Here is a 68032-nt window from a genome sequence, read left to right on the forward strand (position 1 = left end):
TCCAACCCAGGTGCAGGACCTTCCACTTGGCCTTGTTGAACCTCGTGGAGTATGCCCAGGTCCCTCTGGGTGGATCCCAGCCCTCAGATGTGTCACCCAGGCGACTCATACTTGCTGCCACCTGCAAACTTGCTTGATCCCACGACCAGGGCAGAAACTGGTCTCAGGGGAAAACCCCAGCAGGTTTAGTGCTGCAGCTTCTCCAGCCCTGATTTCAAAGGACCCTTTTAGCTTCTCCCCATGACTTGTGAGTATTACACTTGGCTCCAGTTCCTCCAGCTACTTAAGAAGGCAGGAGCAACGCCCGGGCATCCCTCTGCAGCCACTCCAAGGCTCTGCTCACATGTTGTGAAACCTGTTACCAACGGCTGCAGGAGGACAGAGGCTTCCTGGGGGTGGAGAAGGGGAAACAGCCTGAGTGCTGCAGCCAGCACGGACCTGGGGGCTTCTGTTCCGTGGTGGCCAAGCAGAGGGACCTCCACCACCCCGCTGGGAATGATGTAAGAGCTGGAGGACAGAGGAGAATAGAGGCTTTCTCGGGGTGGAGAAGGGGGAAAAGGCTGAGTTTTGTAGCCAGCACAGCTGTGGGGCTTGCTGGTGGCTTCTGCCCCATGGTGGCCAAGCAGAGGGGCCTCCAGCCCCCTCCTGGGAATGAGCTGCTCTCCAGTTTGGGAGCTCTTGGGCTTGACAGTCTCTTTGCAGACAGAGAAGCAAGTTCGGGGGTGTTTTCCGGTGCTAAAAGCAGAGGGTCCCGGGAGCTGAAGATGCACGGGGAGGGCTGGGAGCTGATCTTTTTTCCTGTCCTTCTCCCACTTCCTCACAGCCCAGCTGAGGCTGATCCAGAGCCTGATCTGAGAGCAGTTTGGCCGCAGTGATTTCCGGTTTTATTTTGTTGCCTTTTTCCTGTTCCACCACCAAGACGAGCCAGAAGTCATTTGCTCCTAATCTGGGAAAGCAGCCTGACCCTCCACCACCCCCCCCCTCTCCTTCTCCTCCCTAACCTGGGGACCATCCTTCGTGGAGCAGGGGGGTGGTGCTGGTGAAGCAAAGCGAAGGGAAGCTTTCAAAACAAGAGAAGAGTTTTCCTACGGGGCTGTGGGCTTTGGCAGACCTGTCCCGGCCCGTTCTTCTTTGGCTGCCCACGCCCCAGCTGAGAGCTTCCAAAGACGGCCGGGCCATGTGGGTTGTGTTTGTACACAGATGAGTAACGCGGGCGGGCGGCCGGAGCCAGCGCCGCCGCCGCCGGGAACGCAGCATCCGAGCCAGCCCCGCTCCCCGCCGGCAGAGCTGTAAGTACCGGCTGCTCTGCTTTGCTGGCTCTGCCTCTTGGGTTGTTTCGGGTTTGCCCCTCTCCCTCAATCACTTTCATTTGCTTTGGTTGCCCCCAAGGGATGCCGAAGCTCTGCAGGGCTTTGATGCTCGCCCGTTGTGTTGCTTGGGAGTTAAGTGATGATGGGGATGGTGTAGGGGGGGGGTTGGAGTTTTGTCCTTTTCTCCCCCTCCATCAGTTCCTCTTTCGGTTGCCCCCAAGGGATGCTAAAGCTCTGCCGGGCTTTGATTCTCGCCCGTTGTGTTGCTTGGGAGTTAAGTGATGATGGGGATGGTGTGGGGGGGGGGGTTGGAGTTTTGTCCTTTTCTCCCCCTCCATCAGTTTGGTTGCCCCCCAAGGGATGCCGAAGCTCTGCAGGGCTTTGATGCTCACCCATTGTGTTTGTAGTTAAGTGATGATGGTGATGGGGACAGTGTAGTGGGGGTTTAGCGTTTTGTCCTTTTCCCCCTCCATCAGTTTCCCTTTTTTGGTTGCCCCCAAGGGATGCCGAAGCTCTGCAGGGCTTTGATGCTCACCCATTGTGTTGCTTGGGAGTTAAGTGATGTGGGTGATGGGGATGGTGTAGAGGGGATTTAGGGTTTTGTCCTTCCCCCCCCCATCAGTTTCTCTTTTGGTTGCCCCTCAAGGGGTGCCGAAGCTCTGCAGGGCTTTGATGCTCACCCATTGTGTTTGTAGTTAAGTGATGATGGTGATGGGGACAGTGTAGTGGGGGGTTTAGCGTTTTGTCCTTTTCCCCCTCCATCAGTTTCCCTTTTTTGGTTGCCCCCCAAGGGATGCTGAAGCTCTGCAGGGCTTTGATGCTCACCCATTGTGTTGCTTGGGAGTTAAGTGATGTGGATGATGGGGATGGTGTAAGGAGTTTTGGAGTTTCGTCCTTTTCTCCCCCCTCCATCAGTTCGGTTGCCCCCAAGGGATGCTGAAGCTCTGCAGGGTTTGATCCTCACCCATTGTGTTGGTTGGGAGTTAAGCCATGTGGGTGATGGGGATGGTGTAAGGAGGTTTGGAGTTTCGTTCTTTTCTCCCCCTCCATCAGTTCGGTTGCCCCCAAGGGATGCTGAAGCTCTATAGGGTTTGGTGATCACCCATTGTGTTGGTTGGGAGTTAAGCGATGTGGGTGATGGGGATGGTGTAAGGAGGTTTGGAGTTTTGTCCTTTTCTCCCCCTCCATCAGTTCGGTTGCCCCCCAAGGAATGCTGAAGCTCTGCAGGGTTTGATGCTCACCCATCGTGCGGGGGTGGGAGCGATGTGGGTGATGTTTCTTTGGTCCCCTGCTCTCCTCTGGCGGCTGGGGCTGGTCGGTTGCAGGACTTGTGGCAGTTTCCTCAGGATTTTAGGAGCTGTTCCGGTTTGTTTGAGGGTTTGTTTTTTTTTTTGCCCTTCTTCCCTCTCAATCAGTTTCTGTTGTGGGTTGCTCCCAGGGATGCTGAATGTTTGCCAGCTTTGATGCTCCCCTGTTGTGCTGGGGATGGTGCTGTGGGGACAACGCGGTTTTTCCTCCTGCCCTCTCCCAGCGGCTGGGGGCTGGGGGCCGGTTGCCTGCAGGCTTTGTGGCGGCTGCCGAGGGTTTGAGGAGGTGCTGAGTGCCTCCCAAGGAGGCTGGGTGAAAGCCCTGGCTCTGGCGGAGGGCTCCGGCACGTGTCTGAAACGCAGGGACTTCGGGAAAGCCCTGAAGCTTCCACGTCTGCTGGGAGCTGCCTGCTGATCTCCCAGCCCGAGCAGATACCAGCAGCCACCCGCAGCAATAACAACCTCCTACAAAGCCTCTCTTGTTCGGCTGGAAAAGGTCTTGGCATGTCCTGCCCTGCCGAGGCCGGTGCCGAGCGCTCCCGGGAGCCCGGGTTCACCGCCCAGCTCGGCTCTCTCCTTGTACCACCCGAAGAAAGTCACCGAAGTTAATCATTAACAGCTCAGATATTCCCCCCCCCCCTCCATTAAATGACACCGGTGGGGAGAGCTGAGCTGGGACAGAGCTGCTGTGACCACGCTCGTTGGAACCAAGCCCGGGCACAGAGCGGAGGAAGGGTGACAGGGGACGTGTCCGGGCTCCTCTTGCCAGGGACGAGCCACAGCATTAACAGAGGGTAAAAGCTGGTGCTCAGCAGGGACCTTCCCTGGGTGACATGGGCAAAAGACCAAAGGCTCCTGGGCTGGACCTGAAGCTTGTGGTACCTGATGTCCCTGTGGAGACTTGAGAATGACATGGGGGGATCAGGAGGAGGAGGAAAAGGAGGAGAGGGAAGAGAATGAAAAGGAGGAGAGGGAAGAGAATGAAAAGGAGGAGAAGGAATAGGGGAGGGAGATGAAAAGGAGGAGAGGGAAAAGAGTGAAAAGGAGGAGAGGGAAAAGAGTGGAAAGGAGGAGAGGGAAAAGTGTGGAAAGGAGGAGAGGGAAAAGAGTGGAAAGGAGGAGAAGGAATAGGAGAGGGAGAACAAAGTGAAGGAGAATGAAAAGGAGGAGAAGGAGGAAAAGGAGGAAAAGAAGGAGGAGGAGAAGAAGGAAGGGGTTGGACTAGATGACCTTTAGAGGTCCCTTACAACCCAAACCCTTCTGTGAGTCTATGAAAAGGAGAAGGAAAAGGAGGAGACAGAAAGAAGAAAAAGGGGGAGGAGAAGAAGAAGGAAAAAGAGGAGAAGGGAAAGGGGGAGAGGGAGAAGGGAAAGGAGGAGAGGGAGAAGGGAAAGGAGGAGAGGGAGAAGGGAAAGGAGGAGAGGGAGAAGGGAAAGGAGGAGAGGGAGAAGGGAAAGGAGGAGAGGGAGAAGGGAAAGGAGGAGAGGGAGAAGGGAAAGGAGGAGAGGGAGAAGGGAAAGGAGGAGAGGGAGAAGGGAAAGGAGGAGAGGGAGAAGGGAAAGGAGGAGAGGGAGAAGGGAAAGGAGGAGAGGGAGAAGGGAAAGGAGGAGAAGGAGAAGGGGAAAGGAGGAGAGGGAGAGGGGAAAGGAGGAGAGGGAGAGGGGAAAGGAGGAGAGGGAGAGGGGAAAGGAGGAGAGGGAGGGGGAAAGGAGGAGAGGGAGAGGGGAAAGGAGGAGAGGGAGAGGGGAAAGGAGGAGAGGGAGAGGGGAAGGGGGAGGAGAGGGAGAGGGGAAGGGAGAGGAGGGAGGAGGTGTGTTTGCAGCCTGTGAAGTTTGTAAGGCGCTGTTGGCAGCGGTCAGAGCTCTGGTGTGGCCCTGTCCCTCATCCCACGAGGCTTCCACAGCAGCACAGTGGGAAAAGCTCAGCCGAAGGAGGAGGAAAAGAGCCCTGCAGGGTGTGCCTGGCTGCACCCGCGGCTCCAGTGACTCATTTTGCTCTGCAGAGCACAAATTCTTTGCTAAGCCTGAGCCTGGTGCTTCCCACGTTCTCCATGGGGTGAGCACAGCAGCACCAGCTCCCTGTGCCTGACCTGCCTCACCTGGGCTGCACCTGAGCCTTTGTGAAGGGCTTGTGTGGCTTCTCTAAGATAAGGGGGGGGCGTTGGTTTTGTTCCATCCCTCCACCCCCCTCTTTTGTCTCTCTATCAGATGTGGGATGGGGCCAGCAAGCTCTCTGCTCCTGGAGCATGCAAATAGCCAACGGCTGTCCTTGCTCCCTGCCCTTGCTCACAGAGCCATGGAGTTGCTCCTGGGTGGCAGAGACCTTTCAGGTCATGTTGTTCAACCGTTCCCCCAGCACTGCCAGCTCACCACCAGACCATGGCCCCCAGCACCACATCCCCAGGGCTTCAAAGCCCCTCCAGGGATGGGGACTCCACCACTGCCCTGGGCAGCCTGGGCCAGGTCTTGACAAGTCTGTTGAAGAAGAAATTGTTCCTCAGCCTGATGCAGCCTGAGGCCATTTCCTCTTGTCCTGTCCCTGGTTCCTTGGGATCAGATGCCAGTCCTCACCTGGCTCTTACCTCCTCTCAGGGAATTGTTACAAGCCAGGTCTCCCCTCAGCCTCCTTTTCTCCATTAGGCTGAGCAACCCCAGTTCCCTCAGCTGCTCCTCACAAGACCTTTGCTCTGGACCCCACTCCCTGCCCTCCAGCTGGGTCCTGCTGCTTTGGAAGCCACCTCAGGTTCCCCTTTCCCACCCTGGGGAGGCAGCCCCCCTGGGATTTAGCAGCCAAGAGAGGGCTCTGGGTTTGGGTCTAATCTTTAACTGGAGGCATTTCCAGTGTGATTTTATGTTTGGCTTTATTGCTCTCCTGCCTTGTTAATTTTTTCCCTCCTGTTAACCACCTCCCAGCCACCTCCCTCTCCCTGGGCACTCCCACCTCGAGGTGGCCCAGGTGGCTTGCACTGCAGCTGCTTGGCCGTGAGGAGAGGTAGAGTATGAGTGGGGAGGAAGAGCAGAGGAAGGTGAAGCTTAGTGCCAGGGCCCAGGGGGTTCTTTGGGGCTGGCAGCACCACCAATGTGTGCTGAAGCTTGGTGACATCCTGGTGTGAAGTTCTGGGGCGGCTGCAGCAGCTGGAATGCCAGCCCAGGAGCGGCTCCCTGGAGGCTGAGGGGACCTGGGGTTATTCAGCCTGGAGAAAAGGAGGCCAGGGGGAGGGATGCTGGCTTGCTACAGCTCCAAGCCCCTGCTCAGGCTTCTTCTCACCCACTTTCCCCCAGGCCAGGAGGTCCTCTGCAGTAGGACACAGGAGATGATGGTGGTTTTGTCACCTTTGTTTCACAGACTGGAGGGGGGGAGAGGCGGCGCTGGGGAAGCCAGCAGCAGGTAAGAGATGGAGGTGTTGGGGCTGGAAGGGCTGCACCACGGGGCTGGGATGTTTGATGAGGAGTGGGTGGAGGGGAATCAACTCAGATGCTGCTTCCCTGAGGGGCCCTGCCTGCACCCTGCAGCCCCCCCAGCCCGTGCCCAGGGCTTTTGGTGTCACTTCAAGTGCTCTGGGCACATGGGTGCTGTTCCTACATCTCTGTTGGGGTGGTAACAGAGGGCTTGAGGCCCTCCAGGTGGTGGGCTCAGGGGTATGGTGTCCTCCCCTTGCCCCATTTGGGTGTGGGTAGTCAGGAGAAGCCCAGCATGGGATGGATGCCATCTCCCATCCCCACGCCACAGAATCCACCCCAGGAAGCATTTCTCAGGTGTGGGTTTGGGACCTTGCATGGGGACACTGTGCCACAGCCTGGTGAAGGTTTGTCTCCTCCAGATCACCTCTCCTAAAGCCAAGCACCACCTCCTCAGCCACCACGGGGCAGCCCCAGCCCACTGCTTCCTCAGAGTGGGGTCAGATGTGGCCAGGCTGGGTGTGAGGCACCAGAGGGGCTTGTCCCCAAGGAAGCTGAGCCAGAAACATCCCTTGGAGCTGGAGCCCCTAACCTGCATGATGCTGAGTCTCAAGTTACCCAGGCTGCTGAGCATCAACCAAGTGCCTAAGGTCAGAGAGTTCTCCTGCTCTGTGCCCAGAGCTTGGTGGGGATTTCACAGTGGTTTGGGTGGGGAGGGACCTAGCCACCTAGTCCAGCCCCCCTGCAGCCAGCAGGGACTGCTGCAACTAGGGCAGGCTGCTCAGAGACCCAAACAACCTGAGCTGCAATGGCTCCAGGGATGGGACATCTCCCAGCTCTCTGGGCAGCCTGGCACAGGCTCTCAGCACCCTCAGGGTCAAACATTTCTCCCTTCTCTCCAGTGTGAATCTCCTTCTTTCATTGCAAACCATCACCCCTTGCCTTGTCACACCAGGCCCTGCTCAAGAGGCTGTCCCCAGCTTTCTGATCAGCTCCTATGAGCACTGAAAGGCCACCAGAACGTGTCCCTGGAGCCTTTCTCTTCTCCAGGCTGAGCAGCCCCAACTCTCTCAGCCTGGCCTCACAGCATAGTTTAAACTCAGCCCCCTCTGTCCTGCCAGAACAGGCTCTGCTAGAAACATTGTCCCCATCACTTTGGGAGGTGGGTGACAGGTGGGAGCAGGCTGCTGAGGAGACCACCCCCACCCTGGGACAGTGCTCAGCCACTCCCTGGGACCCCCTCCCAGAGGAGAGGGACACAGCTCTGTCCTCGCAGCTGGGTCCTGAATTGTGGGCACCCTTCTTTTGGTTCCCTCCTCTCCTCCCTCTCCTCTCTCTCTCCTCCCTCTCCTCTCTCTCTCCTCCCTCTCCTCTCTCTCTCCTCCCTCTCCTCTCTCTCTCCTCCCTCTCCTCTCTCTCTCCTCCCTCTCCTCTCTCTCTCCTTCCTCTCCTCTCTCTCTCCTTCCTCTCCTCTCTCTCTCCTCTCCCTCCCTCCCTCCTCTCCTCTCCCTCCCTCCTCTCCTCTCCCTCCCTCCTCTCCTCTCTCTCCCTCCTCTCCTCTCTCTCCCTCCTCTCCTCTCTCTCCCTCCTCTCCTCTCTCTCCCTCCTCTCCTCTCTCTCCCTCCTCTCCTCTCTCTCCCTCCTCTCCTCTCTCTCCCTCCTCTCCTCTCTCTCCCTCCTCTCCTCTCTCTCCCTCCTCTCCTCTCTCTCCCTCCTCTCCTCTCTCTCCCTCCTCTCCTCTCTCTCCCTCCTCTCCTCTCTCTCCCTCCTCTCCTCTCTCTCCCTCCTCCCACTCCTCCTTCCCCCTGCTGCTGCCCCTGGTGCCAGTCCTTGCCTTGCAGGGCTACCAGGAGCAGGGGATCCTCTTTGGGTATCGCCCCCCCAGGAGCTCGGCTGCCGATTGCCTGCTCAGCGTCTTCCAGATGACCAACGAGACCCTAAACATCTGGACTCATTTTGTGCCTGCCTGGTAGGAGCCAACCTCTGGGGCTTCAGCATGCTTCCTGGCAGGAGGTGGTGGGATGGGGGGGGACACACACACCCAGGGGTGTGCTGCTCACCTTCCTCCACCCCGCAGGTACTTTGTGTGGACCCTGGTGGGGCGGCTGCGGGGGCCGGGTGGCCCTGAGGACCCCCAGGCCTGGCCCCTCCTTGCCTACCTGCTGACCTGCTGCATCTACCCCCTGGCCTCCAGCTGTGCCCACACCTTCAGCACCATGTCCACCCATGCCAGGCACATCTGCTACTTCTTTGACTATGCAGCTCTCAGCATGTACAGCCTGGGTAAGGATGGGCAGCGGTGCTGGGGGTCAGCAGTTCCCTGGGGCAGCAGGAGCTGAAGGGCATGGAGACAGCGAGGCCAGGGCCTGAAGCCTGGCTGCTCAGATGGCTTGTACCCACCAGGCAAGCAGGGGGGGTGCTTCCACTCCTCCCTTCCCTCCACCTGCCTGCAGCCTGGTGTTTGGGAGCAGGGACCATGAAGCATCTCTGATACCACCATGAATTTGGAGCTGGGTTTTGTATCAGCCCTGGGATGGAGACCTGTCCATGTGGCACAACACACCTCCAGCTCCTCCTGGAAAGGTGTCTGCAGGGGCTGGCTGGTGAAGGCTCTGGAGAACAGGCTGTGTGAGAGCAGCTGAGGGACCTGGGGGTGTTGAGCCTGGAGAAAAGGAGGATGAGGAGAGACCTCCTGGCTCTCTACAGCCCCCTGAAAGGAGGCTGGAGCCAGGTGGGGATAGGTCACTTCTCCCGAGGAAAAAGGGACAGGACAAGAGGAAACAGCCCCAAGCTGCCCAGGGGAGGTTTAAGTTGGACATCAGGAACAATTTCTCTCCCTTGAGGGCTATCAAGGCCTGGCCCAGGCTGCCCAGGGCAGTGGTGAAGTCCCCATCCCTGGAGGGGCTTCAAAGCCCTGGAGCTGTGGTGCTGAGGGATGTGGTTTGGTGGTGAGCTGGCAGTGCTGGGTTAGTGGTTGGACTCCATGAGCTTAAAGGTCTCTGCCACCCACAACACTTCCATGGGTCTGTGCTCCAGCTGCCTGCTCCTCAACCTCACTTCCCATCTCCCCTGCCTGAGAACACCCCATGCCAAGCTCCAATGTGAGAGCTCTCATCTGTGCCCAGGAGCATGCTGATGGTCACAGGAGCACAGGATGCTGGGGGGCTGGGAGATCATCGAGGCCAACGCCCCCTGCCAGGGCAGGACCGTGGAATCCAGCGCAGGTCACAAAGGAACACATCCAAACGGGTGTTGGAAGTCTTCAGAGGAGGAGACTGCAGGGTCCTGGTGGGAGCTGTCCCTCAGCAGGCAGCTCCAGCCCCTCAGCAGGCACCTCCTGTCCTTGCAGGCTCAGCTCTGGCATACTCAGCATACATTTTCCCAGCTGAGTGGCTCGACAGCACCTTCCACCACTGCTACGTCCCCATCGCCCTCCTCAACACCCTGCTCAGCACCAGCCTGTCCTGCTACTCCAGGTGAGCTCCTGCTTCCCCCCACAGGCACTGCTGCAGCCTCAGCCTTCACCAGGGTAATTAAGCAAGCTTGGCAATTCCAGGCCCTGTTGGCACAGGGGAAGAGGGGAGGGCTCTTGGTTTGGGCAAGGTGGTGCTGCCCAGTGGCAGCAGCAGAGTTTGATGGTCCCCAAATGCCAGCCAAAGCAAAGAGCTGGAGGTTTTGAAGGTGCCCAAGGGAATTTCAAGTGGGTGAGGGGGGTGTGTGTGTGTGTGCCTGGCAGGGAGATCCCACCAAGCAGGAGCAGGGAAGGGATTGTCAGCCCTGGACCAGGCACCGGTGAGGTCACACCTTGAACCCTGGCTTGAGTTTTGGGCCTCTCACTGCCAGAAGGACGTTGAGGGGCTGAAGTGTGGCCAGAGCAGAGACAGCAAGCTGGTGAAGGGTCTGGAGAGGAGCAGCTGAGGGAGCTGGGGGTGTCCAGCCTGCAGAAAAGGAGGCTGAGGGGAGAGCTTCTGGCTCTCTGCAACTCCACAAAAGCAGGCTGGAGCCAGGTGGGGGTTGGCCTCCTCTGCCAAGGACAAGTGACAGAACAAGATGAAATGGCCTCAGGTTTTCCCTGGGGAGGTCTAGGATGGACATGAGGAACAACTTCTTCGTGGAAGGGGTTGTGAAGGCCTGTCCCAGGCTGCCCAGGGCAGTGGTGGAGCCCCCAGCCCTGGAGGGGGTCTCAAAGCTGTGCAGATGCGGTGCTGAGGGCCATGGTCTGGTGGTGAGCTGGCAGTGCTGGGCTAAGGGTTGGACTCCATGAGCTTAAAGATCCCTTCCAACCTAAACAGCTCCTTGGCTCTGGGCTCCTGTGTGTGTTTACATAACAGCTCTGCAGAGGAGGAACCTCAAGGCTCTGGCAGCTGATTGCATCACTCTCCAGGCACCAGCAGCAGCCCTGTGTGTGCTGAGTTTTGTTCCTGAGTGGCAGCAAACACTTTGTCTGCAGCAAGTCAAACAGCTGAACCCTGGGTCCCAGCCAGACCGGCTCTGCCCCTTCTCTACCTGCCCTGGGCTTTACTTCACCCATGGTAGATAGCCTGGAGAAGGGAATTCTCTAGAGGTGGCCTTTCAGTACCTGACATGGGCTACAGGAAAGCTGGGGAGGGACTTTCTACAAGGGCTTGTGGTGACAGGATGAGAGGCAATGGATTGAAGCTGGAGGAGGGGAGGTTTAGACTGGAGATGAGGAAGAAATCCTTCCCAGTGAGGGTGGGGAGACACTGGAACAAGTTGCCCAGGGAGGTTGTGGCTGCCCCCTCCCTGGAGGTGTTCAAGGCCAGGTTGGATGAGGCCTTGAGCAGCCAGTTCCAGTGGGAGGTGTCCTTGCCCATGGCAGTGGGATTGGAACTGGATGATCTCCAAGGTCCCTTCCAAGCCAAACCATTCTGTGAGTCTCTGAATCCACTGAGAGATCCAGGAGAGATGCAGGAGTTTGCTCCAAGGCTCAGAACACCTCCAGGGAGGTGGCATCCACAACCTTCCTGGGCAGCCTGTTGCAGTGTCTCACCCTCACCAGCTGGGATTTTATTCCTCCTTTCTCCCTCTTTCCCTCTCTCCCCCTTGTTTTTGTCTGGTGCATCTCTCTATTGTCTCACTTAGCAAAGGAAGCTCACTGACCCTGTGCTCACCTTAGGCCTTGCCACTTGAAGAGGACTTGTAGGAAGCCTCAGCAGCTTGGGATCAGTCCCAGATTAATTTGGGGTTGTTTGAAAGCTAATTCCTGTGCTGCAGGTTTTCATTCTCAGCATCTCCCTGCTGCAGAGCTCCTGGGTACAGGCACCTGAAAAGCAGGCAGCTGTCAGAGGGCCATAGAATCAGTAAGGTTGGAAAAGACCTCAAAGATCTTCCAGTTCAGCCATTCCCCCAGCACTGCCAGCTCACCACCAAACCCTGTCCCTCAGCACCACCTCTGCACACCTTTGAAACCCCTCCAGGCACGGGGGCTCTGCCCTGGGCAGCCCCAGGGTCTTGACAACCCTCAAGGGGATGAAATCTCTCCTCATATCCAACCTAATCCTCCCCTGGAGTGACCTGAGTTTGTTTCCTCTCATCCTGTCACTTCTTCCTTGGGGGAAGAGACCAAGCCCCACCTGGCTCCAGCCTCCTTTCAGGGAGCTGCAGAGAGCCAGGAGGTCTCCCCTCAGCCTCCTTTTCTCCGGGCAGAACAACCCCAAGTCCCTCAGCTGCTCCTGGGCAGCCTGCTCCAGGCCTTGACAACCACTTTGGGGCAGAAATTCTTCCTCATGTCCAACCTCAAGCTTCCTTGAGACCATCTCCTCTCCCTTGTCTTTCTGGTGGGGCTGCAGAGGGTGACTGGTTTTGTGCCCAGCTCTGCTGTGGTGCTGCTTCTCCTCATGCCAAGTGGGTTGTGCCAGGCTCACAACCTGCTGCCTGGGGACAGGGACTCAGTGGATGTGGCCCCTCCTGAGCTGCACATGAGGCCACCAGCACCTGGGCCACCCCCTTGCCTGCCTGGGGGTCCTGCTGACTGATTGTAATCGCTTTGGCCTCACCCTCAGCTGGGTCACACCAGCCACAAGGTCCATCCAAGGTGGGAGCAGACTCAGACCCCACTTGTGCAAGGGGCACTGATCAGATGTGCTCAGGGGGGGACCTGCCCAGGCACTCCTGCCCCTGCCCAGCTTGCAGAGGCCTCAGCAATGCTGCTGGGGCTGCTCCACCAACCACACCCTGGGCAGGGCTGTCTGCAGGGGCTGGGAGGGTCTGGGGCTGCCTGGCACCGGTGCTTGGGTCACTCCAGGAGAAAGAGATAAGAATCACATCTGATCTGTTCAGGGAGGTTCAGCCAAGGGAAGGGCTCCTGACTTCTGCTGAGCATCAATGTCGTGGCCAAGCACAGCAGCAGAATGTGCTCAGCCTCTCGGTGCAGCCTGTGAAGGTCACCAGGAGCAGGGCTTAGGGCAGAGGAGGATGCAGGGAGATGATGAGGGCAGGGAGTGGCAGTGGGACAGCTGAAGAAAGGATTTGCTGAGCTGCTGCACCAAATGGAACCAACTCCTCAGGAAGTTTTGAAACCCTAAATGGCTGCTTGATGAGTCACAGAATGATGGGATCAGGGGCTGCTTCGGCTGGGAAGGGAGCTTTAAGGCTTATCTAGCCCAGCTGCCCTGCAGGCAGCAGGGAGAGCTGCAGCTAGAGCAGGTTGCTCAGAGTCCCAGACAACCTGAGCTGCAACGGCTCCAGGGATGGGGCAGCTCCCACCTCTCTGGGCAGCACAGGCTCTCAGCACCCTCAGGGTCACACATTTCTCCCTTCTCTCCAGTCTGAATCTCCTTCTTTCAGTTCAAACCATCACCTCTTATCCTGTCACAACAGGCCCTGCTCAAAAGTCTGTCCCCAGTTTCCTTTTGGCCACTTTAAGTCCTGAAAGGCCACCAGAAGCTCTCCCTGGAGCCTTCTCTTCTCCAGGCTGAACAGCCCCAACTCTCCCAGCCTGGCCTCACAGCAGAGGGCTTCCAGCCCCCCTAGCATTGCTGTGGTGGTCTCTGGCCCCTCTCCAACAGGTCCCTGTCTGTGCTGAGGACTCCAGAGCTGGCCCCAGCCCTGCAGGTGGGGTCTGAGCAGAGCAGAGGGGCAGAATCCCCTCCCTCCCCCTGCTGCCCACACTGCAGGGGATCAGCCAGGACACTGCTGGGGCTGGGTTGAGAGCACTCAGTGGGAGATCACCTCCAGCTTTGCACCCCCAAGTCCTTCTCCCCAGGGCTGCTTGCACTGTTAGCCCAATCTGCTGTCCTGTGCCACCTGAAACCACCTCCTCTGTTCTCCTCCAGCTTTGTGCAGGTGGAGCAGCCCAGGTTCAGCTTTTCAGCCACCAGCACCCCCAAGTCCTTCTCCCCAGGGCTGCTCCCAGACTGCCCAAGCTGCTGTCCTGTGCCACCTGACACCCCCTGCTCTGTTCTCCTCTAGGTTTGTGGAGGTGGAGCAGCCCAGGTTCAGCAAGGCTTCCCGCACCCTGGCCTTCGTGTACCCCTACCTGTTTGACAGCATCCCCCTCTTCTACAGGGTATGTCTCTCACTGTCCCTGGGCACAGCACCCAAGGCCTTCCCTGGGTGGAGAGAAACCTCAGCTGCCTCATCTCACCCTGAAAATATCTGGGAGGGGGGGAAAAAATAATCCCAGCTTTCTGAACTCCTCCAAAGGCAAACAAACTCTGGCAGGAAGAGGCATGGGGTTATTTTTTCCTGCACCTATTGACAGGCAAATTCCTTCCACTTCAAAGCCCAGCCTGGAAAGTTACTGCCTTGGAAAGCTGCAGGCTTTCCAGTTCCCCAATTGGAGTGAGGTGGGAATTGTGCTGCAGGGATGACTAAGGCCAGGAGGTGTGGGAGAAGGGTTGGGAGAGATCCCCTGGACATCACCCAGTCCAACCTCCCCCTGCTCAGGCAGGGACACCCACAGCAGCTTGCCCAGCATCACAATGGCCAGGTGGGGCTGGAAGCTCTCCAGAGAAGGAGACTCCACAACCTCCCTGGGGAGCCTGCTCCAGGGCTCCAGCACCCTCACACCAAAGAAGTTTTTCCTCCTGTTCCGGTGGAAACCTCCTGGGTTCCAGTTTGTGCCCATTGCCCCTTGTCCTGTTGCTGGGCACCTCTGAGAAGAGTCTGGCTCCATCCCCTTGCCCCCCACCCTTTATCTCTTGCTGAGCACTGAGCACTGAGCAGATCCCCTCTGGGGCTGCTCTTCTCCAGGCTCAACAGCCCCAGGGCTCTCAGCCTCTCCTCCTCACAGAGATGCTCCAGGGCCCTCAGCATCTTTGTAGCCTCCACTGGACTCTCCCCAGAGAGAGTCCAAAGCAGGATCACCTAGGGCAGGTCACACATCCAGATGGGCCTTGAAAGTCTCCAGAGAAGGAAGACTCCACAACCCCTCTGGGCAGCCTGCCCCAGGGCTCCACCACCCTCACAGCAAAGAAGTTTCTCCTCCTGCTTAAGTGAGAAGATGGTCAGTGGAAGATCTTGTGCTGAGCCCTGGCTCCTGCCCCTCCAGGGGGTTGGGTGGGACGGTGTGGCTTAGGGAATGTGTCTTCTAAAGGAAGCAAGGTGGTGCTCCAAAGCACTGCAACAGGCTGCAAGGGGAGGTGCTGGAGTCACCATGGCTGGAAGGGTTTCAAACCCACATGGATGTGGTGCTGAGGGGCTTGGGTCAGCAGTGGTGGCAATGTGAGCTCTAGGTGAGTGGTTGATGATCTCAGAGGTCTCTTCCAAGTCTCAGCAGCTCTGTGATTCTCTCCTTTGCATGGTGCCTCTGCCTGGACACCTCCCTGCTGCTGCAGTTCTACCAGTGTGCAGCAGAGAGCTGCACAGATGCTTCCATCCTGCTCCACTACAAGCACACCTTCCTGGCCTTCCTCACCTGCTTCATCTTCGCCAGCCACCTGCCGGAGAGGCTCGCCCCAGGACACTTTGATTACATTGGTGAGTGCTGGGGCAGCCTTCCTCACTCCCTGATGAGAGTCTGAAAGGGGATTTCACACCTTGGATCTCAGCAGGGTGGGGTTGGAAAGGACCTCTGGGGATCATCCAGTCCAACCCCCCTGCTAAAGCAGGGCACCCCCAGCAGCTTGCCCAGGATCACAATGGCCGGGGGGGGGTTGGAAGCTCTCCAGAGGAGACTCCACATCCTCCCTGGGCAGCCTGCTCCAGGGCTCCAGCACCCTCACCCCAAAGAAGTTTCCCCTTTTGGTCAGATGGAACCTCCTAGCTTCAAGGTTGTGGCTGTTGCCCCTTGTCCTGTCCCTGGGCACCACTGACAAGAGTCTGTTTCCCTTCTCTTGTCCCCCACCCTTTATCTCTTGCTGAGCACTGAGCAGATCCCCTCTGGGGCTGCTCTTCCCCAGGCTCAACAGCCCCAGGGCTCTTAGCCTTTCCTCCTCACAGAGATGCTCCAGGCCCCCCAGCAGCTTTGTAGCCTCCACTGGACTCTCTCCAGTACTTCCCTGTCCCTCTTGACCTGGGGAGCCCAGAACTGGCTCCAGGAAGGCCCTCCTCAGGGCCTGGTGGCCTCAGGGAGCTTGGGGGTGGTCTCAAGGAGGTTGGTGGCAGACTCAAGGAGCTTTTTGCTTCCTTGCAGGGCACAGCCACCAAGTCTTCCACGTCTGTGGGATCATGGGCACACACTTCCAGATGGAGGCCATCATGACGGACATGGCTGAGCGACAGCACCGGCTCCAGCCCCCCCTGCTGCTCCCCTCCTCCCTGCAGACCCTGGCCTCCATGGGGGTCTGTGTGGCCACCAGCCTGGCTGTCATTGGGCTCTGCTCCACCTTCCTGCCCTTCATGCCAGAGCCTCTGCAGAGAGAAAAACCTCACAGGCATTAGGCTGGGGGGCTGGGCAGGCTGTGTGGTGCTGCTGGCCAGGAGGTGTGAGGTGAGGAGGAGGAGAAGTTTGTTCCCCACTGCTCTCTGAGAAAAGGATTTTCTTTGAGGTTACTTTCCTCAAGAGCAGAAGAAGGTTTTGCACTGTGCTTGGTACACAGAGCTTCTGGAAAGCTTTTTGACCAAGTTACCTTCCCCTCCCCCCCATCAGGAATATTCAAGATGCCTTACCTGGGGGGAGGTTAAAGGCAGCCAAGTGCTGATGCTTTACCAAAGCAAGAGGCATTCCTCAGCTCTGCCTGCTGGAGCAATCAGGGAGCTGACACTGGGGAGCTGCTGGCACACCTGGCCTTGGCAGCAGGTTGGACCAAGAGCCAGCACTCCTGAAGTGAAGGCACAAGGAAGGGCTCATCCAAGGGCTCCCTTAGGGTTTTTTTAGCCTTAAAATGGACATTATTTAGGGGATGAACTCCTCAAACAGCCACAGTCTGCAGCCTTACACTGAACCCAAGTGCCTGGAAGCTGGGAGACTGAAGCAGACAAAGGTTTGTCTGTGGATACATTCAGCACTGCCCAGAAAGAGCTGATCTAGAAGAAACTTCCATGAGAGGGTCACAGACTCCCACTCCCAGCATGGTGAGGTGGGGAAGGGACCCCTGGAGATCATCTGCTAAACTCTGCTCAAGCAGGGGCAGCCACAGCAGCTTGCCCAGGAACACAATGGCCAGGGGGGTTGGGAAGCTCTCCAGAGAGGGAGACTCCACAGCCTCTCTGGGCAGCCTGCTCCAGGGCTCCAGCACCCTCACACCAAAGAACTTTCTCCTCCTCTTCAGATGGAGCCTTCCAGGTTTCAGTTTGTGCTCATTGCTCCTTGTCCTGTCCCTGGGCACCACTGACAGGAGCCTGGCTCCATCCTCTTGCCCCCCACCCTTTAGCTCTTGCTGAGCACTGAGCAGATCCCCTCTCAGGCTGCTCCTCTCCAGGCTCAACAGCCCCAGGGCTCTCAGCCTTTCCTCCTCACAGAGGTGCTCCAGGGCTCTCCCTCATCTTTGTAACCTCCACTGGACAACTCTCTCCACTACTTCCCTCTCCCTCTTGAACTGGGGAGCCCAAAACTGGGTCCAGGACTCCAGACAGGGCCTCCCCCTAGAGTGAGAGGAGAACCAAACCTCCCTCAAAGTGCTGAGCACACTTCTTCATGCACCTCAGGAGACCATTGCCTTTCTTGGCCACCAGAGCACACTTCTGCCCCTGTGCTCCATCTCTTGCTGCTCATTTTCCTTTGCTGCTGCATTGGGATTTTACAGACAGGAGGAGGGAGCCCTGGAAACAGCTTGGGAGTTGTCAGCCTGGTCCAGGCAAGGGGGAGATGGCAGCTGATGGCTGCAGCTGGAGGCAGTGCCATGGGATGTACCTAGCAGGACATGGAGCACAAAGGTGCCTGTGAGGGAATATGGTCAAGCTTCTTGGTAATCACACAGGTGTAGGAGTTGGGGTTTGTGTCTGATTGCCTCTGTCAAGGTCTGACTGATGCAGTGACAACACAACAGCTTGTTAAAGAGAGTAAGGAAGGAAGAAGTCTTTAGCAGTAGACCTTTCTTCTGAGAGCTGCCCAAGGTATCTGCTCATTTTATCTGTGGCATGGCTCTGACACTGGAACAGGGTGCCCAGGGAGGCTGGGGATGCCCCCTCCCTGGAGGCCAGGTTGGATGAGGCTTTGAAGAACCTGCTCTAGTAGAAGGAGTCCCTGCCCCTGGCATTTGGAGTAGATGATCTCCAAGGTCCCTTCCACCCCAACCCCATGGTCTGTGAAGCACTGGGACATTCTTGTCTAGCCAAGAGGTTCCTTTCCTTCCCACAGCAAACTCAACTGTTGCACTGACCTCTGCTGCTTGGTGTCACGTCCTACAAGGGCCCAGCTGTGACAATTAATCACTTCAGAGCTAATTGCTAAGCACTGCAAAGCTTTGCTCACCTCCAGCACTCCTCTGAGCAGAAGGGAGTCTGGCTCTGTGTGCCAGGTGGGACTGAAGGAGCTGTGACATCTTCATTTCTTCACTTGGGTTGTTTAGCTTGGCTTGGGGAAGTCCTCCTCTTGTCTCCCTCAGGTGAAGGTAGTTGTTGACTTCATGAAAAGTTAGCCCATGGTTACTGACCACCACCCAGGGCCCTTGGCCTGGCACATGAAGAGGTTTGCCCAGGGGAAGAGGGGAATGAGGTTTGCCCAGGGGAAGAGGAGCCAGATTTCTTCTTCAGCTGCAGCCAGGCCTTCAGAATTCAGTGATGCACTCAAATGATTCACAAAGACAATAAAAGAGAAAGGAATCTGGGTGAAGTTGCTACAAAATCCTCCTTCTGGGTGGAAAAGGCCTTAAAGATGGTCAGGGATGAGCACAGGGCTGGAGCACCTCTCCTGCATGATCAGGGTGAAGCACTGAGCCTGTACTTCAGTGGAGCTGGGGAAGGGGCTGGAGAGCAGGGCAGGTGAGGGAGCTGGGGGTGTTCAGCCTGGAGAAGAGGAGGCTGAGGAGAGACCTCATTATTCTCTCCAACTCCCCGACAGGAGCTTGGAGCCAGGGGGGATTGGTCTGTTCTCCCAAGGAACAAGTGAGAGGCCAAGAGGAAATGGCCTCAAGATTCCCCAGGGAAGGTTTAGGTTGAGCAGGAGGAACAATTTCAGCCTGATCTAGTGTGGGGTGTCCCTGCCCATGGCAGGGGGGTTGGAACTAGATGATCCTTGTGGTCCCTTCCAACCCTGAATGAAACTATGATACTATGGAAAGGGCTGTGAAGGCCTGTCCCAGGCTGCCCAGGGCAGTGGTGGGTTTCAAAGCCATGGGCAAAGCAGTCAAAGGAGAACCAACCACCCTCAAAAGCAAGTTGCAGGCAGGAAAAAAAACACTTGTCCAAAACTTAATCTTGACACCCAAACAGGTTCCTTGGGTTAAGCTTCAGAAGTACCCCAAGAGGTGGAGCTGACTGGAGGAAGGGGTTGACATAGATGACCCTGAAAAGTCTCTTCCAACCCCAAGCAGCCTGGGATTGTGATATCCACCCACCAGCCCTCTGTAGAAGATGCTGTGGTGCTGAGTTCCTGCAGCTTACCACAGCCCTAACCAAAGCAGCTCTGGTTTGGGAGAGGCAGCAAGTGAAAGGCTTTATTTTAACACATTTGCAGAGCCACACCTGGAGAGCTCTCACTGCAGCTGTGAGCAAAAACACACACACCCCCAAACCAACCACCCTTTGACCCCACATCTGCAGCTGGGAGACACTGAAGTACTGCACTCCACTACAAGTGGGGCTGAGGTCAGGTCACCATAGCTCCTCACCCCCCTCAGCCTCCTTGCTTCTGTACTAGGAAGGTATAAAAGGTTTGCACAAGCTGATTGGCATATTAAATAATATTCCAGAGGGAATTCTGCTAAAAAGAGACCTTGGGGAGGATCCATCCCCCCCCCAGGGAGGGGGAAGGCCTTGGGGAGGATCCATCCCCCCCAGGGAAGGGGAAGGCCTTGGGGAGGATCCATCCCCCCCCCAGGGAAGGGGAAGGCCTTGGGGAGGATCCATCCCCCACCCAGGGAAGGGGAAGGCCTTGGGGAGGATCCATCCCCCACCCAGGGAAGGGGAAGGCCTTGGGGAGGATCCATCCCCCACCCAGGGAAGGGGAAGGCCTTGGGGAGGATCCATCCCCCCATAGGGGGAGGATCATCCCGCCGGGGGGGGAGGCCTTTGCAGGCTGTTGCTGTCTAGACTAAAGCAGGAAACGGCAGAGACACTTTAAAGTGCTTGGCAGTGTCAAGGTAAATAGCAGCACTGATGCCTCTTCAAAAGAGAGGAGCTGAGAGGGATGGAGAGTGACCAGAAAGAGTTTTGCACTGTTAAAAGCTGTAAAACCCAGGCAAGGCAGAAGCCTTCAGTCATGACCCTAGAAAGATCCAGCTTCCCAACAGGAGTTTCATAGGGGTGAGACAGAAGGTGTTCAGCTGGAGTCCAGAGGCCAGGGTGGCAGAAGCTTCCTCCTGCCACCTCCTCAAGGCATCCACAGAGGGATCAGCAAGCAAACATCTCCCATGGAGCCATCAGCCAGCACAGGCTGGGTGCTGTCAAAGCCCAGCCCGTGGTGATAAGAGAGCAGTTTGTGTCCAGCTGATCCCTGGCAGCAGCTTGTTCCATCAGTCTGCTCAGAGCCAGGGGATCCCAGCACAGCAGCACCTTCACTTCAGGGCTTTCTCCTCCTAAAACGAGAAGGGGGGGAAGAAAAAAAAGCCACACACAGACTTTCAGACTTGCCCCAGGAGCAGCTTCCCTTGGCAGCAGTCAGAAGGCTTTTCCTGTCTTCTGCTGGGTAAGGCTGGGATGTCCTGGGCTAAGCAAGGCCACAACTGACACAAGCAAGCAGCTGAGTTACCAAGCAAGGTTTTATTGCAGGTCTGTAAGCAGCTCCAAGTCATCCCACAGGCAGACTAAAGGGTTTGCTATGCTGTAACAAGCCACCTTGAGCAGGCTCCACTTTGTGACTAGCTGCAGTCAAGCCTATGAAGGACCCTTCTTGGTCACCTCAGCTGGAAGAGGGACTCCTGGCTTCAGCTCCTCTGCACCATGCCCTTCTCCAGCACAGCTGGAAACATTCTGGATTCCAGCTGCAGGAAGCTGAGTTGATTTGGACTTCACAGAACCCCTCCCCTTGGCCTCTCTAGCCCTTTCTCCTGCCTGGAAACATGTCCTCTGACACTGCCCATCTTCTCTCCCTGAGCTGAGCAGGTGATGTCAGGCACTACCTGCAAGAGGCCAAAGCTGGACATTGAATGCTGCTCTGCCAGCCCTGGTTCAACAGAGCTCTCTCATCTTCTCTGGTTAGCAAAGTCTTTGCTAGATGTGGGGGGCTCCAATAGGAGCCAAGGAGGCCACCAGCATCCTGGCTGGGAACAGCAATAGTGTGGCCAGCAGGACCAGGGCAGGGATTGTCCCCCTGGGCTGGGCACTGGTGAGGCCACATCTCAAATCCTGGGCTCAGTTTTGGGTTCTTCAGTCCAAGGAGGATATTGAGGGACTGGATCAGGTCCAGAGAAGGGTGGTGAAGGGTCTGGAGCTGAGGGAACTGGGCTTGTTCAGGCTGGAGAAAATGAGGCTGAGGGGAGACCTTCTGGCTCCCTACAACTCCTTGAAAGGAGGTTGAAGCCAAGTGGGGTTGGTCTCTTTCCCCCAAGAAACAAGTGATAGGACAAGGGGAGATGGCCTCAAGCTGCCCCAGGGGAGGTTTAGGCTGGACATGAGGGACAATTTATTCTCCTTGAGAGTTCTCCTGGCTGAAGCTGCCCAGGGCTGTGATGCAGTCCCCATTCCTAGGAGAGTTTCAAAGCTGTGGTGCTGAGGGCCATGGTTTAGAGGTGAGCTGGCAGTGCTGGGTGAATGGTTGGACTCCCAAGATCTTAAAGGTCTCCTCCAACCAAAACAGTTATTCCATGACCTTTCCCTAGGCATTTCACTATCTACCTCAGTCTCCTCCTCCCTAAACTATGCTGAAATGAAGACAGGAATGATTTAAACCTCTCTGAAGACACGGAAATGAAGGTGAAGCTCTCACTTTAGATGCCATGAGGTAAGAGGATGAAACATCCCAGCCACAAAGGAGAGTTGCACTTACTTGGGCTGAGCATGATGCTGGTAGCCAGGTCCAAGAACTGATCCTGCCCTCATCTCCACTGCCACAGAACACTGAGAAGACAGAAAACAAAATCAGCATGTCCTGCTTATCCTTCACTCAGTCAGCATCCCCCTGAATCATCCCTCAGATCAAGCATGAGATGTCCCCCTCCTTCCTTTTCAGCTTACCCTGGTTTCTACATCAGTCCACTCAGAGTCTGCAGCATCCTCAGGAGGGTCAGGATTGGAAGGGGATGATCTTCGCTTTCTCCTGGAAGAGGAGAATCATAGAATCATGGTTGGGAAAGATCTCATAGATCATCCAGTCCAACCTGTCACCCAGCACCTCATGACTGCTAAACCATGGCACCAAGTGCCACATCCATTCCCCTCTTGAACACCTCCAGGGATGGGGACTCCACCACCTCCCTGGGCAGCACATTCCAATGGCTAACAACTCTCTCTGGGAAGAACTTTCTCTTCACCTCCAGCCTAAACTTCCCCTGGTGCAGCTTGAGACTGTGTCCTCTTGTTCTGGTGCTGGTTGCCTGGGAGAAGAGACCAACCCCCTCCTGCCTACAACCTCCCTTCAGGTAGTTGTAGAGAGCCAGGTCTCCCTTGAGCCTCCTCTTCTCTAGGCTAAGCAACCCCAGCTCCCAAGAACAAGGGGAAAACCAAAAGGTGACCAACATCAGGTGTGGGGGCAGGTCCTCACACACAGGGACACATCTCCTGCTTCCTTCCAAGTAAAACACCTTGCTTCCAGCAGCACACCCACCCTAAAACCCTCTCAGGTTGGATGTTAGGAAGAAGTTCTATACAGAAAGAGTGATTGCGCTATGGAATGTGCTGCCCGGGGAGGTGGTGGAGTCGCCATCATTGGAGGTGTTCAGGAGGAGACTTGATGGGGTGCTTGGTGCCATGGGTTAGCTGTTTGGGTGGGTTGGATTGGTTGATGGGTTGGACACGATGATCTTGAAGGTCTCTTCCAACCTGGTTTGGTTTATTCTATTTATTCTATTCTAAAAGCAGCTACAGCATCTAGAAGCCACTGAGTCACTTCTGTGTGATTTCAAGGTCGATGGAACAGCTTCCTGTCCAAACATTTGGACCAGAAGCGGCTGCCTGCCTGTGTGCTGCTGGAATGACACCACCAGCTCAGGCCACACCTTGAGTCCTGTGTCCAGTTCTGGGCTCCTCAGTTTAGGAAAGATGTTGAGGTGCTGGAAGGTGTCCAGAGAAGGGCAACAAAGCTGGGGAGGGGTTTGGAGCACAGCCCTGTGGGGAGAGGCTGAGGGAGCTGGGGTTGCTTAGCCTGGAGAAGAGGAGGCTCAGGGGAGACCTTATTGCTCTCTACAACTCCCTGAAGGGAGGTTGTAGCCAGGTGGGGGTTGGTCTCTTCTCCCAGGCAAGCAGCACCAGAACAAGAGGACACAGTCTCAAGCTGTGCCAGGGGAGGTTTAGGCTGGAGGTTAGGAAGAAGTTCTTCACAGAAAGAATGTGCTGCCCAGGGAGGTGGTGGAGTCACCATCCCTGGAGGTGTTTAGGAAGAGCCTGGATGGGGTGCTTGGTGCCATGGTTTAGTTGATTAGATGGTGTTGGGTGATAGGTTGGCCTGGATGATCTCAAAGGTCTTTTCCAACCTGGTTAATTCTCTTCCAGTCTAAACTCAGGCCCACAACTCACCCAGTTGGAGATTCCTGCTTCAGAGTCTCGATCTCTGTGAACTGCACAGCCTGTCCTCCGCCCCTGGTTTTGAATACATCGCCCTGGAAAGCAAGAGGCACTTCACAAAGGCACAGCCTGATGGCTGCAGCTCCAGCTGTCACGTGAGGGGAGTGCTTGCAGCTGTCCCTGCCTGCAGGCTAGCAGCCACCAGGTCACAATTCTCCATGAGACATCACCTCTTACCTCAAGACTCACTCTGCTGGTAGAGACCAAGTGCCATCAACCCAAGAGGGCCTCTGGGGTGGTGATGGTAGTTGATCTCCACCCAAGAGTGCCTCTGAGGGTGAAGACTAAGTGCCATCACCCCAAGACTCAATCTGTTGGTGTAATTCAAACAGCATCACCCCAAGAGTGACCCTGCTGGTGAGAATCAAATAGCATCACCCCAAGAGTGATTCCACAAGAGCAGATGCAGCCAGAAGTCCAAAAGACTTTTGTTCCCAAAGGCTTATTGCATTTAACTGGGGAGAAAAATAGTTCAGTTCAAGGGAAGTGATGAGGAGAGGGAGCAGAGGGGGAGCAGAGGGGGAGCAGAGGGGGAGCAGAGGGGGAGCAGAGGGGGAGCAGAGGGGGAGCAGAGGGGGAGCAGAGGGGGAGCAGAGGGGGAGCAGAGGGGGAGCAGAGGGGGAGCAGAGGGGGAGCAGAGGGGGAGCAGAGGGCTTTGTCATTAATCTCGTGGCCAGCTCAGCCCTAACCCTTGTCAGTGCTCGATAGGAAGCAATGAGGACCTCCAAGAGAAGCGTTTCCAGGCCCTAACACCTCTTTGAATGCCCCTGCAGAAGGCTTTGGAAGGGAATCTTCCCAGCTGGAGCCCAGCTCAGCCTTTCTGTGAGACCAGCTGCCGGGGGGTGGTTTCGGAGGGCCGTCCCCGAGGCGCTTTACCTTGATGAGCTTGGTTTCGATCTCCCCGTCGGAGGCCAGCTCCTGGTGCGTCAGCATGTACTTGTCGCACTTGGCCAGGGCCTTCTCGCTGGCAGCTGCCACGGTGATGGCGTGGGGCACGTGTGGCTGCAGCACCGTGTCGGTGGGCAGGTTAGAGGCTGGCTTGTGGTCCACCCACCGCTCCCCGGCCGAGCGGGAGCGCCGCTGCCGCAGGCGGACCGGAGGAGCGCTCTGAGCCCGGCGGGAGAGAAGAGAAGCCGGTCAGCACAGGGGAGAGCTCAGAGTGAAGCGCTGGGGAGGGTCTGGTTAACATGTGCTCACTGCCTGGCTCCTGGAGGGCTCTCAGAGCTACCAAGAGCCTTGACTGAGGTGATGAACAGACTCTTTCTGCACCCATTTCCTGTTCCTGGTCCGTTTTAGCTCTTAGCCAATCCAGGGCATTAGAATAGAATAGACCAGGTTGGAAGAGGCCTTCAAGATCATTGCATCCAACCTATCACCCAACACCACCTAATCAACTAAGCCATGGCACCAAGCACCCCATCAAGCCTCCTCCTGAACACCTCCAATGACATTGACTCCACCACCTCCCCAGGCAGCCCATTCCACACCTAGCAAAGGTTCCTCAAGGAGGATCTAGAATCACAGTTAGGGTGGGAAGTGACCTCTAGAGGTCATCTAGTCCAACCCCCCCTGCAGTCAGCTGGGACACCTTCAGCTGGATCAGGTTGCTCAGAGCCTCAACCAACCACAGCTGGAATGATTCCAGGCATGGAGCATCTCCCACCTCTCTGGGCAGCCTGGGTGAGGGTCTCACCAGCCTCAGTGCCAAGCATTTCTGCCTTCCCTCCAGTCTCAATCTACTCACAGAAAGAGTTGCTGGCCATTGGAATGTGCTGCCCAGGGAGGTGGTGGAGTCACCACCCCTGGGGGTGTTCAACAAGGGATTGGATGTGGCACTTGGTGCCATGGTTTAGCACTCATGAGGTGTTGGGTGACAGGTTGGACTGGATGATCTCTGAGGTCGTTTCCAACCTGTTTGATTCTACGATACTCTCAATTTCAAACCATTGCTCCTCGTCCTTCACTCCTCCCCAGCTCCCACATCCAAACAGATTGCTCTGAACATATAAACCAAGCAGGAAAGGCAAATTCATCTTTTCATGGCAACATTCAGGCACTGAAGTGTAATTCTGAGGTAGCAAAGCAAGCAGATCCACGTATGGATTTCCAACACCTCCCAAGGGTCTGTGAGCTCCTCAGCCCTGAGTTCACCGAGCAGAGGAAGCAGCTCCTGTGCTGGCATTCCTCAGCTCAGCTGTTGGAAATCCATGAGAAATGACCAAGGCTTGGGCATTTGCAGCTTATGAACACCATTGGCAGCTGCTCAGGAAAAGCAGAACATGCTGGAAACTTGCTTAAAAACCCTCAGGCCCTTCAAGGCTTCTCCCTGGGCTGTTGAAAGAATATTTGTAGGCTCCGTTCCCTCGGCACACTTCATTTAGAGGCCTCTGAGTGACGGTAAGGCTGTGTTCCAAACCCAGAAATGCAAACCTCAGCCTCAGGTGAGCATCAATTAGGATTTCTTTGGGCAACAGACACAGAATGGTTTGGGTTGGAAGGGACCTTGAAGATCACCCAGTTCCAACCTCCCCCACCACAGGCAGGAACACCTGCAACTATACCAAGACTGCTCAAGGTCTCATCCAACCAGGCCTTGAACACCTCCAGGGAGGGGGCCATGAGATTGGCTGTACCCTTCCCAGCTCCTCAAAAAGTCAACTTCTTTAGGGAAATGTGGCTTCTAGCAAACAAAATCTGCCATTAAAATGACACCACCACCAACAAAAAGGAACTGAACTGCTTTTCCAGCCCCCTTTTAGAAGGCAAACACTTAGCTCCACTGGTGGTTTTTGGAAACAGTTCTGCCAAGGTGCCTTAGAAGCTCTAAGGAGAGGTGGGGCAAGCTCCTCCTGGTCATGGCTGACTGTGGCAGACATGGGAACAAGGTGTTGCTCACATGTCTCCCTCTGCTGACAGCCATTGGTTTATTAATTGGCTGGAATAACCCGTGCTTAAAAAGCATGCCCCTCACTTCAGAGGGCCCAGCAAGTGCTGGAGAGTTTGAAGAACACTCCAGACTGAGCTGCACCATGAACAACTTTTCTCCCTTTGATTCCCCCTGAGCCACTGTGACAGTGAGATAACGTAACAGAGATGTCACCACTGCAAACAGGGCTTCAGTGGCAAGAAGAAAAAGCCTCTCACCTGTAAGCAAAGCCCCCAGAGCTTAAACAGAGATGTGAAAATCAGGGCAGAGAGTTCAGGCTAGAGGCACACAAGCAAAATGTTTGTCCAAGCACTGTTTCCAGCAGATATGGGGCATAAACCCCACCTTTTAAGCTGCCCCAAACCAGGTTGCAGGCTGCAAGGTAGATTTGAGGAGACAGACATAAGTTAAAGCATGAGGACACTCAAAGCTAGAGGAAAGGCCTAGCTAGTTCAGAGCTCCTTGCAAGGGCTATCTAGGTGCCAGCAAGAAATAGACAGGCTGTTTGTAAGGAGTTTCTAGAGAAGAGAATGAGCAGTGAGACTGCATTGGGAAGCAGCACTACTCTACAAGAGAGACACTGAGGGCAGAACTCTACTCTAGGTTAGGTGTGCTGGGGGTCAGAGCTGTTGTAAGGAGCTTTGGAGCCAGACCAAGCAACGTAGCTACGTTTGAGGGGAGCGGCACCAACCCTGCAGCATTGATCCTCTTCTACCTCTAGCTCATCTCTACGCCTGGGAACCTCAAGGACTCCAGTCCAGCACTTCCCTCTCCTTCTGTCTGAGGTGTTAAAGTCTCTATTTTGTTCTTGATGTCTACTCCTTGCACTGGGTGTGCCTCTGGTCTGCTTGTGCGAAGGGGTTTTCTGCTCCCACTCCAGAACGCAGGAGGCCACAGAAATGCTGCTACAAGAATTAGAACGTCTGTGCAGCTGAGGGCTGCTCACCACCTGCTGGCTCTGAGGCACCTGAGCAAGGAGGTTACCAGAAGGCTGGAGAGAACAGGAAAGAAGTTAGTGAGCACACAGAACACGTCAATAAACCAAATCAATACGACCTGTGGAGTGCCAGTCCGTGGTGTGACAGTGACAGCGTTAAGAGCCACTCGACACCAGCAGCGTCAGGAGAGAGGAGCACAAATAAAGAGCACTGATAAATGCAACAGGAGACACAGACTTCAAAAAGCAAGGTGAAGTTAACCAAATTCTGTCCTTTGGCAACTACATTCTGGCCACTGAAGGGGTCTGCACTGAGCTCAAAGCCTGCTTTTCCCCCCCTCCCCTATCCAAAAGAGCTTCCAAGGCAACTTACAGGCGCTGGGGAAGGAGAGACGGATCTGGGAGCAGGCTTCTCTCGGTCCCTCTCCCGTGAAGGCCTCTCTGGTTTATCAGTCTTTGGCTCTGTCACAATGGCTTTCAGCTGCTTCAGCTTCTCATCTTTCACCCAAAGCTTGTTCTGCATCTCCAGCTGCTTCGCTGCCACACGACGCTCCTGCAAGGGAGGAACAGCGGTGAAGGACCTCGCACAGAGAGCTGGGCTGAAAGGGTGAAGGGAACGAGATATTCCACATGGAGGGGAATTCTTCCACAGCTAATGCCAGCAGCATTTTGCTTCCTAAATGCTGACAAGTGAGAGCATGATTAACTCCAGCTCTATCAATGGTCCTGCAGCAGGGAGTTCATCCCTCAGAGTTTACAGAATCACAGAAGGTTAGGAGCTGGAAGGGACCTGGAGAGATCACCCACTCCAACCCCCCTGCCAGAGCAAGGTCACCTAGAGTAGGTCACACTGGAACACATCCAGGCAGGTTTTGAATGTCTCCAGAGAAGGAGACTCCACAACCTCTCTGGGCAGCCTGTTCCAGGACTCTGTCACCTCACAGTGGAGAAGTTTTTCCTTGTGCTCATGTGGAACCTCCTCTGCTCCAGCTTGCACCCACTGCCCCTAGTCCTGTCATTGACATCACTGAGCAGAGCCTGGCTCTGTTCTCCTGACACCCACCCTTCACATCTTTATCCACATGAATGATAAAGATGAGGTCATCCCTTGGTCTCCCCCACACTAAGGAGCCCCAGCTCCCTCAGCCTCTCTTCAGCAGGGAGATGTTCCACTGCCTTCAGCATCTTTCTGGCTCTGTGTTGGACTCTTCCAAGCAGTTTCCTGAGGTCCTTCTTGAACTGAGGGGCCCAGAACTGGACACATATTGTGAGCTCAGCAGGGTAAGGCAGAGGGGGAGAATAACCTCTTGAACTGCTACCCACACCCCTTCTAATACACCCCAGGATGCCCTTGGCTTCTTTTTGGCCCCAAGGGCACATTGCTGGCTCATGGTCACCCTTCTGTCCACCAGTTCCTTTTCTTATTGCTTCTCAATTCTGTGTCTGAGCAAGAGCTGAAGATAAAGGGGATATTCTGACACTGGGCTTCTACTGACAGAGCAAAAGAAGCTCATTTGGAGGGCCACAAACCCAAAGAACAGGAAGAGAATAGGGAAATGTTATTGCAGCCTTTCAGTACTTAGAGGAGGCCTAGAAGATGGGGACAGACTTCTCAGGGCCTGTTGTGACAGGACAAGGGGGGATGGTTTGAACTGAAAGAGGGAGATTGAGGCTGGAGAGAAGGGAGAAAGGTTCGACCCTGAGGGCAGTGAGAGCCTGGCCCAGGTTGCCCAAGGAGGTAGGAGTTGCCCCACGCCTGGAGCCATTGCAGGTCAGGTTGGTTGGGGCTTTTCCTTCCCAAAGCAAAGGCAGCCAGCTGCTCCAGCATTGCTCCAGCAGCCACTTACACACTCCCTCTCCCATTTCATGGTCGTCTCTGTCACCATGCCCTGCAAGCGTGCCTCCAGCCTCCGCTTGTCAGAGGCCTGACGCTGCAGCTTCTGGTTCTTGTTCTCCAGCTCCTGCTGCAGGCTGCGTTTGTCTTCTTCATAAATGGTGGTGGTCTTCTCTAGAATCTCAATCTGGAGGGGGAGAGAGAGGAAGAAATTGCCTGACTGGCACAACCAAGCCAGCCCAGGGTCACTGGTTCTGCTGAATTGGTGTGGTAGCTTAATGTTCAGGGGGGCAGAAATATCAGCCCACCACAACTGGCAACACAGACCGGAAGATGTTGGCTGTTGCACAAATAGCTCCAGAGAAGAGAATAGAATTAACCAAGTTGGAAAGGACCTTTGAGATCATCAGGTCCAACCTATCACCCAACACCATCTAATCAACTAAACCATGGCACCAAGCACCCCATCCAGTCTCTTCCTAAACACCTCCAGTGATGGTGACTCCACCACCTCCCTGGGCAGCACATCCCAAAGGCCAATCTCTCTCTCTGTGAAGAACTTCTTCCTAACATCCAGCCCAAACCTCCCCTGGCACAGCTTGAGACTGTGTCCTCTTGTTCTGGTGCTGCTTGCCTGGGAGAAGAGACCAACCCCCACCTGGCTACAACCTCCCTTCAGGGAGTTGGAGAGAGCAAGGAGGTCTCCCCTGAGCCTCCTCTTCTCCAGGCTAAGCAACCCCAGCTCCCTCAGCCTCTCCTCACAGGGCTGTGCTTCAAACCCCTCCCCAGCTTTGTTGCCCTTCTCTGGACACCTTCCAGCACCTCAACATCCTTCCTAAACTGAGGGGCCCAGAAGAGTCCCCACACCAAAAAGGTTCAGGCACTGTACAGCTGAGGGTGTCCAATCTAAATCTCCCCTGCTCCAGTTACAAACCATTGCCCCTTGTCCTATCCCCACAGGCCCTTCTGAATGACTCTAAGATCTCCCCTGGAGCCTTCTCTTCCTCAGGCTGAACAGCCCCAGCTCCCTCAGCCTGCCCTCACAGGAGAGGTGCTCCAGCCCTCTGATCATTGCTCTCCAGAGCTGGTCCACGTCCCTCTTGTGTCAGGGGCTCCAGAGCTGGACACAGCACTGCAGGTGAGATCTCACCAGAGCAGAGTGAAGTGGCAGAATCACCTCTTAGCTGTTGGCTGTGCTGCTTTTGATGCAGCCCAGGCTGCCCTTGCCCTTCTGGCCTGCAAGTGCCCATGGCTGGCTCATGTCCAGCTTCTCACCCACCAGCACCCCCAAGTCCTTTTCTGCAGGGCTGCTCTCAATCTCCTCATCCCCCAGCCTGGACTGATACCAAGGATTGCCCTGACCTAGGGGCAGGACCTTGCCCTCTGCCTTATTGAACCTCATGATGTTCTCCTCAGCCCACCTCTCCAGCCTGCCCAGGTCCCTCTGGATGACACCAAACCTTCAGTCTTACCAGCCTCACCACTCAGCTTGGTGTCACCTGCAGACTTGCTGAGGGTGCCCTCACTCTTGCTGTGTCATTGATGAGGATATTGACCAGCACTGAGGACCCCTGAAGGACACCACTTGTCACCAGCCTCCATCTGAACATAGAGCTGATGCCTGCTACACTTTGCATGCAGTCATCCAACCAACTCCTTATCCACTGGACAGCCCAGCCATCAAACCCATAGCTCTCCAGCTTAGAGAGGAGGATGTTGTGGGGAACAGGCTTTACAGAAGTCCAAATAGGTGAAGGATGCCAAGAAGCTTGCCAAAGCTAGGAAGAAACCAAACCCCAACCACCTGACCTTGTATTCCAGAGTCTTGATTTTCTTCTCCAGCCGTTCCAGCTCTGTTTTCTGCCCTGCTATTGTCTTCTCTTTTTCAGACAGCTTTGCTTGGAAATACTTCTCCTTGGATGCAACATTGGAGTCAAAATCTTGCAGTATTTTCTTTAATGCAAGTGCTGCAAGAGAATCAATTATTGGAATCTTCTCACTGTGCCTCCATGGCAGGAGGAGGTCTGGTTTGCTCCTCCCTGTTTCACGCTGCCACTGATTTCATTACCTCATAACCAGGAATAGAATAGGATTAACCAGGTGGGAAGGACCTTTGAGATCATCCAGGCCAATCTATCACCCAACACCATCTCATCAACCAAACCATGGCACCAAGTGCCTCACCCAATCTCTTCCTAAACACCACCAGTGATGGTGACTCCACCACCTCCCTGGGCAGCACATTCCAATGGCCAATCTCTTTCTCTGTAAAGAACTTCTTCCTAAAACCAGCCTAAACTTCCCCTGGCACAGCTTGAGACTCTGTCCTCTTGTTCTGGTGCTGCTTGCCTGTGAGAAGAGACCAACCCCCACCTGGCTACAACCTCCCTTCAGGTAGTTGTAGAGAGCAATAAGGTCTCCCCTGAGCCTCCTCTTCTCCAGGCTAAGCAACCCCAGCTCCCTCAGCCTCTCCTCACAGGGCTGTGCTCCAAACCCCTCCCCAGTTTTGTTGCCCTTCTCTGGACACCTTCCAGCATCTCAACATCTTTCCTAAACTGAGGGGCCCAGAACTGGACACAGGACTCAAGGTGTGGTCTAACCAGTGCAGAGTACAGGGGCAGAATGACCTCCCTGTTGCTGGCCACACTGTTCCTGATGCAGGCCAGGATGCCATTGGCCTTCTTGGCCAGCTGGGCACACTGCAGGCTCATGTTCAGCCTACTATCAACCAGCACCCCCAGGTCCCTCTCTGCCTGGCTGCTCTCCAGCCACTCTGACCCCAGCCTGTAGCACTGCATGGGGTTGCTGTGGCCAATGTGCAGAACCCTGCACTTGGATGTGTTCAGTCTCCTGCCCTTGGGCTCTGCCCATCTGTCCAGCCTGGCAAGGTCCCTCTGAGGGCAAAAACCCACCCACAAAACACCAAACCTGCTGCAAAGACAAGCTGCTTGTTTCATAAAATCCCTTGAGTAAAGGATGCCAAGGGTGCCAAAGCCCCCAGCTGCAGCCTGATGTGCCAGCTCTTACCATTCTTGGAGAACTCCTCTGACAAGGCTTGCCTCATCTGCCGGCGCTTCTCCAGGACCTCCATCAGCTTCGGCACCATCTGATCGTCCTCGATGTCCAGCAGCTCACAGGGAGGCAGAGGAGGGAAGCTCTCCAAGGGACTTTCTAAACCAAATTGCTCTTCTGGTGGTTCTGTGGGGGGTTGAGAGCCGAGAGAGTCTGTCAGCAAACACAAAGCAGGGCCATCCCACTTGCCAGGGGCCAGCCCTGGGTCGTTAGTTCCACAGGGCTATGGAGCAGACAGAATCATTAATGAGGAGAGGCCTTCAGAGATGACAGCGTTGAGAAAAGAGATTAGGTGTGACATTCCTCATTCATGGCTTTATAATAGCTCCAGGCAACTCCTGATGTCTAAAGTGGGGCCTAAGCATACAAAGTCCCACCCTCAGCACAAATGTCCCTCCAGGGGGTGCAATAATGAGAGCATGAATTCAGCTCATTACAAAGCATTACTCTGAGACTTACAGAGGAACTGGGTTTCTACTGCAGCTAGCACTGCAGTAGGGAAAGAGCAGCAACTGTGGCAGAGAAGGTTCACAATTAAGTGAGATTCCTCCCATTGGAACATGAAGCTCACCAAGAGCAAGTGTAGGGTCCTGCACACAGGGAGGAGTAAGCCCCTGCACCAGGACAGGGGAAGAGGGGTTGGCCTGGTGGAAATAGATACAGAATTAACCAGGTTGGAAAAGCCCTTTGAGATCATCCAGTCCAACCTATCACCCAACACCATCTAATCAACTAAACCAAGTGCCCCATCCAGTCTCTTCCTAAACACCTCCAGTGATGGTGACTCCACCACCTCCCTGGGCAGCACATTCCAATGGGCAATCACTCTTTCTGTGAAGAACTTCTTTCTAACATCCAGCCTAAACCTCCCCTGGTGAAAGAAGCTCTATAGAGCAGGACCTGGGAGTGCCAATGGGCAACAAGGTCATTGTGAGGCAGCAATGGGCCCTTGTGGCCAAGAAAGGACAATGGTGTCCCAGGGTGCATGCATGAAAGTGTAGACAGCAGGTAGAGGGAGGTTCTCCTCCCCATCAACTGTGGGCCACTGAGTCCACATCTGCAGTACTGGGTCCAGTTGTGGGCTCTCCAGCTCATGAGACAGGAAATTACTGGAGAGAACCCACTGGAGGCTACTAAGGTGCTGAGAGGCCTGGAATATCTCTGTGAGGAGGAAAGGCTGAGAGCCCTGGGGCTGTTGAGCCTGGAGAAGAGCAGCCCCAGAGGGATTTGATCAATGCTTAGCAAGATGCAGGGTGGGGGGCAAGAAGATGGGGCCAGACTCTTGTCAGTGGTGCCCAGCGACAGAACAGGGGGCAAGGGGCACAAACTGGACTCCAGGAGGCTTCCCCTGAACAGGAGGAGAAAGTTCTTTGGTGTGAGGGTGCTGGATGCCTGGAGCAGGCTGCCCAGGGGGGTTGTGGAGTCTCCTTCTCTGGAGAGCACCCAAACCCACCAGGTCAAGCTGCTGTGAGTACCTCTGCTTCAGCAGCAAGGGTTGGGCTGGACGATCTCCAGAGGTCCCTTCCAACCCCCACCATGCTGGCATTACTTTTGCATTTCCAAGGCTCAAACAGCATTTCAGCCCAGCCAGCAGAAGACACTGTGCTGTCCTCAGCAGACACTGCAGCACTCACCTCCATCGATGGGGCCACCCCGCAGCTCCAGCTTGCGGGCCAGCTCCTCTTTGAAGGCCTGGTTCCGGTAGCGCCGGCCGGGGGTTAGCCCACACAGGGCTCTGTCCACGGGTCTGGCAACTTCTACCTCTTGGGTCATCTCTGCAAAGCGCATGACTTGCTGTGAAAGAACACAAGGTCAGCACCACAACGAGCCTGAAGCAGCACAATGGCAGTTTGAAGGCAAACTGAAGCGTTAGAGGGGCCATTAGCAAGCTGTCATCCCAAGGAGCTCCTGACTAGTTGAGGTTCTGAAGCAGAACATCCAGAAACTACCCACTATCACCTCCCATCATCACCAACCAGCACTGTGAGACAGCTGAAGTCTTTCCAAGTACAGTCAGAGGAGGGGTTAAACACCTAAATGTGGCTCTCTGGGCTTCTGGAGTTAAGAGAAAGCTTTCCTGGCTTGGGAACAAGTAGCAGGTGTCATTTTTAGGAGGGAAAAATCAAGGACTTGAGGGCACATTTAGAACAGCTTGCTTTGGAAGGGACCTTTAAAAGCCATCCAGTCCCTGCTGACTGCAAGGGGGTTGGACATCTGCAGCTAGAGCAGGTCGCTCAAAGCCTCATCCAAACTGGCTTTGAACACTGGCACAACTCCTCTGGGCAACCTGCTCAAGTGCCTCACCCCACTCAGGGGGAAGGATTTCTTCCTAAGGTCTAAGAGCTCCAGGGACAGGACATCTATCACCTACCTGGGCCAGGGCCTCACCACCCTCAGCATAAAAGTTTTCTGCTTTCTCTCTGGCCTGTATTTGCCCTACAATATTCTATTTGACTATCACCTCAAGTGCCCAGGCAAGAAAATGTATCATGCCTCTGAGCTACTGGACAAGAGTTCAGTGATACAGAGGGAAGAGGGTGGATGGAATAAGGTTAGGATCTGCATGGCGTTACCAAGCTCTCCTCGTAGTCCTCTGCTTTAGGGTTGACACACACGATCATGCGGACTTTGCCTTCCCCATCAAAGTAGTTCTTGAAGAGGTGAGTCAGTTTGGAGTCTCTGTAGGGCACCATCTTCAAATGAAGCACAGGAAACATCTAGCAAGCTTTCCTGACACCAGGCAGCGAAGCAAAAGCTTCTCAGTGAGCTGCATACCTTATTTGTTCCATACATCTGGTTTTCCCTTAGGACTTCGATGCAGGTTCTCAGTGTCATGAGTGACTGATTAATGTTGCCTTAAATAAAAAACCCCCCCCAAGAAACACAAGGAAAAGAAAATGAATCTGTTAGCAGCCATTTGGATCAGGTTTTCAAGCTCTTGAGCAGTTTCTTTGAGAAGAAACTGGTGAAGTTATAAGCTCCAGTTAAATCTATTTGTAGAGAACTGCTCTAATTAGCCCAAGTGCTATTGAAAACTTCCGCTTTCCAAAGTGGAGGGTTTAAGATCATCAAATCAGACAACTGAACATCACAGAACCCTCCAACTCATCCTGTGATGCCCTCTCTAAGAGACAAGAGTGGCATGAAGATGGATTAGCACATGAAGTCCCCAGGCTGCCTGAAGGTGGCACCTACCTGCCTCTCGCAACCTGCTGCCTTCAGCTTTGGTTCTGTTTGTCCTTTCACTTCCAGCCAGATCCACCAGAGACAGCTGGCTCAGGATGATCTGTTCTTTCTCCTGTCACAGAACATACATGATTAGCAACGTGTTCATTCTACCAGGGCTGAGGGGAAGACCCTGGCTCCTTCAAACCAGCCTCCACACTTAGAATATCAGAGAATCACAGAATGGTTTGGGCTGGAAGGGACCCTCGAGATCATCTAGTTCCAACCACCCTGCCATGGACAAAGACACCTCCTACTAGACCAGGTTGCTCAAAGCCTCATCCAGACTGGCTTTGAACACTTCTAGGCTTGGACCCTCCCACAGCTTCTCTGGGCAACCTGTTCCAGTGCACCACCAACCTGAGGGAAAAATTTCTTCCTAACATTTGAGCATGTCCAGAGAAGGGCAGTGGGCTGGTGAAGGGCCTGGAGCAGGTGGCCTACAAGGAGCATCTGAGCTAGCTGGAGGGGTTCAGTCTGGAAAAGAGGAGGCTGAGGGAGGGGAGACCTCATTGCTCTCTGTAACTGCATGAAGGGAAGTTGGAGCAAGGAGGGTGCAGCCTCTTCTCCTTGGTGTCAAGTGACAGGACTAGGAGAGATGGTTTCAAGCTTCACCAGGGGAGGTTCAGGCTGGGTGTTAGAAAATATTTCTTCACTGAAAGGGTTCTCAAACACTGGAATGGTCTGCCCAGGGCAGTGGTGGAGTCACTATCCCTGGAGGCGTTCAAGCAGTATGTGGACCTGGTGCTTAGGGACTTGGCTTAGTGTCAACCCTTCAGTGCTGGGTTGAGGGTTGGACTGGGTGATCTGGGAGGTCTCTTCCAAGCAGATGTATTCTGTGAAAATTAAATGGCCCACACAGATCTCCTTAAAGAACCTGCCCCAGAACTCACCTGCAGGACATTATCTCCATCAGCATCCAGGGGTGCCTGAGCCAACTTTATTATGAAGACACTGTGAGAGCGACTCGATTCTCGATTCAGCTGCGTGTTGGCAATCCTCCTCTTCTTCTGACCTGGGAAGAAGGAAGGAAGGAAAAACAACCTCTCTAAACACCTTTCATTTCACCAGTCAGTTCTGTTTTCAGCAGGATGATGTCCAGGACAAACCCCACTGTACTGAGCTGAACAAGATTTTTTTACCTCTCCAAAACACTTCAAAAGCCTCTTCTGTCGACTTCACCTCGACCTCGGTGCAGCCCGTGACGTACATGTTGTGATTCTGGTCCTCACGAAGCAGTTTGGATTGGGGAGGTCTTGAAAAGCAGGGAGAAAAAAAACACAAGCCACTAAAATGGAGAGGTTTTGTGCACAACACATCTCATCCTACAGCCAGTCATCCCTACAGCAAACGGCAGGGGAAGCAGAGGGACACACATCCAAGCCAAGATTAGTGACACTTCGGCTACTGCTCTAATTTAGAAGCTACAGCTGATTGCAACTCTAACTGCAAACCACGGCTTTTGGGTGGCAGCTACTGGGTTTACTACATGCATGCAGAAGCAAGGTGGCTTCAGCAGCATTCTACAGTCACTAGTGAAGCAAGAAGAGAGGGAGCCAGCCTCTTTGAGCTGCTTTCTTTTGGCTTCTACTGCCAGAGAATTTGCTTGCTTTTGGACACTTGTGCACGTACATCAAGTCACCGTTTCGCACAGGAGTGTTGCAACTGTTCCACCTACCAAAAAAACAGGGTTAAAAAAAAACAACACAAAGTCACATGAAGTCATTCTGCTTTTTCCACACACACTGAAGCTTCCAGAAGTAGAAACAACCCAAAAAATTCTTCCCAGGCTGATTCTTTTTCCCTTCAAGGCATAAGCACAATATTAAACCAAATCATTTGATTCCGACCCTCCCTCGCATCATCGCCTCGGAGACAAGCTCGTGATGGTTCAGACAGAGCATGTTTTGCTCTGCTCTGTGTAAATCTTTCATCAAACACATGTACCAATTGGCATTGGCCTCTCCTTAGTGGATTAGAGAACTTCAAATGCAGTCAAAGTTGAATTTGCAGATTGGGGGCTTTCCCTCCCCCTTCCCCTCCTTTCTTTTTCCCCCCCTCAGCCAAGCACACAGCTTTCCAAAAGCTACCCACAATTTCCTTCCTGGGAAAATGAGGGACTGCCTTTTCATGGACATGACAGGGAATTAATATGCAAGCCTTCATTAAGTTCAAAGCTAAAGAAATAAATAAACAGCTGGTTGTGCCCAATATGCTGTTGCAAGGGAAGGGGAGGGGAACCCCACCCAAAGAGTGTCAGCTATTTCAGCTTACTCTTCAAGCTGTAGTTATCTGCTAGGAAGAGCATTCATGGAGTAGCTTAAATAGACTTAGAATCTCAGGGGGATACACCACACTGTCTAACAAATGAAAGGTTTGCTTATTAATCTCCTGTATTAATGAGGGAGAAAGCACCAAGCTTTAGCAGGAACACAACAACTACTTGGCACACTTCCTTCGCCATTGGAATGTGCTACCCAGGGAGGTGGTGGAGTCACCATCCCTGGGGGTGTTCAGGAGGGGACTGGAGGTGGCACCTGGTGCCATGGTCTGGTCATGAGGTCTGTGGTGACAGGTTGGACTTGATGATCTTTGAGGTCTCTTCCAACCTTGGTGACACTGTGATACTGTATTATTACTGTCTGGACTCCTTTGCTATCACCTTTGGAAGGTGATTTTTAAGTGATTCCTGTGAATTGAGCCAGACTTGCCAAGACCAAAACCACAAAGACACACTGGAGCTCCCACAAAAGCAGAGCTCAAGGAGGAAACTAACTTGGGTTTTATAGGCTCAAAGGGAGTTTCTTCCAAGAGGTCATAGATGTAGTTGTTGTAGATCTCAATGTAGGAGACAAAGACGCTGTAGACATTGTCTTCATCAACCTCTTCCACTTTGCAGTGCTCTTGCACGTTGATCATGTCAGCAAATTCTGGATCTATTTGTCTCCTGTTGAAGACACACAGGAAGTGACTGCAGTGGAGCAGGCACATACAGGGAACATCTCAGGCAGCAGCCACACAGTTAAAAAAACCCAGAACCACCACCACAAAACAGCTTTGCTGATAGACAGCATGGTCTGAAGAGGAGTTTCACTCATGGGTTAACAGGTACAAACCCCAGACTTCTGCTGACTGATTCCAAGTCTTTTGATCTAAATAGTTAATGATGCAATCACTCAAAGTACTGCATGGCCTTTACAGGTCCTTTCCAACCCAAAGCATCCCATCATTCTAGGATTCCTCTCTACTCTGCCACATCTGGAGTACTGGGTCTACATCTAGGCTCTCCAGTTCATGAGATGGGAAACTATTGGAGAGTCCAGAGGAGGCTGCAAAAGATGCTGAAGGGCCTGGAGCAGCTCTGTGAGGAGGAAAATCTGAGAGCCCTGGGGCTGTTGAGCATAGAGAAGAGCAGCCTGAGAGGGGATCTGCTCAATGCTCAGCACAAGCTAAAGGGTGGTGGGCAAGAGGATGGGGCCAGACTCTTGTTAATGGTGCTCAGTGAGAGGACAAGGGGCAATGGATACAAACTGGAACACAGGAAGTTCCACTTCAACTTGAGGAGAAACTTCTTTGGTGTGAGGGTGCTGGAGCCCTGGAACAGGCTGCCCTGAGAGGTTGTGGAGTCTCCTTCTCTGGAGAGCTTCCACCCCCACCTGGCCATTGTGATGCTGGGCAAGCAGCTGTGGGTGCCTCTGCTTCAGCATGGGGCTCAGACTGGATGATCTCCAGAGGTCCTTTCCAACCCCACCATGCTGGGATTCTAAATACCCTATTTATATTTCTTCCTCTTTCCCCCCCTGCCTCCAAACCAAGGGTGAAGAAACCAAGGTAAGTTAAACCCCAGAGAATAAGACTGAGAGCAATCAAATTCATCCTTGTTACAGCAGCAGTCACTTACTTGCCAGAGGGAGTTTTTGTCACAGGCATGGCATCTCTTTTCTGGCGCTCTAACAGAGCATCTACTTCACACTGAACCTCCACACCATTCTTGTCATCCAGCTTAAAAACCTGAGCAGCAAGGTTCAGACAACAGAGGGACAAACACCAGAGAAAAAGCTGATGTTGGCCAGCAAAACAAATGACTTGATCAAGAGTTCTGGAGACTAACAAATTCCACATCCTCCACAGCAAACAGCCGTTTCCAAGGTACTTCCCAGAAGCTCCCAAGGCAAAAAGAAGTCTTCCACTGTTACTTCATTTAGATAGCCAAAGACCTGAGATGTGTGACCACAAGGTCACATATTCTAGGCTATTTTAGGTGTTTTCCTGTGGGTTTGGACCTTGTGGAGAGAGCTCATTCTCTCTCAGAAAGGTTCCTCTTTCTTTCCCCCCCCCTCCATTGCAGTTACAGCCAGACCACACATCTCCATGAGACGTCGCTCCCTAGCTGCTACATCTGCCTCCTTGGCCCTGCACTTCAGATCCCATGGGAATGAAGGGTTTTCTGCTTGGTTTTTCTCCAGTCACACATCTGGAGAGGAGAGCAACACCTCAAACACAGCATTTTATCCACTGTTTGGAGGCTGGAGAGAACTGAGGGGAAAGACACTCACAAACCGCTTGGCCTGGAAGGGTCCTATGCTGTTGAAGATCATATCCAGGCAGCGAGGGAGAAGTCCTCCATCACCAGGAGATCCTGTCATGGTGTGGGTTTTCCCACTGCCTGTCACACCATAGGTGAAAAGCAGACCTAGGAGGGACAGGAGAGTTGGGTGATCAGGTTTGCTGTCCCCCAAAAGAAGCTGAGTTATAAGCACAACCCCAACATAGATGGTAAAATATAATGACATTGAATTATTCCAGCCCAGCAAAAGCCACTCTCACCATTGCTGTTTGCATAACATCAGACTGGTTTGGGTGGGAAGAGATCTTTAAAGGTCATCCAGTCCAACCCCTTGCACTCAGCACGGACACCTGCAACTAGAGCAGGTTGCTCAGAGCCCCAAACGACCTCAACAGCAATGGGTTCTGGGGTAGGACACCTATCAATGCTTCAGGCAACATGGACCAGGCTCTCACCACCCAGGGAGGGGGCTTCTCCCACCTCTCAGGGCAACCTGGGCCAGGATCTTGCTACCCTTTGGGTCAAACATTTCTCCCTTCCCTCCAGTCTCAATCTCCCTCTTTAGTTCAAACCATCACCCCTTGTCCTGTCACAACAAGCCCTGCTTAAACATCTGTCCCCACCTTTCTGATTGGCCCTTTTAGGCACTGAAAGGCCACCAGAAGGTCTCCCTGGAGCCTCTTCTTCTGCAGGCTGAACAACCCCAGCTCTCTCAGCCTGGTCTCACAGCAGAGGGCTCCCAGCTCTCACATCATTGCTATGGCCTCCTTTGGCCCTACTCCAACAGGTCCATGGCTCTGCTGTGCTGAGGACTTCAGAGCTGGCCCCAGCACTGCAGGTGGGGTCTCAGCAGAGGGGCAGAATCCTCTCCTTCCCCCTGCTGCCCACAATGCTGGAGATCAGTCCAGGACAGGTTTGCTCTGGGCTGGGAGCGCACAGTACTGGCTCACGTTCAGCTTTTCACCCATGAGCACTCCAAAGTCATCCTCCTCAGGGCTGATTTGTTATGACTGATTCTGATGTAAACCAGAGATTTCAAGGACCAGCAAAACAATACCAAACAACACCCAGGAGTCCAAGCCCTACCAACTGACTTCTGTTGTCAGTCTTTAGCAGAGATGTTAGCCCTTTCTGTAGGCAAAAAGAAGTTTCTCCAGCTACTGATGCACAAAAACACAGGGCTTTGCAACAAACAAAGAGAAATAGGTTTAGAATTAATGAAGGGCAAGAAGAGCTTCCAAAGATGCTGTAGAGGGGAGCTATGGCAAACAAGATGTTCACCTTTTTACCTAGCCAATAAGCCTTGAGCCTTGTAAAACCACTTACCGTTTTTCCCCCGAATGAGATCTTCCACCAGAGGTTTAGCCACAACATCAAAAAGCTCCTTTTGCACAACAAGGGTGCCAAACACTTCTTTAAACGAATACTGAGTCTGAAGAGAAGAAGATAGAACTGTTGAGGTTTGCAAAGACCTTTGCAATTAAGATCTCCTTCCACCTACAGCCCACACCGCTGGGGATCAGCCCAGCACTTCTACATGAAAATGTCTCTCAAGCAGCTTTGCTTTAGTTCCTTTCACCCCTTTCCTCCACCTTGCTAAAGCCTTTTCATATAGCTGGTGAGGGGTTTGGAGCACAAACCCTGTGGGGAGAGGCTGAGGGAGTTGGGGTTGCTTAGCCTGGAGAAGAGGAGGAATGGGCTGCCCAGGGAGGTGGTGGAGTCACCATCCCTGGAGGTGCTTAGGGAGAGACTGGCTGGGGTGCTTGGTGCCAGGGTTTAGTTGATTAGATGGTGTTGGGTGATAGGTTGGACTTGATGATCTCAAAAGTCTTTTCCAACCTGGTTGATTCTATTCTATATTAAGGATTCATTTAATGCCTAAGGGTGCATTTTTTGCACCCTTTGTTTTGTGGGTTTTAAAGCCCACATTTCTAAGGAGAAAAATCTCAACAACACGGCCCCCGATCATTCATTCTCCAAGCAGCCCCTTCGGCCCAGCTCCAGGGCAGAGGACACAGAGGTTTCCCTTACCTCCCGGTACTCCCCGTTGCGGAATATCCGGTAGCCCTCGGGCGGGTGGATCTGCACCGTGGTCTCGTTGATCACCTCGATGCAACATTCCTGGTCCGGACGGCTGAGGGGCCGCACCCTGCAGTACACCTGGGGAGGGAACGCTCGGGGGATCAGGGCCCCTTCTCGCTCCGAGCAGCCCCAGTGGGTGGCAGCAGCCCGAGCAGCCCAGGAAGGCCCTCCCCGGAGGAGCCTCACCACGGCGCTTCCCTGCGGCCCTGCACTTACCCCAACGGGATCCTTCAGGCTGGAGTTGGACGGTTTTTTCAGCGCCGGCCTCCGCGGCGTCTTGGCCCTACTGTGATAAGGATAAAGTGTGAGGGTCAACCCCTCAGGAGTGGGGCAGGGGCGACCTGAGGACCGAGACAGGCGGGTCAGACCCAGACCCAGTCCAAGCCGTGCCCGGGCAGGGAGCGAAGGGTGACTTACGCTGACTTCATGTCGCGGGGAGCAGGCTAGAACAGCGATCGAAACGGCCCCGCCGCCGCCCCTCAGGCTCCGCGCTGCCTTCCACGGGCTGCGCCCCGCGCCTGCCGCGATTCAAATTGAACCAATCAGCGCGCGGCGGCGTCTGGCGTCATCGCGCAGCGTGCGCGCGTACGCCGCCAACCAGCACCCACCCACGGCTGGGGGGGCGGGGCGTAGGGAGGTTAGGGCCGCACGCGTTGCCATGGTGGCAACCAACGGGCGCGGCCCGGCGCGCTGCTCCCCCCTGCTGGGCACCGTGGGCTCAGCTCGGGCGCTCCCTGCTGGGCACCGGTGGATCCACTGCAGTCTCTGGGGTTTGGGGAGGGCTGGGGAGGAGCTAGTCCCGGTACGGCGGGCCCGGGAGCACCGAAGAAAAGTGAAACGCGGTCTCGCAGGGATTTTAAACCACTGTTTAAGACGTAAAGGTCGGGCCAGGTGCCAGCTAGGTGGCCACAGGAGAGGGAGAGTGGCTTCTTCTGACAGGAGCCACGGTAAAAAAGAGAAGACAGTTTGTTGGGATTTCCTTTTTTTTTTCCTCTTAAGGGGGGTAAGTTTACTCGGTTATTTGATCTAAACCCCGAGAACTGACTGAATTCTGTGGTTCAAGAGTTCAGCTTCACTGGAGGCTTTAGAGCTCTCACCCAGGGTTGGAACCCAAGTGACTTCATCCTTTGCCTCAGTTTCCCCATCCAATGTGCATCTCCTTGTCTGGAAGTTTGGCCTTTCAGGGGACTCGTTTGGTTGGGAACTGTACACCCAAGCATTTCAGCTTCACGTTTCAACCTTTGTTTTCCACCATCAATCATTTCCTACAGGCTGTGAATTAACCAATCGACCTCCAGGTAGATGCCAGCTCCGGGATGCCCCTGGCACAGTCAGCTTGCTGGATCACAGTTTTGCTCTCAACTCCAGCCTTTATTTACACCAAGCAGATAAAAATCGCCATTCAGAAGACAAGGCACAGCCCAGGCAGCCTCCCAGGCAGAGGCTCCCAAGGCCCAGAGCCCTGCAGCTCAGGCCATGCACTCCGATGACATCTTGTCTCCATCCCCTCTCGAGCTCAGGGCAGTTTGACATGCAGGAAGGCATCCATGGGGTGGGAAGGTGGAGTGTGGAGGGGCCTGCTCCCACTCCCTCACTGGGCACTCCTTGCTTAATGAGCACCCAGAGCCCTCAGCACGACGCATTCCACCATCTCCTTCAGGCAAGGGCCGGGCTCCGTCCTCTAGGCCAAGGTGGGCGCACCCCCAGCACAATACGGGGATCACCGGAAGCCACAGCGAGGTTTCGGGATTCCCTCCAGGCCTGGGTCTCACTTGGCTTCGGGGCTCCGGGTCCCGCTGTACCGAGGCTGGTCTGGACCCTCTTCAAACGCCGGGGGGGGGGGCCGCCGGTCCACTGTGCCCCCACTGTGCCCCCACTGTGCCCCCACTGTGCCCAGCGGGAGGCGCCCGCGCGCTGAGCCCTCCCTCCGCTCGCGCCCGGGGCTGGGCGGTGATTGGCGGCGACGAGTTTACGTAACCACGCACCCTGCGTGGCGGCGCCCCGCACGCTGATTGGTTGGACTTGAATCGCAGCGCGGAAGCGGAGCTGTGGTTTGGTCCTGCTCCCCGCCGCATGGAGGCAGCGCAAGTCACCGCTGTTTCCCTGTCCGGCCACGGGGCACTGTTTGGCTTGGGCCTGCCTGGCCTAGCCTGGCTTGCTGCCGAGGGGCCGTCCCGCCTCCCCCTCCCACCCCGAAATAGTCTGTTAATGCTATTAAATGCTCTGAAAGCACTTTAGGAACGGAGCTTTGATCTTTGCACAAGCACGTCTTAACCAAGCCTGCAAAATTCACTCCTGACGACCACTTCTGAGCTCTCCTGTGTGCTGACTGCTCCTGATCCCCTTCCCCTCTGGCCCTCTCCCAACAGGTCCATGTCTCTTCTGTGCTGGCCCCAGGGCTGCAGCCCGTGCTCAGATGCTGGCTGAAGTAAATTGTTGCTATTACAGAGTGACAGAAACGTTCAGGTTGGAAAAGACCCTCAGGATCACCAAGTCCAACTGACAGTCCTGCTCTACAAGGTTCACCCCTAAACCATATCCCCAAAACACTTTTAAGCACATCCAGGGTTGGTGACTCAACCACCTCCCTGGGCAGCACATTCTGTTGCCTGATATTAACCAGGTTCTTCCAACCTGGTTAACTTTTCCCTTTCCCTTTCCCTTTCCCTTTCCCTTTCCCTTTCCCTTTCCCTTTCCCTTTCCCTTTCCCTTTCCCTTTCCCTTTCCCTTTCCCTTTCCCTTTCCCTTTCCCTTTCCCTTTCCCTTTCCCTTTCCCCTTTCCCTTTCCCCTTTCCCCTTTCCCCTTTCCCTTCCCCTTCCCCTTCTCTTCCTATTCCTTTCTATCCTATTCTCAGCCTAATTATAATTGGCTCATAAGAAGCTAATTATCAGAAGAGGAAAAAAAACAAACCAAAAACATCAAGAGGAAGAAGCAGTCTGAAGGAATTCTTGTGTTGGTTTGAGAAGCTTCTGTGAATTTGATGGGCAGGCAGGGAGCCTGAGCGGCGATGGAGCGCTGGAAGCTGCACGGCGAACTGGTGCCACTAGATGGTGTGAAACCACCACCAGGAGCTAGGGCTGAAGCCCTCTTCCTCTTTCCTGTGGGAAGGGAGGCTTTACCCTGGGCAGGGTATTCTCCCTTCCCAGGAGTCTTGGCAGACCCCTGAGCTGTGCAGGAGCTCCTCTGCACCACCCCGTCTCCTTCGCTTTTGCTGCTGCTCTGTGGGAGGATGGGGGTGAGAAGGGCAGCTAACGAATAAGGGTGGGAGAAACTTAAATAAAGCTTGTGGTCCTATTTCTGGCACTTAAATTAATTCCTTCACATCTCCTGAAATAATTTAATCTCCTATGAATGATGAGCCAGCTGTCAGATGCATTACCCCTCTGATTTTTTTTGGATTCAATCATCCTGTCATCGGTGTAAGTCATCTCAAAGGTGTTACTTGGGGGGGGGGGTGGGGGGGGGGTGGAACTGGCTGGGAGACATGAGAAACTGATATTCAGAACTTTGTGAAGGGGAAACATTTAGCTGCATTTTGGCTTCCTTTGGGTCCTTCAAAAGCCTCTAAATTAGCTCTCAAAACGCTGCTGGTTTGTGGTTTGTGGGGTTTGTTTTTTATATCCTTGGCAGCCAAAGATGTGCGACCAAAGTGTTTTGTTTCTCAGCCCTTGCCACCTTCTCTGTTTTGAACCCATGATTCCTAGAGTCTTTGAATGGTTTGGGTTGGAAGGGACCTTGAAGATCAGCTAGTTTGAGGTTGATTTTTGGCAAGAGCTTTGCTCAGGGGGTCCTTGTTTTGAAGGAGAAAGCTGTTAAGCACATGGAAAGCAGTTGCTGCAGCCACCTTGTCTTCTTGTAAAGGCTAATCAAAAGTGCAAATATAAAACCTTGCTGAGGAGGAGAGCTGTTCTTGCTAGGGCTGTGAGGAAGGTGACAGCATGGTGACAACCTGTCTGGACTCTGGGGCTTGTTCTTCATGTCCCTCAACTGCCCTTGAGGCCTCTGACTGAGCTAACTGTCCTGCCTTGAGTAGCATTTAAGGGTAGGGTAAAAGCTGGAGCTGCTCTTCTGGGCTTGAAGTCCTGAGGAGTCATCACCCCTGTGCAGTCAGCACGACCCTACTGCGCCTCCCTCCTGTCTTAGTTCCAGCTTTAATTACTCACATGCTATTATTACCTCCTGATATGGGCACCAGAAAGAACTTCAAAGACTGAAACCTAATGAGTGAGGAAGAGCTTTGAGAGCTGCCCTGGGTTCGTGTCTGGCAAGAAGCAGAACTTGGATGAGGACTTGGGTTCTGTGAGAGGAGATTCAGAGAAGTGAAGGACTTAGGGGTGCTGGTGGTGTGTGTGTGTGTGTGTGCAAAGCCAAACATGAGCCAGCACTCTGCTTTCCTAGCCTAGCCCCAGCCATGTCCTGGGCTGATCCCCAGTACCATGGGCAGCAGACGGAGGGAGAGGATTCTGCCCCTCTGCTGTGCTCTGCTGAGACCCCACCTGCAGTGCTGGGGCCAGCTCTGGAGTGCTCGGCGCAGTACAGACAGAGACCTGTTGGAGAGGGGCCAGAGGAGACCACAGCAGTAATGGGAGGGCTGGAAGCCCTCTGCTGTGAGGCCAGGCTGAGAGAGTTGGGGATGTTCAGCCTGGAGGAAAGAAGGCTCCAGGGAGACCTGGTGGCCTTCCAGTGCTCAAAGGGGCTGATCAGAAAGCTGGGGACAGACTTCTTCTCAGGGCCTGTTGTGACAGGACAAGGGGTGATGGCTTGAACTAAAAGAGGGAGATGGAGACTGGAGAGAAGGGAGAAATGTGTGACCCTGAGGGTGGTGAGAGCCTGCCCCAGGTTACCCAGAGAGGTGGGAGAGCAACCTGCTCTAGCTGCAGCTGTCCCTGCTGACTGCAGGGCGCTGGGCTGGATGCACTTTAATGTGCCCTTCCCACCCAAAGCACTCTGTGATTCTGAGACTGAAGCCTGCTAGCTTGGTGGAGGAGAAGACATGGGACCTGTGGTGTCAGCAGTGGCAGGAGGAGCTCAGCATGCCCACCGGGCTCTGTTTCCTAGCCCAGGCCTAGCCAAGCTTCCCCGTCAGCAGAGCTGCCTTCGGCGGCAGCTCCATCGCATTCCTCCGGAGTCGCTCCTCATGTCTTTGTGTCTTCTTCACATATTTACTCTGCCTCACGCTCCTGGCACTGTTTACTCTGCAAAGATTCCTCTCAGACTCAGCTAAGCACACAATTTACTTGGCTAACAAGGGCTGGCATTTATGGTGGGTACCTCTGTGTACTTGTCGTTCTTTGGTCTCCGCTGACATTCAGTGGGAAGCATTAAAACAAACAGCAGCAGGGAGGCTTGCCTCTACCAAGGCTCCTCTGTGAAACAGCTCAACTGCTTGGAGCCAGCTCCCACCAGTCTGCTGTCAGCTAGGAGGATGGAAAAGCCTTTTTTCCTCCCCTCTCTTCCCCCACCCCCTTTTTTTTTTTTTAAGCAAGTGGGGCTTTGGAGAAACATTTTCATCTTTGGAAATTCAGCTTTTTTTCCCCCCCTCCCCCTTCCCTCCTCTCTCCAGTGCAAATAAACCCTCCTTTATTTCTCCTTTATTGCTCCTTTATTTCTCCCTGGAGCTTTTCCCTGATTGCAGCTAACATTTCCCCAGAGCAGGGAAGGAATAACTCAAAGTTCAAGTTTCTAGCAGGCGAGCTTTTGAGGGGGAGATCATAGGATTCGTAAATGCATAGAAAGGGTTGGGTTGGGTTGGGTTGGGTTGGAAGGCACCTTCAGGCTCATCGAGTTCCAACTCCCCTGCCCTGGGCAGAGACACATTCTACTAGTCCAGGCTGCTCAAGGCCTCATCCAGCCTGGCCTTGAACACCTCCAGGAAGGGGGCATCCACAACCTCCCTGGGCAACCTGTTTCAGTATCTCATCACCCTCACCATAAAGACTTTCTTCCTAATCTCCAGGCTCAATCTCCCTTCTTCCAGCTCAAAGCCACTGCCTCTTGTCCTATCACTGCAAGCCCTTGTAAAAAATCCCTCCCCAGCTCTCCTTTAGCCCTCCTCAGGTACTGGAAGGCTGCTCTAAGTTCTCCCTGGAGCCCTCTAGGCTGAACAGTCCCAACTCTCAGCTTGGGAGTTTCTCCAACCTTCTGATCATCTTTGTGGCCTCCTCTGGATCCTCTTAATCAGGTTCATGTCCTTCTATTGCTGAGGACTCCAGAGCTGGATACAGGACTCCAGGTGGGGTCTTACCAGCACAGAGCAGAGGGGCAAAATCACCTTCCTGCCCTGCTGGCCACACTTCTTTTGATGCAGCCCAGCACACAGCTGCCTTCTGGGCCGCCAGTGCCCATTGCTGGCTCATGTTGAGTCATCAGCTAACACCCCCAGGTCCTTCTCCTTCAGACTGCGCTCGAGCCATTCCTCACCCAGCCTGGATTTCTGCTTGGGATTGCTCCTGCCCAGGTGCAGGACCTTGTACCTGGCCTTGTTGAATTTCCTGAGGTTGGCTTGGGCCCACCTCTCAATCCCTGAATTTCTTATTGCCCAATATTAGAGCAATTTATTGGGCTGGAGCCATGTCTGGAGCATCTCAGGGGGATCTTGGGGTCCTGCTGCCCACAGCAGGAATGTTTGGTTTGGATTTGTTGGCTTGGGGTCTGTTCGCTCTCTGCTTGGAACAGCAGCTGCCCACCCACCTTCCTGTTGGGATGGAAGAATGGAATGGAATGGAATGGGATGGAATAGAATAGAATAGAATAGAATAGAATAGAATAGAATAGAATAGAATAGAATTAACCAGGTTGGAAGAGAGCTTTGAGATCATCGAGTCCAACCTATCATCCAACACCATCTAATCAACTAAACCATGGCACCAAGCACCCCATCCAGTCTCTTCCTAAAGACCTCCAGGGATGGTGACTCCACCACCTCCCTGGGCAGCACATTCCAATGGCCAATCACTCTTTCTGTGAAGAACTTCTTCCTAACAGTGGTCAGGCATTGGAACAGGCTGCCCAGGGAGGTGGTGGAGTCACCATCCCTGGAGGTGTTCAAGCAACCTGTGGGCATAGCACTTTGGGACATGGTTTAGTGAGCCCTGTGGTGCTGGGCCAATGGTTGGACTCAATCATCCTGGAGGTCTTTTCTAACCAAACCCACTCTACTATGCTTGAACCTCTTGCTGAGGAGAGCTGCTCAGTCCTATGAGCACACAGAAAGCAGCGTGGGTGGTGTGAAGGCATCTATGTGATTCAGGCTTTTTTGTTTCCATCTAAACAAGGCTCATGGCAGGTGCCTCTTGTTTCTGCCAGTCCTCCTGCTGGCCAGGGGGATCAGGCCATACTCCAGTGTGATCCATCATGCTGGTTTGCAAGGGCCTGTAGCCTGCTGGTGAAAGCAGCTCCTCAGTGCCTTTGTTCTGAGGCTGGTAGCCCTCAAGCTGTGCCAGGGGAGGTTCAGGCTGGGTGTTAGGAAGAAATTCATCACACAAAGAGAGATTGGCCATTGGAATGTGCTGCCCAGGGAGGTGGTGGAGTCACCATCACTGGAAGTGTTTAAAAAGAGATTGGATGGGGCACTTGGTGCCATGGTTTAGTTGATTAGATGGTGTTGGGTGATAGGTTGCACTTGATGACCTCGAAGGGCTTTTCCAACCTGGTTAATTCTGTATTCTGTAGTTTCTCTGATTGCTGCTGGTTCCTGGAGCTGCAAGCCTGCAGAATTTCAGCACTCCCAGCCAGCTGCTTCACTCTGGAAGAGCTGACAAGCAGTGGATGCCCTGCTCTGGGAGCAAGAGAAGAATCTGTCAGTTGGCTTGTTCTCTAGCTCCTTGGCAAGCCAGCAGTGGTCAGGAACACCAAACTGAACTCATGTTTACCTTTTGAGGTAACAAAGCCCTGCCATGATGGGCTGAAGGCTGCAGCTGAGGCTGCCTGATCTTCCTGCCAGTTCTGAGGTGTCAGAGTTTCCTGCTGGCAAAAGCTGAAGGCTCAGGACTCTGCTGCTTGAATGTTCTTGGCATTAATTGGCTGCAGCCTCTGCTGAGTAATGAAAAGCAAATTAATAACCTGCAGCCTCAGTCCTGAAATAGTGGAATCACTGAATAGTTTGGGTTGGAAGAGGCTTTCCAGATCATCAAGTCCAGCTGCTAAGCCAGCACTGCCAGGTCACCACCAAACCATGGCCCTCAGTACCACATCTCCAGGGCTTTGAAACCCCTCCAGGGATGGGGACTCCACCACTGTCCTGGGCAGCCTGGGCCAGGCCTTCACAACCCTCAAGGGGAAGAAATTGTTCCTCATGTCCAACCTAAACCTCCCCTGGGGCAACTCGAGGCCATTCACTTTTGTCCTATTGCTTGTTCCATGGGAGAAGAGACCAACCCCTACCTGGCTCTGGCTTCCTTCTAGGGAGCTAGAGAGTGAAAAGGTCTTCCCTCAGCCTCCTTTTCTCCAGGTGCCACAACCTCAGTTCCCTCAGTTGCCCCTCACCAGACCCTTCAGCAGCTTTGTTGCCCTTCTCTGGACCTGCTCCAGCTCCTCAATGTCCTTGGAGTGCAGACACAAAGGAGCTGGAGTGGAGCTGTTCTTGAGCTGGGACTGTTCCAAAGGTTTCTTTCAAACCCAGGTTGAGACAAGGTGCAGAAGTTGAGGACACCAGCCTGCTCCTAGTGAATCCCTAGGGATGCAAGTGCCAGGATCTTGTAGGATAAGCTGAGCTCTTCCCAGTGCAGTTCCTGGGGGTCTCACTGCCCTGCTGCTCCTCTGGCCAAGTGCTGTACAGAAGACAAAGCCCAGCAGGTGGCTGCAGCCTGCTGCTGTGCAGTGTCCTGGCTGACCCCAGGCTGTGCAGGGCAGGCTGCCAGCGAGCAGGGGAGGAAGAAGCTGACCCGGAGCAGCCTGGTTGCTGTTGGAGCTGGCAGCTCCTGTGCCTGCTTCACACTTGTGTGCTGCCATGCTCCCACCCTGACCCCATCAGCTCCAGCTGTTCTCAGCCTGGCCTCTGCAGCAGGGACTGGCAGGCCCTGCAGAGCCTCCCATGCTGTCTGCTGGGGGCTGTTTGCCGAGAGGGATCAGAGAAGGGTAGTGGTTGGAAGGGACCTCTGGAGATCATTGAGGCCAACCCCACTGCCAAAGCAGGGTCACCTAGGGCATGCCACACAGGAGCACAGCCAGAAGGGTCTTGAAAGTCCCCAGAGAAAGAGGCTCCACAACCTCTCCTGGCAGCCTGCTCCGAGGCTCCAGCACCCTCACACTGAAGATGTTCCTCCTCAAGCTGAGGTGGAGTTTCCTGTGTTCCAGTTTGTGTCCATTGCCTCTTGCCCTACCAGAGGACACCTCTGGAAAGAGCCTGGCCCCTTCTTCTTGCCCTCACCCTTCAGCTGTTTGTGAGCATTGATCAAATGCCCTCAGGCTGCTCTTCTCCAGACTAAGCAGCCCCAGGTCTCTCAGCCTTTCCTCCTCAGACATGTTCCAGTCCCTCATCCTTGTAGCCTCCCTTGGAGTCTCTTCAGTATTTCCCTGTTCCTCTTGCACTGGGGAGCCCAGAGCTGGACATGAAATGGGGGCTGTGTGGTGTGGAAGGCAACTCCTGCTTCAAAGTTGTTGGCAACCATCGCTGCTTTGGCTCCCTGTGCCAAGCCATGCTCTCTGCCAGCCCATGAGCTGTGCTGGCACTTGGTGCCACTGCCTTGTCCTCACTGTGGGATGTGGAGGCAAAAAAATGGGCTTGCAAAGGCAAAATGGGCTTGCAGAGGCAGGCACTGACCTGAGGTGCAGGAAGCTGGGCTTCTGCTCCTGCCCACCTCATAGAATGGTTTGGGTTGGAAGGGGCCTTACAGATTGCAGACTCAGGGTCAGGCTTGGAAGGGATCATCCAGTTCCAACCCCGCTGCCATGGGCTGGGACACCTCCCACTAGAGCAGGCTGTTCAAAGCCTCATCCAGCCTGGTCTTAAACACTTCCAGGGCTGAGGTGTCCACAGATTCCCTGGGCAGTCTGTTCCAGTGTCTCACCACCCTCATAGCAAAGAGCTTCTTCCTACTGTCCAACCTAAATCTCCCCTGCTCTAGTTTCAAGCCATTGCTCTTGTCCTGTCACCACAAGCCATTCTAAATCAGAGGTGTCCATCAGATGTTGCTCAGTGAGGCTGCAGGAATTCATCTGGCTCTGAAGAAATCATCCTCCAAAGCACAAGGTGGGATCAGAGAACAGTCACTGCTGGAGGCTTGGGATACTCTTTACTGCTTTCTTTTGCTTTCAATGTTCTTTCTCACAGCATTTTCTATTTTCCACTCTTGTGGTCTCCTCTTTCATGTCCAAGGCTGCAGAGTGTGTGGCCTGTGTTGTGGCTTCTTGGTGAGGTCAATGCTTGCTAGGCTTGAGTGGTTCATTGTGGGGTGACCTGTATCTCCCCCCCCCCAGCTATACCCACAGTGATGCCCTTTGAGAGGTACTTAGGGGTTGGGTAGGAAGGCTGAAAAGCTCTTCAGAGTTTTAGATTGCCCAAAGGAATCAAAACTGGAGTTCTTTTCTTCTGAGAACCTTGCCCCTGGTGCCTCAATGTGAATAATAGTGAGCAAGAACCCTGGCAGGCACAAGTGACCCACGTGAAGTCATGCCACTGGCACATGGCATAGCCTGGGCTGGCAGAGCAGGGTGGCTTTGTGGGGGGACAGCACTGGCAGTGGCAGCCAAGGGTTTGTGGGTGATGAAAGGCACCTTAGAATCATAGAAACCCTGACTGGTTTGGGTTGGAAAGGACCTTTGAAAGTCACCCAGTCCAACCCCCCTGCAGCCAGCAGGGACATCTGGGACCAGAGCAGGTTGCTCAGAGCCCCAAACAACCTGAGCTGCAATGGCTCCAGGGATGGGGCAGCTCCCACCTCTCTGGGCAACCTGGGACAGGCTCTCACAACCCTCAGTGTCAAAAATGTCTTTCTTCTATCTAATCTGAATCTCTCAGCTGGACTTGATGATCTCAAAGGTCCCTTCCAACCTCAACAGTTTTATAGCTGCCTCTTTCAGTTCAAACCATCACCCCTTGTCCTGTCACAACAGGCCCTGCTCAAAAATCTGTCCCCAGCTTTCTTCTCAGCCCCTTGAAGCTCTGAAGGGCCAGCAGAAAGCCTCCCTGGAGCCTTCTCTTCTCCAGGCTGAACAACCCCAACTCTTTTGAACCTCACTCCTACCTTGAACCTCACAACTTGAGGCAGAAGCATTTATCTTGCTGGGGAGAGCAGCTGATGTGACAAACAGCCAGTTTCTGTGACATCTTGGCAGCATCCACATGCCAGGGATTGAGCTTTTCTCCCTCCTTACCAACAGGGGCAGATGTTTGTCAGCAGACAGCACTGGTGGCCGACCTCCTTCAGCAGGACCTCCTCCAGCAGCCCGAACCACATCTAAGTGATGATCTTCTCCAGCAAGCTGCTCCCTGCTTCCCAGAAATAGCCTTTGTCTCCAGTGCCTGCCTGTGATGGATGCTGGGTTCAGATGCTGTTAAAAATAATCCACCCACGTGCTAAAATTACATTGTCTCTGCTTCTGGTTGCCTTTGTGGACAGAAAGCCTCTGGAAAAAAACAGGAGTAAAGTGGTGCTTGGGTGGTGGCAGGACTGAAAGTTGCCTTCTGTGGGGAAGAAGTTTCTCCTTTGCTGTGGCCAAAGCTGTTATCCAGGGGCAGGGAGAGCGCTGGCGAGGTTGGATCACCCCAAATTAGCTGCTTTTAAGCTGGAGCAGGGTGGATTTAGGCTGGGCATAAGGAGGAAGGTCTTTACTGTGAAGGGTGGTGGAACGCTGGAACAGGTTGTCCAGAGATGTAGTTGAGGGGGAATGGCTTTAAAGTTGGAAGAGGGGAGATTTAGAGTGAGGATGGGGAAGAAAGTCTTTCCAGTGAGGGTGGTGAGACAGTGGAACAGGTTGCCCAGGGAGGTTGTGGATGTCCTCTCCCTGGAGGTGCTCAAGGCCAGGCTGGATGAGGCCCTGAGCAACCTGCTCTAGTGGAAGGTGTCTCTGCCCGTGGCAGGGGAGGTGGAATGAGATGATCTCTTGGGTGACAGGTTGGACTTGATGATCTCTGAGGTCTTTTCCAACCTTATTGATTCTATGATTCTATGATCTTGAAGGTGCCTTCCAAACCAAACCATCCTATGAATCTATGAGTCTATGGGATGTGGTGGAGTCCACACCCCTGGAGACAATCAGGGTCAAACTTGATGGGGCCCTGGACTTGGAGTTGTTCAGCCTGGAAAAGAGAAGGCTGAGGAAAGACCTCCTGTCTCTCTATAACTCCCTGACAGAAGGCTGGATCAAGGCAGGGCTGGGGCTTTTCTCACATGCAGCAAGTGACAGGCAAGAGGAAATGGCCTCAAGTTGTGCCAGGGGAGGTTCAGGTTGGATATTAGGACAAATTTCTTCCCATAAAGGGTTTTCAGGCACTGGAAGAGGCTGCCCAGGGAGGTGGTGGAGTCACCATCCCTGGAGGTGTTGAAAAGCTGTGTGGATGTGGCTCTGAGAGCCATGGTTCAGCGGTAGCAGCTTAGCAGCAGCAGTGGCGGCATTGTGAGCTGTGGGCGAGTGGTTGGACTTGATGATCTCAAAGGCCTCTTCCAGCCTCAGCAGTTCTGTGATTCTATGTCCCTGCTCCCTCACTGCAGGGGGGTTGGACAAGATGACCTCAAGAGTTCCTTCCAACACAGTGCATTCTATGTCTCTATGATGGTTCCCAGTTTGCTCCTACTAAGAATTCATCTTGGCTTCCACGGCTGGACGTGCAAGAGTTAAAGACATCCTTTAGCCTGTGATTCAGCTCTTGAATGATCAAGCAAAGAACTGTTGCTGGTAGAGGAGCAGCCTCCTCCTGCCCTGTGGAGCACCTTTCTCCTGCCCCATGGAGAAGCCTCCTTGTGCCCCATGGAGCAGCCCCCTTCTGCCCTATGGAGAAGCCTCCTCCTGCCCTGTGAAAAAGCCTCCTTGTGCCCCATGGAGAAGCCTTTTCTTGCCCTGTGGAGCACCTTTCTCCTGCCCCATGGAGAAGCCTCCTTGTGCCCTGTGGAGAAGCCTCCTTCTGCCCCGTGGAGAAGCCTCCTTGTGCCCTATGGAGAAGCCTCCTCCTGCCCCATGGAGAAGCCTCCTTGTGCCCTATGGAGAGGCCTCCTCCTGCCCCATGGAGAAGCCTCCTTGTGCCCTATGGAGAAGCTTTCTTCTGCCCCATGGAGAAGCCTCCTTGTGCCCCATGGAGAAACCTTCTTCTACCCCATGGAGAAGCCTTCTCCTACCCTGTGAAGAAGCCTTCTTGTGCCCTATGGAGAAGCCTTCTCCTGCCCTGTGGAACACCTTTATCCTGCCCCATGGAGAAGCCTCCTTGTGCCCTGTGGAGAAGCTTCCTCCTGCCCCATGGAGAAGCCTCCTTCTGCCCCATGGAGAAGCCTTCTCCTGCCCTGTGGAGGAGCCTCCTTGTGCCCCATGGAGAAGCCTCCTTCTGCCCCATGGAGAAGCCTTCTCGTGCCCTGTGGAGGAGCCTCCTTGTGCCCCATGGAGAAGCCTCCTTCTGCCCCATGGAGAAGCCTTCTCCTGCCCTGTGGAGGAGCCTCCTTGTGCCCCATGGAGAAGCCTACTTGTGCCCCATGGAGAAGCCTTCTCGTGCCCCATGGAGAAGCCTTCTCCTGCCCTGTGGAACACCTTTCTCCTGGCCCATGGAGAAGCCTCCTCGTGCCCTGTGGAGAAGTTTCCTCCTGCCCCATGGAGAAGCCTCCTTGTGCCCCATGGAGAAGCCTCCTCCTGCCCCACCAGCTCTGGAGCTTTGGCTACTTGGGTTTAGTTTTAGAGCTGCTCTTGTTGCCCTTTATTTTTTATTTTTTTTAAGGGAAAAAACCCCACCCACCAACCCCAACCCCAAGCCTTGGAGCCTGTGAAATACAATTCCCCAGGATAGGAGGCTAATCCTCTTATTTCTACACATTTCTGGATGATTAAATGGCTGGATTATTTAAGTAGTGATTTGTTACTCGATTGCATCATCAAGGAGATCTAAGGCATAAATATTAGCTTTGGGCTTTTGGCTCTGTGCTGCTGAAAGGGGGTAGAAGGTGTTCTGCAGACGAAAGCCAGAGAAATTAGATTAAATGAGTGTGTGGAGCAGCAGGTCACGGCAAAGGCCCTCAGCACAGCTTGGCTCGCGGAGCTTTAACCTTTCCAGGGAACACAGATGGTGAGGAACATCAGCTCTGCTGAGGAAATCTTCTGCCCTGCCACGTTTCCAAGGGAAGCAGCCCTTCTGCTGTGCCTGGAAAGGCTTCTTTGAAACCATTTGTTAGCCTTTGCCTCGCCCATGCTCCAAGCCCTGGCAGCTGTTTGGAAGTGCAGGAGGTCTCAGTGCCCCGTGGCAGCCCCTTGCTCTGCTCTCCCCTCCCCGGGCCTGTGAAGAATGGAATGGAATGAAATGGAATGGAATGGAATGGAATGGAATAGAATAGAATAGAATAGAATAGAATAGAATAGAATAGAATAGAATAGAATAGAATAGAATAGAATAGAATAGAATAGAATAGAATAGAATAGAATAGAATAGAATAGAATAGAATAGAATAGAATAGAATTAACCAGGATGGAAGAGACCTTTGAGATCATCAAGTGCAACCTATCACCCAACACCATCTAATCAACTAAACCATGGCACCAAGCACCCCATCCAGTCTCTCCCTAAACACCTCCAGGGATGGTGACTCCACCACCTCCCTGATCAGCACATTCCAATGGCCAATCTCTCTTGCTGGGAAGAACTTCTTCCTAACATCCAGCCTAAACCTCCCCTGGCACAGCTTGAGACTGTGTCCTCTTGTTCTGGTGCTGGTTGCCTGGGAGAAGAGACCAACTCCCTCCTGGCTACAACCTCCCTTCAGGGAGTTGTAGAGAGTAATAAGGTCTCCCTTGAGCCTCCTCTTCTCCAGGCTAAGCAACCCCAGCTCCCTCAGCCTCTCCTCATAGGGCTGTGCTCCAAACCCCTCTCCAGCTTTGTTGAGGGGTTTGGAGCACAAGCTCTATGAGGAAGGTTTGCACCAGCACTAGTGGGGCTGCTGTCCCCCAACACCGGTGCCGTGGGTCCCACACAGTCACTGATGCATGTGTGAGCAGCACAGGGCAGAGAGGAACGTCAAGAAGTCCAACAAGGGCAAGTGGAATAACCCCCCTCAGCCAGCAGGGACATCTGCAACCACAGCAGGTTGCTCAGAGCCCCAAACAACCTGACCTGCAATGGCTCCAGGGATGGGGCAGCTCCCACTTCTCTGGGCAACCTGAGATAGGCTCTCACCACCCTCAGGGTCAAACATTTCTGCCTTCTCTCCAGTCTGAATCTTCCTCTTTTACTTCAGACCATCCCCCCATGCCCTGTCACAACAGGCTCTGCCCAAAAGCCTGTCCCCAGCTTTCTGACTGGCCCCTTTGAGCACTGAAAGGCCACCAGAAGCTGTCCCTGGTGCCTTCTCTTCTCCAGGCTGAGCAACCCCAACTCCCTCAGCTTGGCCTCAGAGAGGAGGGCTTCCAGCCCCACCACCTGCCTGGGCAAGCTATTCCATGTGGGCATTTAAGAGATATCATGGGTATTCAGCTTAGCCTGAGCAGGAAGGGTGGTTTGCTGCGGGCTGGAGGCTGGAGCAGGGCTGGGGAGCACAATTCCTCAGCCACTTTTAGAAGTTCAGTGGCAAACTAAGACCAAGTAAACATTTGTTTGAGCTTGGGCTACCCACACGAGTTATTGCACTGGGAATTCTTAGCTCTGCTCCATTAATTCTTTCATCTGTTGAGTTAATAAAGCCTCTGGAGCCCACCCCCACAGACCCAGCACGTGTGGGGGGAGCTGCCCATTGCCCACCCTCTCCTGCATCACCCCCCCCCCCGCCCCAGCTGCTCCTGCCACCTTCTCTTTCAACACAAACCCTGCTGTTTAATGAGTTCAACCTTCAATGCAAATGAGATTCCAAATAATAAGTAATTAGCTTTATCAAATTGACATTATGGTTGATAACAAAATGTCAACATCTCCTTCCTAAACAAGGCAGGGCTGCTATTTGCAGAGCTTGGGCAAGGGTTTGGGGGGGGGAGAGGGGGAGGGATACACACACCAACTGGGTGGGAGCAAAACCCAAACAAGAACAAATCAGCCATGTCTTGGGCTGTGGTTTCTTGTTTGATGCTGGCCAGAGGGGCTCCCTCGAAGCCCCATGGGCTGGGAACCCTGGTACCCAAGGTGACATTGCCAAAGGATGTTGGGGTGGGATGTGTCAGGTGAGGGAGGTTGGGGTGGCATGCCTCAGGTGAGGGATATTGGGGTGGGATGCTTCAAATGAGTGATGTTGGGGTGGGATATCTCAGGTGAGGGGTGTTGGGGTGGGATGCCTTAGGTGAGGGATATTGGGGTGGGATGCCTTAGGTGAGGGGTGTTGGGATGGGATGCTTTAAATGAGGGATGTTGGGATGGGATGTCTCAAATGAGGGATGTTGGGATGGGATGTCTCAGGTGAAGGATGTTGGTTTGGGATGCCTCAAATGAGGGATGTTGGGATGGGATGTCTCAGGTGAGGGATGTTGGGATGGGATGTCTCAGGTGAGGGATGTTGGGATGGGATGCTTTAAATGAGGGATGTTGGGATGGGATGCCTTAAATGAGGGATGTTGGGATGGGATGTCTCAAATGAGGGATGTTGGGATGGGATGTCTCAGGTGAGGGATGTTGGGATGGGATGCCTTAAATAAGGGATGTTGGGGTGGGATGCCTGAGGCAGGGCAGGTATCTGAGAAGCCTTTGTGTCATTCCAGGTGAAGTTTCTAGACTGTTTCATCTTTCAGCAGTGCTGAAGTGGAAGAACAGGGTTCAGCTGATGCTATTTCCAGAGGTGTAAAGCACAGAGGAAGAGGTCAGGCTGTGCTTATGAGGACTTGAGCCTGGATTCCCACCTTCTTCTCAAGGCCTTTTATGTAAAGAGAAAAAGACAACAAAGCCTTATGGGTTGGAAAGCCTGGATCTGGAGTGGAGACCAAGCTCCTGATGGAGGCAGGAGCCTAATGAACATGTGACAATGAGCAAAGGGGGAAGTTCCTTGAAGGAAAAGGTGGCAGAGGGTTAAAAAAAGGGAGAAAAAGTGAGAAGAAAAGAGGGGAAAAGAATAAAGAAGTGTTTGCCCTCATGTGTGGAGAGAAACTCACTTCTCCAGGTGTGCTGGTGGCAGGGCTGTGTGTTTTCTTGTTAGCCAAGAAATGAAGTTACTCATTCACCCCCAGTGCCCTGCCAGGCAGAGGTTAATGGCTGCAATAAGGATCAAGTTAATCCTGAAAGCACCAACCTGGGAGCGTGGTGGCATCAGAGCACAATCTGAGCACATCAAACATGAAGGGCTCTGCCCCAGCAGTTCCCGGGAAGAGAGGAGGAAACAACAAGGGTTTCATTTTTTTGGTGTGTTTTCCCTCTTGAGGGGTTGTGTAATGGTTCCAGTTAAATGCTGGCATCCTGGGCTGGGTCACAGCTTGGGGGAGTTGAGAGCTGGGGGAAGTTGAGAGCTGGGGGAGTTGAGAGCCTGGGGGAGCTGAGAGCTGGGGGAGCTGAGAGCCTGGGGGAGTTGAGAGCATGGGGGAGCTGAGAGCCTGGGGGAGCTGAGAGCTGGGGGAGTTGAAATTGAAAGCTTGGGGGAGTTGAGAGCTTGGGGGAGTTGAGAGCTGGGGGAGTTGAGAGCTGGGGGAGCTGAGAGCTGGGGGAGTTGAAATTGAAAGCTTGGGGGAGTTGAGAGCTTGGGGGAGTTGAGAGCTGGGGGAGTTGAGAGCTGGGGGAGCTGAGAGCTGGGGGAGTTGAAATTGAAAGCTTGGGGGAGTTGAGAGCTGGGGGAGTTGAGAGCTGGGGGAGCTGAGAGCTGGGGGAGTTGAAATTGAAAGCTTGGGGGAGTTGACAGCCTGGGGGAGTTGAGAGCTTGGGGGTGTTGAGAGCCTGGGGGAGCTGAGAGCTGGGGGAGTTGAAATTGAGAGCTTTGGGGAGTTGAGAGCTTTGGGGAGTTGAGAGCTTGGGGGAGTTGAAAGCTTGGGGAAGTTGAGAGCTGGGGGAGTTGAAAGCTTGGGGGAGTTGAGAGCTTGGGGGAGTTGAGAGCTGGGGGAGTTGAGAGCCTGAGAGAGTTAAAAGCTTGGGGGAGTTGAGAGCTTGGGGGAGTTGAGAGCTGGGGGAGTTGAGAGCTTGGGGGAGTTGACAGCTGGGGGTAGTTGAAACTGAAAGCTTTGGGGTGTTGAGAGCTTGGGGGAGTTGAGAATTGGGGGAGCTGAGAGCTGGTGGCCTGCCTGGGATGGGGGAGAAATTCCCACCATATGATTGCTGACTCATTGAATGGTAGGGGTTGGAAGGGACCTCAGGAGATCATCCAGTCCCACCCTCCTGCCTTCACAGAGGAAGGTCACACAGGAACACATCCAGGTGGGTTTGGAATGCCTCCAGAGATGGAGATTCCACCACCTCTCCTTGCAGCCTGTCCCAGGGCTTCAGCACCTTCAAATCAAAAACCTTCCTCCTGGTGTTGAGATGGAATTTCTTATGTGCAGGGGGAGGGGGTTGGAACTCAATGATCTTTAAGGTCCCTTCCAACCCAAACCATTTTAGGATCCTAGGTGGAAAAAAAAACCACAACCCCAACCCAAACCCCCATTTATGATTCTTTTCCTGAAGCTGGCTATTTAGAGTTTGACCATCTGAGAAGATGCCAGTGGGATTTGTGGCTGTTCTTTTCAGCTCATTGACTCATTTAGGTTGGAAAAAGGCCTTGAAGATCAAGTCCAAAATCCATAGAGCCCCAGAATCCCAGCATAATATCCGATAATAACAGCCAAATTGCTTCCAATCCCTCACATGCTCCTGCCTGGGGGCTCTCACTCAACCACCCAAGCATGGATTCATGGAACCAAAAGCCTGCTGCTCTCCTGCTTTGCTTAGTGAACCAGCACTTCTAGGAGACACTTACTGCCCAACTGCTTGTTTTTCTCTGCTTTTTTTTTCCTCCTTTCCCCCCCCCCTTTTATTCTCTCTCCATTCTCCCCCCCCTCCTTCCCCCTCCCCTTTTATTCTCTCTCCATTTTCCCCCCCCCTCTCCTTCCCCCCTCCCCTTTTATCCTCCTTTTTTTCCACTACCCCAACAAAAGGAGGCATCTTCCTCTCTGAAACATGAGGACATCTGGTGCAGAAAGTTACTGAATCCCAGCATGGTAGGGGTTGGAAGGCACCTCTGGAGATCATCCACGCCATCTCCCACTGCTAAAGCACTGCACCCCAGCAGCTTGCCCAGCATCACAATGGCCAGGTGGGGTTTGGAAGCTCTCCACAGAAGGAGTCTCCACAACCTCTCTGCTCCAGCACCCTTGAAGTCAAGAAGTTCACATCTAGGCAACAATAAACAGGGTAAACTTCAATGTAAAGGTTAATTTCTTAGGCTGGGAGAAGAGGAGCAAGGTTCAAGTTGGACATTAGGGAAAATCTCCTCCCAGAAAGGGTTCTCAGGTCCTGGAACAGGCTGCCCAGGGAGGTGGTGGAGTCATCATCCTGGGAGGGGTTTAATAGTTGCATGGATGTGTTGCTGAGGGACATGGCTTAGTGGCAGTGCCTTAGCCCTGGTGGGATTGTGAGCTTTAGGTGAGTGGTTGGACTTGATGAGCAAAAGGGTCCCTGCCAACCTCAACAGTTCTATGACTGGGAAGAAATGGGATGGGAGGAGGAGAGCAGCTCCCCACTGGAAGCCAGGCTGTGGCTTTGGGGGATGTGAAGCCCTTTGGAAGCTCACTTTTTGAGTCAGTCCCCAAAATCCATCTTCCAGTGAAGATTACAAGCAAACCCTCCCCAACCCCACACATGAATCCCGTCAGTGGAAATAATCACATTGGGCTGATGATCTTCATCTTTTCTGCCATGCACACTTGGAAAAACAGTCCAGGGGAATGGTTTTGTTTTTTACAGGTGGCTGTGGCAGCTTTTTGAGCTAGAGGGTCATTGGGGTTGGAGAGGACCTTCAAGATCATTGAGTCCAACTGTTGACCTAGTGCTGGCAAGGGCACCAAGGGCAGGGATTACACAGATTCACACTGAGGTGGAAGGGATCCTCAAAGGTCATCTTGTCCAACTCCAGTGCAGTGAGCAGGGACACCTCCAACTAGAGTAGGCTGCCCAGGGCAGGGACTTCACAGACTCACATGAAGTTGGAAAGGATCCTCAAAGGTCATCTTGTCCAACCCCAGTGCAGTGAGCAGGGACACCTCCAACTAGAGCAGGCTGCCCAGGGCAGGGATTTCAAAGATTCACATTGGAAGGGATCCTCAAAGGTCATCTTGTCCAACCCCAGTGCAGTGAGCAGGGACACCTCCAACTAGAACAGGTTGCCCAGGGCCACATCAAGTCTAACCCTGAATATCTCCAGGGATGGGGCCTCAACCACATGCCTGGGCCACCTGTTCCAGTGTTTTACCACTCTGAATGTCATGAATTCCACTGTGGTGTAAGAAAAAACTAAGCTTGGGCAGGGATTTTTTTTTTTTTGGGGGGGGGAGGGCTCTTAAGATGTTCCTTTGCTTTTTTACCCACCTTTCCCTGTGGACTACAAACTACATCAAGATATGGGTTGATGGTCATGACAGACTGAAGGAGTTGGGGCTGTTCAGTCTGCAGAAGAGAAGGCTCCCAGGTGACCTAATTGTGGCCTTCCAGTATCTGAAGGGGGCCTACAAGAAGGCTGGGGAGGGACTGCTCAGGATCTCAGGTAGTGATAGGACTAGGGGGAATGGAATGAAGCTGGAGGTGGGGAGATTCAGGCTGGAGGTGAGGAGGAGGTTCTTCACCATGAGAGTGGTGAAGCCCTGGAATGGGTTGTCCAGGGAGGTGGTTGGAGCTCCATCCCTGGAGGTGTTTAAGCCCAGGCTGGATGAGGCTCTGTCCAGCCTGATCTAGTGTGGGGTGTCCCTGCCCATGGCAGGGGGGCTGGAACTAGATGATCCTTGTGGTCCCTTCCAACCCTGTCTGATACTATGATACTACTATGATACAGTATTGGGCTGATGATTGAACTGGCTGATCTTAGAGGTCTTTTCCAACCTTGGCAATTCTCTCATCCCACCTAACCTCCAGCTAAGCTGAAGAAACCCGAGGAGGGAAAGGATTTCATTCAGCAGCAGCTCCAGCTCCTGCTGGCCCTTTTGTCACACGCCTCCTTGTAACAATATTGACTTTAGAACACCTACACTTTGTTCTCTTCCTTAACAGGACAGCTGCTAAGTGGCTGGTAAAACAAACATCACATGCTCCGTGGGGCTCCTGCAAGGTTGGCAATCAAGGGCTCTCTAATAACCTCTTAAATACTCTCATCAAGCTTGTCCTTGCTGTTTGCTTTAGGACAAGGCTGGGGTGGTTTTTTTCTTCCCCCCCCCCCCCCTCTCTCTCCCCTTCCTATTTCTTCCACTCCAGCGATAGTTGGGAGCTAGAGGTCACCCAAAGTAAATGCAGGTGCTGGGGGGTGGTTTGTTCTTTCTCGAGGTGGAGTTTGCTTTTCTCTGTTGGCAGAGTGGAGGTGGCTCTCTCTGGAAGCATCACCTCGTGGTTTGAGGTTGGGTAATCCGACCTGAGCGTGGCTCCTGAGTCTCTCCTGGCAGGGTTTCAAACCCCAGCAGAGCGAGCAGGAGGTGACAAGGGAAAGAAGAGGCTGTTTGACAGGAAGAGGGGAAGCCACATTGTCCACACCAGGTTAGGTTCCTCCTTTGTATGGCATCCAAGATCAGCAGAAACTGGGCCCAGGTGCTTGTGGGAGGCTGTGGGGAGAAGCAGGAAAAGTGAGTGGATGTTTGTAGAGTCACAGACTGGTTTGGGTTGGAAGGGACCAACCCCCCCCTACAGTTTGCCCCTGTCCCATCCATAGAATCATAGAGCTGTTTTGGTTGGAAAAGCCCCCTGAGATCATCCAGTCCAACCAGCAACCTAACACCCCCATGGCCATTAAACCATGTCCCCAAAGTGCCATGGCCACACATTTCTTGAACACCTCCAGGGAGGGTGACTCCACCTGGCAGCAGCTGCTCTTCGTGGTCCTCATCTCTTTGAAGGGGAGCTGAGGGTTGGATCATGGAATTGGTTTGACTGGAAGATGCCTTTCAGATGGAATCACAGAATCATGGAGGGGTTAAGGTGGGAAGAGACCTCCAGGATCATGGAGTCCAACCATTCCCCCCAGCACTGCCAGGTCACTACTAAACCCTGTCCCTGAGCACCATGTCTTCATGGCTTCAAAACCCCTCCAGGGATGGGGACTCCACCACTGCCCTGGGCAGGCTGGGCCAGCCCTTGACAACCCTCAAGAGGAGGAAATTGTTCCTCATATCCAACCTAAACCTTCTGGTACAACTTGAGGCCACTTCCCCTTATCACTTTTTCCTTGGGAGAAGGAATCCCCTCCATGACCAACTTCCCAATCCCCTCCATGACCAACTTCCCATGGGGTTGCTGTCTTCCTTTGGAGGGATTTCACATCCCCCTGGCCCCCCTGTCCTGAGCAAGAGAGGCCACCAGCTGCTCCCCTCTCACCTTACTGTCAGCAGCAGAGGCTGGTTCTTTCCACTTGGTCATAATTCTTCATCCAGCCCAGCAGCTAACTTCATGCTGCTGTTTTTCTCAGCTCCCAGTTCCCTCCCAGCAACTGGAGCTGGCCAAGTGCACTGGCAGCACTCAAGGAGGGGCTTTGGGGTAGGGGGGATGAAACCCCACCAGTGCTGACTCCACACAGTAAATCCACCCCCAAACCACTTTCCCAGCCTGAAATCTCTACAGTGGGGGGTGTAAAAGTGGATTTAATTGCTGAGTGGACTGTATGGTGGGTAAGGAATTGGTTGGATGATCACATCCAGAGGATAGTGGGCAACTACTCCATGTCCAGATTGAGACTGGTGACAGGTGATGTCCCTCAGAGGCCCATAGTGGGACCAGTGCTGTTTCATATTGCCATGAGTGACATAATGGGACTGAATGCATCCTCAGCCATGAGTGCAGCCACTCTGGAGGTGACCCAAACCCTGTTTTGCAGAGCACAAATGGCTTCTTGGTGAACATCCATCCCTCCTCCACACCTTCACCTTGCTTTGGAGGTCATAACATCTTGGAACAGACCTTCCTTTCTTATTAGCTTGACTCTTTCTGTCTTATAGGGAAGCTGCAGCCTTCATGGGGGCAGTCACTAAAGCTGTTGGTTTTCTTCACTCCCAGTTGCCTCCTGGCAACTGGCACAGGTTGCCCAGGGAGGTGGTGGAGGCCTCATCCCTGGAAGCTTTTTAAGCCATGCTGGCTGTGGCTGTGAGCAACCTGCTGTAGTGTGAGGTGCCCCTGCCCATGGCAGGAGGGTTGAAACTGGCTGATCCTTGAGGTCCCTTCCATCCCTGACAGTTCCATGAACTGGAGCTGGCCAAGTGCACTGGTAGCACTGGAGAGAGGGCTTCCTGGGTGAGAGGGATGGGAAAACCCCAGTGCTGAACCCCCCACACTGCACTAAATCCACCCTGAAACCAGCTTCCCCAACCCTAATGATGTAGCAGCTACTTGGGAAGCGACCCAAACCCTGTTTTGCAGAGCACAAAGTGGCTTCCTGGTGGACATCCATCTCTCCTCCACACCTGCACCTTGCCTGGGAGGCCACAGCCCTGCTGTAACACCTCAGACCAGCCCTTCCTTTCTTATTAACTCGAGGTAAACTCTTTCTGTCTCATAGGGAAGCTGCCACCTTCGTGGGGACTGATGACATGGGGCTCCCAATCTTTCTCCTGCCAGCCCAGGGACCTCTCCGTTCCGGACAGGGGATCGATACGGAGACCTGGATGCAGATGGGGTATTTAAATCACCAGGGAGACCATTGAAGTGGGACAGCAGGGAGGGAAAGCATGAGAGATTGATTTGAAATCATTTTTATGGCCAGGGGCTTCAGGGCTGCTGTCGATATTGCTGTATAAATAATGGAAACCATTCCGAGGGGGTGGACGTGGCCAAGAAAAACCTGAGCTAAACTGGGGGGTGGGGGTGAAGGGGGGGGGGGGGGCTGCTGGGGCTGGGAGGTGTGAGGAGGGCTGCAAATCAAGCTGCTGGCAGGAGAAGCTGCTGACACACTGTTTATTGTCCCCTGCTGACAGCAGCAGCCCCTTCCTTGCTGGCAGCACGCTTCTGGAAGCAGTGGTGGTTTAGAAGGAGGGGAATTAAATAATAATAGGGTAAAAATAAAAAGGGAAGAAGAGAAGAGGTTCTGATGGGAAAAGACGAGCTGGGCAGCTTTGATGTCCCTTCCCAGAGCGGTGCTGCTTGATTTGGAGCGGTGGCAGCAGCAAGCAAAGCTGTTCATCTGCTGCAGAAAGCCGGTGGAGAGCATCAAGGAGGCACAGGAGATGCGGTCCTGGGCAGGCACAGGTCAAGCCCAGCTGCATCCCCAGCAGCACAGGCAGCAGGGGGAGGGAGGGGATTCTGCCCCTCTGCTCTGCTCTGCTCTTCTGAGACTCCACCTGCAGTGCCAGCTCTGGAGTCCTCAGCACAGCACAGACAGGGACCTGATGGAGCAGGGCCAGAGGAGACCACAGCAATGCTGGGAGGGCTGGAAGCCCTCTGCTGTGAGGCCAGGCTGGGAGAGTTGAGCTTGCTCAGCTTGGAGTAGAAAAGACCCCAGAGAGATCTTCTGGTGGCTTTTTGGTCCTTAATGGGGCCAAGAAGAAAGCTGGGGACAGACTTTTGAGCAGGGCCTGTTGTGACAGGACAAGGGGTGATGGTTTGAACTAGAAGAGGGAGATTCAGACTGGAGAGAAGGGAGAAATGTTTGACCCTGAGGGTAGCAAGACCCTGGTCCAGGTTTCCCAGAGAGGTGGGAGATGTCCCATCCCTGAACCCATTTCAACTCAGGTTGTCTGGGGCTCTGAGCAACCTGCTCTAGCTGCAGCTGTCCCTGCCTGGACTGGATGAGTTTTAAAGGTCCCTTCCCATCCAAACCAAGCTGGGATTCTATTACAAGACAGCCCTGAGTGTTCATGTCCAGGTTGGATGATCACTCATCCTTGTAGTTTCTTTCTTGACAGGACCTTCCTGCCTTGAGATTCCTTCTGAAACCCTGCTGTGGTCAAAGAGGCTCTGGTTGCCTTCTCAGGAGGCATTTCTGCAGCACTCATGGGTGCTGCCTGCATCCCAAAGTCTGTCTATAAATTGCTTATATCGCAGAATCTCCTGGTGGGAAAAGACCTCAAGATCAAAAAGACCTTAAGAGTCCAACCATAACCTAACATCTCCTTGTGTGCAGCTGTTAGACCATGCCCCTAAGCTCCTCATCCTTTTAAACACCTCCAGGGATGGTGACTCCACCACCTCCCTGGGCAGCACACTCCAATGGCCAATCTCTCTTTCTATGAAGAACTTCTTCCTAACATCCAGCCTGAACCTCCCCTGGCACAGCTTGAGACTGTGTCCTCTTGTTCTGGTGCTTGTCACCTGAGAGAAGAGACCAACCCCCACCTGGCTACAACCTCCCTTCAGGCAGTTGTAGAGAGCAAGAAGGTCTCCCCTGAGCCTCCTCTTCTCCAGGCTAAGCAACCCCAGCTCCCTCAGCCTCTCCTCACAGGGCTGTGCTCCAGACCCCTCCCCAGCTTTGTTGCCCTTCTCTGGACACCTTCCAGCAACTCAACATCTTTCCTAAACTGAGGGGCCCAGAACTGGACACAGGACTCAAGGTGCAGCTTGAGGCCATTTCCTCTTGTCCTAGAGGAATCTCATGATCTTCCAGCAGCATGGGAGTGTGAGCAAACATGGTGGTGCCTGTGTGCAAGATGTTTTCCTCTTTTATGGAATCATAGCATCACAGAATTATCTGGCTTGGAAAAGAGCTCTTACATCATTGAGTTCAACCATCAACTTCAGACCACTATGAAACCATGTCCCAGAGTGCCATGGCCACAGGTTTCTTGAACACCTCCAGGGATGGTGACTCCACCACCAGCCTGGGCAGCCTGTGCCAATGCCTGACCACTCTGCAAGGAAGAATTTTCCCCCTAATCTCCAACCTAACCCTCCCCTGGCACAATTTCAGGGCTGTTTCGTCTTGTCTTATCACCTGACACCAGGAAGAGAGACCGACTGTGTCCAGTTC

General features: G+C 53.9%; 2 protein-coding genes across 11 annotated transcripts; one reads left to right on the forward strand and one right to left on the reverse strand.

The window, feature by feature from the left end:
* The first annotated feature begins 201 nt into the window (after window positions 1-201).
* On the forward strand, window positions 202-18176 carry PAQR5 (progestin and adipoQ receptor family member 5). 6 transcript variants are annotated; one of them, XM_068143568.1, is made up of 10 exons: window positions 202-247; window positions 1201-1289; window positions 5899-6004; window positions 6438-6665; window positions 7857-7984; window positions 8093-8298; window positions 9365-9491; window positions 13447-13543; window positions 14814-14955; window positions 15611-18176. In XM_068143568.1, the coding sequence occupies exons 4-10, from the start codon at window positions 6612-6614 to the stop codon at window positions 15856-15858; spliced, it is 1002 nt and encodes a 333-aa protein (XP_067999669.1). In that variant the 5' UTR covers window positions 202-247; window positions 1201-1289; window positions 5899-6004; window positions 6438-6611; the 3' UTR covers window positions 15859-18176. The 6 variants fall into 6 exon arrangements, with proteins under 6 accessions (XP_067999669.1, XP_067999668.1, XP_067999672.1 ...); XM_068143567.1 differs by lacking the exon at window positions 202-247 and adding an exon at window positions 422-500; XM_068143571.1 differs by lacking the exon at window positions 202-247 and having other exon boundaries at window positions 897-1289; window positions 6423-6665.
* A 777-nt stretch (window positions 18177-18953) lies between these two features.
* Window positions 18954-42383, reverse strand: KIF23 (kinesin family member 23). Of its 5 annotated transcripts, none has more exons than XM_068143562.1 (24): window positions 42296-42383; window positions 42095-42161; window positions 41828-41956; window positions 41123-41228; window positions 39786-39922; window positions 39131-39240; window positions 38006-38176; window positions 36862-36903; window positions 36372-36484; window positions 36123-36244; window positions 35200-35302; window positions 34780-34859; window positions 34578-34697; window positions 33639-33798; window positions 31960-32130; window positions 30742-30899; window positions 28946-29119; window positions 27472-27651; window positions 26853-27152; window positions 24112-24342; window positions 23188-23270; window positions 21691-21772; window positions 21503-21573; window positions 18954-20093 (listed from the first exon to the last, which is right to left on the reverse strand). In XM_068143562.1, exons 1-24 carry the CDS (start codon window positions 42304-42306, stop codon window positions 20078-20080), a joined length of 2937 nt encoding a protein of 978 aa, XP_067999663.1. In that variant the 5' UTR covers window positions 42307-42383; the 3' UTR covers window positions 18954-20077. The 5 variants fall into 5 exon arrangements, with proteins under 5 accessions (XP_067999663.1, XP_067999662.1, XP_067999664.1 ...); XM_068143561.1 differs by having other exon boundaries at window positions 42095-42164; XM_068143563.1 differs by lacking the exon at window positions 36862-36903 and having other exon boundaries at window positions 42095-42164.
* Between the last annotated feature and the right edge of the window lie 25649 nt (window positions 42384-68032).

This window comes from Melanerpes formicivorus, unplaced genomic scaffold, assembly GCF_026170545.1.
Source record: "Melanerpes formicivorus ecotype bairdi unplaced genomic scaffold, bMelFor1.0.p_v2 SCAF_10, whole genome shotgun sequence".
NCBI lineage: Eukaryota > Metazoa > Chordata > Aves > Piciformes > Picidae > Melanerpes > Melanerpes formicivorus.

Excerpts from the sequence above, each read along its gene's own strand:
- KIF23 (XM_068143561.1), bottom strand. Across the intron at positions 36,904-38,005 it reads TTTGAGCCTATAAAACCCAA|GTGGAACAGTTGCAACACTC; the intron begins GTTAGTTTCCTC and ends TTTTTTTGGTAG. Across the intron at positions 21,773-23,187 it reads AAGCAGGAATCTCCAACTGG|GAGAAAGCGAAGATCATCCC; the intron begins GTGAGTTGTGGG and ends CTCCTCTTCCAG.
- PAQR5 (XM_068143568.1), top strand. The coding sequence starts at position 6,612 with ATGATGCTGAGTCTCAAGTTACCCAGGCTGCTGAGCATCAACCAAGTG. Across the intron at positions 6,666-7,856 it reads GCATCAACCAAGTGCCTAAG|GGCTACCAGGAGCAGGGGAT; the intron begins GTCAGAGAGTTC and ends CTTGCCTTGCAG. Across the intron at positions 7,985-8,092 it reads ACTCATTTTGTGCCTGCCTG|GTACTTTGTGTGGACCCTGG; the intron begins GTAGGAGCCAAC and ends TCCACCCCGCAG.